Source organism: Chiloscyllium plagiosum, unplaced genomic scaffold (assembly GCF_037043375.1).
Source record: "Chiloscyllium plagiosum isolate Xiang-an unplaced genomic scaffold, Cpla_swu_hap1 HiC_scaffold_28, whole genome shotgun sequence".
NCBI lineage: Eukaryota > Metazoa > Chordata > Chondrichthyes > Orectolobiformes > Hemiscylliidae > Chiloscyllium > Chiloscyllium plagiosum.
The window spans coordinates 19871514-19943602 of record NW_028270166.1 but is presented as its reverse complement, the minus strand read 5'-3'; positions in this window follow the sequence as shown (position 1 = coordinate 19943602).

Below are 72089 nucleotides of genomic sequence, written 5' to 3'. Positions count from 1 at the left end.
TCCATATTTTGTGCAATAGTCTACCGTGTGGAACCTTATCAAATGCCTTACTGAAATCCATATACACCACATCAACTGCTTTACCCTCATCCACCTGTTTGATCACCTTCTCAAAGAACTCAATAAGGTTTGTGAGGCACGACCTGCCCTTCACAAAACCGTGTTGACTATCAGTAAACAACTTATTCCTCTGGAGATGATTTTAAATCGTATCTCTTATAACCCTTTTCAACATCTTACCCACAACCAAAGTAAAGTTCACAGGTCTATAATTTCCAGGGTTGTCTCTACTCCCCTTCTTGAACAATGGAAAGACATTTGTTATCCTCCAGTCTTCTGGCACTATTCCGGTAGTGTTCTTGAAGTCCAGGTAGATAAAATCCATTGGCTTTCCTTGATCTAACCTGCTCATTACTTCCTCAAAGAATTCTAGCAGATTTGTCAAGCATGACCTCCCCTTGATGAAACCATGCTGACTTTGCCCTATTTTACCATACATTTCCAAGTATTGAGAAATCTCATTCTTCACAGTGGATTTCAGGATTTTACCCACGACCAAAGTTAGGCTAACCGGTTTGTAATTTTCGTTTTTGTGCCTTACTCCCTTCTTAAACAGGGGAGTCATATTAGTGATTTTCCAGTCCTCAAGGAACCTCCCTGATTCTAGCAATTCCTGAAAGATCACCATGAATGCCTCTGTTATTTCTTCAGCTATCTCCTTTAGAACTGTGGGGTGTAATCCATTTGGTCCAGGTTATTTAGCCACCTTCGGACCATTCAGTTTTTCTAGCACCTTCTCCTTGGTGATGGCCACCATACTCAGCTCTGCCCCCTAACTCTCTTGAATTTTTGGGATATTACTCGTCTCTTCCACTGTGATTATTCAGTACCTCAGCCATTTCCTTGTTTCAAACTACTATCTCTCCAGCATCATTTTCTAGTGGCCCAATGTCCAGGTTTGCCTCTGTTTCGCCCTTTATATATCTAAAGAAACTCTTATCGTCTTCTTTTATATTACTGGCTAGCTTACCCTTATATCTAATCTCCTCCCTCCTTATTTCTTTTTTTGTTGCCCTCTGTTGGTCTGTAAGCTTCGCGATCCTCTGGTTTCCCACTGTGCTTTGCCACATTATCTGCTTTTTGTTTTGCTTTTATGTTATCCCTGACTTCCCTAGTCAGCCGTAGTTCCCCCATCCTCCTGGTACCATGCCTCTTTTTCCTCGGGATGAATCTGATGTGACAGGAATATACTTAAATTAATCCAACCAGCCAGTATTTCAGCACTCTCCAACTCTCAGAAAGACATCAGTGGCTGACCTTCACATTCGTGTCAATTTGCTTTAGAGATAATGCATGCAATGGTGAATGCTTGACCTAACCCGGTGTTCCCTATGAGGCGGGGGCTAAAATGCCATACATCAGTACCAGTCATTTTTGACATACGTAGCCCTCAGGAATAACTTTCTTCCTGCCACAGGTACAGGCATCGAAAGGGTTGCCAATGTGCATAAGCATGTTGTTATCATCTGAGTAAGAGTCATCATCTGAACACCTTCCTGCCCTCCCACTTCTCCTAGCCCATTTTGGACACTGTTCTGTGGGGAAGCAGCTGCAATGACTCTACTGAGATCAATGAAGTACTGTGTGAATACAATTCTCCCTGAAGAAAGGCTGCTCTTGAATTCTCTGTTCTTGGAGATACTGCACGCTTCAAAATTACCAGAGAAAGGGGTGGAATTGTTAACCAGTGAATGGAGCCTGTGGTGAGGACTGAGGTAAAATGGCTTCAGTAATTAATTGGAAGAAGTGGGTGCTCATTAAATACTGGATGTCAGACAAACAGCTTGATAATAAGGTTAAAAATCACACAATACTAGGCTATAGTCCAACAGGTTTGCTATAGTCCAAAAGATTGCTATAAACTTTGCTATAATTTTACTATAAATTCTGTGTCTTATGGTCCTGCTCCACAGCTACCTGATGAAGGTGCAGCGCTCCGAAAGCTAGTGCTTCCAAAGAAACCTGTAGACTATAACCTGGTGTTATGTGATTTTTAATTTTGTCCACCCCAGTCCAACACTGGCTCCTCCACATCATGATGATAAGGCAACAGTGGAGAGGTCAGTAGAGCTGATAATGAGGCTGAGCCAGGCATCATGAGCATATGTGTGGTGACCAATGCTGTCTTTTCAAAGTATGCTGCTGAGGGGGTACCATGTAGACGAGAAACAGGAGAAGGGCCAACAGTAATCATGAAGGAACACCAGAGGTATTTGTGTGGTAAAAGGAAGAGAAACCCCAACAGGTGATACTGCAACTAGATAACTCAATTATATCTACATTAAATAAATAAGCAGCCCTACTCAGCTTGATGACAGTGGGGACGTTACCTTTCATTCTTTTCCCACCACCCAGAAATTTGGGATCAGTACGTGGCAGTGTGTTTTGGAAGCAGAAGACAATGCGTCGGAATTGTCCAGTGTGTGCAGAAGGTACCAGTGACCAGGCAGCAGCGTAGAGGGAATGTTGGTGAGAGGCATTGAAGGACGGTGGTGTGGTGAACTGTAGCCAAGGCTGCAGAAAATCTCAAAGGATGAAGAGTGAACCATTCCCTTTCTCACGACATCATCAGACGTCACCTGACATTAATTCTAATTTTAAAGCTATGCCTCATGACTGATACATTTTTAATCTTTTGACAAAGGTTAAACAAACGGATAACTGCAACTGACATTTTGCAATACGACAGCAATAATTTCAATGTCTTTTACATTTCAGTATATCAGACTGTGATTATGTACAGCAGTGAGATATTTACCTAGATATGTATTGGCAATGGAAATCAGATAACATTTGAACTTTCATTCAATAAGTTCGTTACAAGCAAACTTGAGGTGCATATAAAGTCACACCAACATTCTTTCAACCTTTTGCTCCCCCCTAACTTTTCTTCAAACAACTGTTGTTTTAGAAGCAAGTTTTGCTTTTAAAAGGACAAAGGTTTCAACGACGTGATAATAAATATAGATAACAAAATGAAACAGAAAAGAAAAACTTTCTTCTGTTACACCTAGTCTGTTTATGCCTGTACATTGCTCCTTAATTATAGGTTATTACATGTAATTCAATAAACACAGCAACAAACAATTAAACAAACCTTGATAACTGATTTGAACTATCAGTGCCTTCTGAAAATGCTGATTTACAAATTGGTCCTTTTATTTTGTTCATTCATCTGGGTAACATTGATTGCCCATCTCCAATTGCCCTAGAGAAGGTGGTGAGAGCTGTCTTCTCAAAATTCTGCAGTCCTTGAGGTGTCGGGCCACCCACAGTGCAGCGCTATTAGGAAAGGAGTTCCCTGATCTTGACCCTGCAACAGCAATGGAACAGTGAAATGGTTCTAACTCAGGATGTTGTATGGTTTAGAGGGAATCTTGCAGGTATGGGTCATCCCCTGTATCTGCTGCCCTTGTCCTTTCAGGTGATAAACACCTGAAGGTTTGTGGTTATTTTGTTTGGTATGTAAGGTTGAGGAAAAATAAGTTGATTGAATCAGGAAGCTTTATGAGGCAAGTTTATTCCACTCATTTTAAACAACAGATTGGGCTAAAATTAGTTAATCAGTAGTTTATTTCTTTTATTGCAAAAATATATTTTATTCATAAATTATCTACAAATACATAGAAAGGTCAAAAAGTAGTTCTATTCAGACTTTACAGGAAAAAAACTATATTGGAATATGACATTCTTCAGAGATTCCATCCTGTTGCAAACAAAACATTCAAGGAAACTATTTACATTCTCATCATGTCCGCGAGGGAATCTTGGACTTAACAGACCCTCATCGTATTTTGGTGGACAGTGATCTAACCTTTAGTGGATTCCACAGTGCGTCGTCCTGAACTTTGGAATGTGCCAGTCTGTCAGACTTGTGGTCAAAATGTTTAGTTTCACAAAAGTTTTCACGAAGGATAGGTAATATAGGACAGTCCAACTACCTGGAGCATTCCGTGGCAACGAAGCCAGGCCCATCCTTTGTAACCCCAGGGACAGGTAGCACCTCAATACATGGTGACACTTAGTGTTTGTGAACTGAGGGTCTACACATAGCTTGAGGTAGCCGCACACAAAGGTGGCTGTCAGGATGAGGGCAGCGCTGGATACATTCTTCCCCACATTATCCAGAGCATTATCCAAGATGTCTCTGAGAACACAATCCATCTTTGACCTCCAGGTGAAATGGAAGATGGCTCAGGGGTACTGCAGGGCGCCAGCTCGGGGAATAGGCCAGACCTGCACCACGTGCAGCAACACTGACTGTATATCACACCTGATGACGATGTTTTACCCACAATGGAGAGGGAGCAGTGCTCCCATCTGCCCAGTCCTGCCTCACATTGCTGATATGCTCCTCCCAAGTTTTAGCCCATACTCTGGCCTCTCCAAGCCATATTCTCAACACCTTCAGGTAATCTGTCCTAATGGTAAAGGTGATAAAGGATCAGTCAGCGTAGTTCCCAAAGAACATGGCTTCACTCTTACCTCAATTTATTTTGGCTTGTAAGACCAGTTCTAACTGGTCACAGATGCTCACAAGTCTGCAGACTGACAGTGGATCCGAGCAGAAAATGGTGACATCATCCAAGTGCTGGGAGGCTTTGACCTGCAGGTCCCTGCTGCCTGTAATAGTCCCCCCTTCTCAGGGTCATCCTTCCTGATGGACTCAGCAAAGGACTCTAAACAACGCAGCAACAAGGCAGGAGGGAGTGGGCAGCCCTGCCTGACTCCAGATCTGATCGGGAAGCTTTCTGATTCCCACCCGTTGATTGAGACTACACTAATGGTGTTGATGCAGTGCAATCAATTCTGATTGCGGATTCCATCCCCAAAGCCCATTTAGGAGAGCAATGTCCTGTCAAAGGCCCTTTCCTGGTCTAGGTTGATGAGGCAGGCATCCACCACCACCCCTGTCCTTTGACAAGGTGCTGCACAGGAGGCTACTGAGTAAGATAAGGGCCCATGGTGTTAGAGGCAAGGTTTTAGCATGGATACAAGCTTGGTTGCCTGGCAGAAAGCAGAGAGTGGGGATAAAAGGGTCCTGCTCAGGATGGCAACCGGTGACGAGTGGTATTCTGCAAGGCCCAGTGTTGGCACCACAACCTTTCACTTTATGCATTAATGATCTAGATGAACAAACTGAGGGCTTTTTGGCTAGGTTTGCAGACAATACAAAGATAGGTGGAGGAACAGGTAGCATTGAGAAAGTGGGGAGGCTGCAGAAGGATTTGGATAGGTTAGGAAAGTGGGCAAAGAAGTGACAGATGGAGTATAACGTGGAAAAGTGTGAGGTCATGCACTTTGGTAGGAACAATAGAGGCATTGACTATTTTCTAAATGGGGAAAAAATTCAGACATCGAAAGTGCAGAGAGACTTGGGAGTTCTAGTCCAGGATTCCCTCAAGGTAAACTTGCAGGTTGAGTCAGTAGTTAGGAAGGTAAATGCAATAATGGCATTTATTTTGAGAGGATTTGAATATAAAAGCAGGGATGTACTTCTGAGGTTCTATAAGGCTCTGGTCTGACCACCTTTGGAGTGTTATGCACAGTTTTGGGCCCCATATCTCAGGAAAGAGGTACTGGCCCTGGAGCGTGTTCAGAGGAAGTTCATGAGAATGGTCCCAGGAATGAAAAGCTTCATTTATAAGGAACATTTGAGGACTCTGGGTCTATATTCAATGAAGCTTAGAAGGATGAGGGGGAATCTAATTGAAACATACAGAATACTGAATGGCCTGGACAGAGTAAAGGTGGGGAAGATGTCTCCATTGGTAGGAGAGACAAGGACCCAAAAGCACAGCCTTAAAGAAAAGGGAGGAACTTTTAGAATGGAGATAAGGAGGAACATCTTCAGCCAGAGAGCAGTGAATCTATGGAGGCCAGGTCATTGAGTATATTTAAGACTGAGATAGATAGGTTCTTGTGTATCAAGAGGATCAGTGGTTATAGGGAGAAAGTGGGAGAATAAGGTTAAGAAATTTATCAGGAAGAAGAAAGTGAGGAACTGCAGATGCAGAGTCGAGAGTGTGGTGCTGGAAAAGCACAGCAGGTTAGGCAGCATCCGAGGAGCAGGAAAATCCATGTTTTGGACAAGAGCCCTTCATCAGGAATGAATGATGAGGGGCTCTTGCCCAAAATGTTGATTCTCCTGCACCTCAGATGCTGCCTGACCTATTGTGTTTTTCCAGCACCACACTCTTGACTTAAGAAACTTATTATCCATGATTGAACGGTGGGGCAGACTTGATGGGCTTAATGGCTTAATTTCTGCTCTTATGTCTTATGGTCTTACTTATGTTAGTTGCCCATGTTAACACAGAATGAAATAGCTTATTGCAGCAAACGCATATAGCTGGCTATCTAAAGTAAATGATATTCTCAGTGGTGGTCTGAAGGAAATGCACAACATAATAATTTTACAATTCAGAGACGGGATAAATAGAACAAAGAGTTGAACATCTTGCCAAAAACAATTGTTAAAATATCGACTTTCCTCCAAACTAGATATTATATTAGAAGCTGAACATATTAATACATATTTTTATACAATTGGGAACATAGATTATGACATTATGGCTCATGAATGTATAACAAAATCAATAGATCCTGCTCTACCATCATTGGTGGCTCATCAGCACAGAGAATTGAACCTTATAGTCCAAAACCAGACAAAAGTTCCCCATATACATTCCTTTGATGTAGAAGGGAGTGGTTAGACGTAAAAACCATTCTCTATAAAGGAACTCTCAGAGAAAAAGATGTTGTCCAGTTTAAAGAGAATTTTCAGCACTGTCAGGAACAGAATCAATGTCACAGTCTTCAACTCAGAGACCTGCTGATCTTCCAAGCCCAAAGAGAATATGTTCTTAGAGAAAATTAATCAGCCAGAACACCAGAATTTGTAAAGTCAGAGACTTGAGGAGATGGGTGATAGTAAAGTTATTCAATACACAAATTAATAAATATTCATAATGGAAACAAGAGCTCAGGGGAAGTATTGCATAAGAGTGTAAATGTCTGAACGGAAGTACCTTAAGCAGAATTGATGACAGAGGAGGAGAGAAACTTCGAGTCTTTATGAAACCTATCTCAAAGTCACTATAACAAAGTCTATCAAAGTAAGGTAACCTGTCAATAGTTGTTATTATTGAATAAACTACATTTGTTTAAGACAAGAGCCTCTTCTTGTTCAACTATCAAGCCATTTTCCTCCAGCATGTGAGACTAACAGTCACTGTGAATCCTCACCCTGAAAGAGGACAATGGCAGCAAATTGACCTGACAGTGAATTTACAACCCACTTAATGTTATACATTGAGCCCTGATATGTCTGGAGTTGTACCAAATGTTAAGGTTTCTTTTTTAAAGGTATGGACAGTACCCCAATTTAACTGATTTTCAGACCAAGATTGATAGGAAGTACAGACCAGATTTTTTCAATAGACAGAAGTTATTATTTATTGTAAGTAATCAGACTGTAGCTACAGGTAAACAGATATAAACCATTGGTGTAAAACACTACTAACTAAAACTGTAATCCCCTCATAAACTCCTATCGCCTGCCCATCAACACACACAAACAAACAAACAATTGGGAAAACTAATTATTGGTGGAGGTAGAAAAAAACTGAAAAATTAGTTGTGTGGACTTTGCTTCCTGTTTCCAATGTCAATATGCAGAGGGTGGTGTGTGTATGGAATCATCTCCCAGAAGAAATGGTGGCTGTTGTCACAATTACAACATCTGGATGAGTATATGAATAGGAACAGTTTGAAGGGATATGGGCCTAATGCTGGCAAATGGGACTAGATTAATTTAGGATATCTGATTGGCATGGATAAGTTGGATCAAAGGGTCTGATTCTGTGCTGTACAGCTCTATGACTCTGTAACTACATGATCCTCTTTCAGCTGGACAGGCCCAAGATGTTCAACTGTCATTCTCTGGAAGCTTCCAATGCTTTGTAATAAGTACATATTCTGACTTATTGATTAATAGATGCTGGAATTAATATATTGAAGCACAAAACAGCTGTTGTGTGCACAATTCGTACCACTACTTGTCATGTTGTATGAGTTATCGAAGCAGAATTTGTTTTCTTCTGTCTTTAAAAAAATGAGGGCTGCAATGATAAAGCACTGCTTTTAAAAAGAGGGATAAACCAAGATAGCTGCATAATTCCATAACAGGGAATTTGATGCTGATAGCGGACTCTGCTTTTTGTGGCTATGGGTTCCTGCAACGTACAGACAACTAGGAGCTGAGGAGCTGTTTATAAGTGAAGCTTATTCGAAATTCCTATCAACCTTGGTCTGAAAATCAGTTAAATTCGAAATTCTCAGCTACGACTGCAGGAAAGGTAACTATTTACCATCGAATTTAAGCTGAATTTTTATTTAAATATGGAGAACAGACAGCTTCTGCTGGGGAAAATACATGCACACTTCCTTGTCCTCTTCTGTGTCTCTGTAATTTGTTTCCAGTTCCGATTTGCTCAGTTAGCATGAGAACCAATCAGCTTCACTTATAAACAGCTCCTCAGCTCCTAGTTGTCTGTACGTTGCAGGAACCCATAGCCACAAAAAGCAGAGTCCGCTATCAGCATCAAATTCCCTGTTATGGAATTATGCAGCTATCTTGGTTTATCCCTCGTTTTAAAAGCAGTGCTTTATCATTGCAGCCCTCATTTTTTTAAAGACAGAAGAAAACAAATTCTGCTTCGATAACTCATACAACATGATAAGTAGTGGTACGAATTGTGCATACAACAGCTGTTTTGTGCTTCAATATATTAATTCCAGCATCTATTAATCAATAAGGGGTAGCAGATTTAAAAGAGATGGGGAGGAATTACTTCTTTCATGGGGCAGTGAAACTGTGGAATTCATTAACCCAGAGTACGGTAGACACAGTTTTAATTATGATTTGGAGATGCCGGTGTTGGACTGGGGTGTACAAAGTTAAAAATCACACCACACCAGGTTATAGTCCAACAGGTTTAATTGGAAGCACACTAGCTTTCGGAGCGCCGCTCCTTCATCAGGTGATAGTTTTAATTAATAATGGATTGAAGGGTAATGGACTGTGGGAAATAAAATGGAGTTGAGGTCAAGATCAGCCATGGTCAAATTGAACAGTGGAACAGGTTCAAAAGGCTGTGTTGCCTACTTCCGCTCCTAGTTCTCATATGCTTACGTAAAACACAGAAACATTTGTTGTCCTGAACATCATTAACATTATAAGTGTGAAACGTCAGGAACTCGCTGTCATTACAGCAAGAAATGATTCCGGTGGGACTCTCTGTTGCCTTTATGAATGGATTAAACGAAGCACTCAAAAAGCTTACCGCATACAGGAATAGTCAGCTCAGTGCCATTCCTGGAACATTTAACAGAGTTAGCAAGTCTAGAAATAACACTTTTTACAATTTAAAAAATAAGTTGAGTCACGCAAGAGTAAATTAAATAGGAAGTTAAATTAATTTAATTACTAGTTTTCTTACCAACTATTTCCAAAACTAATAAGTTCTCAATGACAAAATATATATTATTCTCAAAGAGTGATTGTTCACACAAATCTTACTTATTTCCTCCAAACATTGTAACTAATGTTATTGAAGTATTCAGGCATTGATTGTTTTTTAGTCACTTCGGAGACATTGGAATAGTACAGTGAAACGTGCTCCTGAATACCACCCAGCCTGATGTGAAATTGCTTTGCAGATATTTCAGCATTGTGTTGTGATATTTTTGTATTAGCAGTCAACTGTAAATCATGTGATGGGAAAAGGAGTGACGGCCTCCAGTAAATGTACTCAGGGTACAGAGCAAGTTTATGTGGTTGCAGCAGTCTGTCCTTGTTTTCATTTCTACATCCCTCTAGATATGTCTTTGATGGGAAGTTGGAGGTTTTACTGTAACTTTAATAATCTATACTTCTGCCAAATTTACAGTAAGAAAATACAACTTGTGCGTTAAAATCCATTAAGGAAGAGACTGATTTAGATGCTTGTTGTCTTTCAACTGAGCACAACTCTGCTTTTTGGCAGTCATTGCTTGTGAGTTCTCTTTAATTTTGAAAGATATGACAGCACAGAGCTTCTTGTGAAAAGCCAACAAAGGTTAACCACATCTTTCTTTCCTTTGGTAAATGATTGACGGCTGTGAAAAAAAAACTGTTTGGTCTTTTTTTCAATGTATGTGGTTGTAAACTAATGTTAAGTATGTTCCCATACAATATAAACTGTTGATTATATACGTCCAATCACTATATTAACACAAAATTCAGCAAAATACATCTTGTATGCTGCTAATACAACTGAGTCTTACTGCAGTACTAAGTAATTGGCTTCCCACATTATAGGTAGCATTACCCGTCTTTGTTGAAAATATTTCACAAAAAAGTATGGGCAAGAAAGAAGTGTAAATATCTTTGAGCTGAAAGAATTCCAAGGAAAATTAAAGTTAAAATTACAAGTACTTTGAATAATTGTGTCTTTCTTTGTAGGAGAAAGTGAGGTCTGCAGATGCTGGAGATCAGAGCTGAAAATGTGTTGCTGGAAAAGCGCAGCAGGTCAGGCAGCATCCAAGGAATCCTGAAAGAAGGGCTCATGCCCGAAACGTCAATTCTCCTGCTCCTTGGATGCTGCCTGACCTGCTGCGCTTTTCCAGCAACACATTTTCAGCTCTGTCTTTCTTTTTGGACAGTTTTTATTGATCTGGATCATTGCTTCAATTGAGATAGCATGCACAAATAAAACTATTTCCATTTGTATGCTAACTTCATCGTTCCACAGTGAAAAGGGAGGAGAAACAGGAAAGTATATGAATGCTGTTCAATTGTGCAACATAATTCTTGAACTCTTACTCTGCCAGGAAAAGAGTCCTTTTCTGAGGACGAATATTAGACAAAATACAGCAGTAAAATGTGTGCCTCGATGCTGTGACAAATCTACCAAAACCACAGCTGTTGTTCGTACTGTGGGAAACAATCATTTGCAAAGGTGTTGTTCTTCAATGTAAGTGCAAGAATATTTTAGTGCTTTATCTTTATATTATCCAAATAATATAAAACCTGTGCCTAATATTGGACATGCCAGTAAATAATGGAAGGTTAACAGAATCAATAGAACTTCGTGTTACAAACTGTTGTAGCTTTTCATAGTGTCCTTCACTAGATCATACGGTTGATCATCCAAAACTTCTCCCTACTTTGTTACACACATAACATTTTCAAAGGTGTACATTTTTCAGTTATTTTGTCTGACAAAACTTCTGTAAATATCCTGAAGATTAGCATTTATAAGGATAATCCAGAAATAGCAACAAAGTCAAACAAGCGAAGTCACCATAGTCCTTCTGGATCGTGGGGCTGCTTTCCTATTGAAGAGAGATAATGAGTGGTGGTTGTAACCAAGGTTCACCACACCTCAGTCAAGGGAGAGGTGGAAAAGCAGAGCCCCTCACGATAACATCAGCTAATGCACTGTTGCCATCACAAACCAGCCATCCAAGTTAAACATAAATTGGCCATTGAGCTAGCATTTTTTCCTCATGGCAATTAGTGATTTTAAATTATAAAAGCAGGATCTGAGGTGAGGTGAACAGGCATCTGATAATACAGCCAGTGTTGCAAAGCACTGTACAGATACATATTGCTGAATATATGGTTCAATTCATCAGGTAAATTTGAAGGCATTTTTTTCAAGACTGTGCTTAAAGTAAGTTTGGTAACAGGGCTGTATTGCATTAAAATAGAATTTGAAATTGAAGATAACAAATGTATTTCTGAAAGATTATTGTATATGTAAGCTAATGAAACTGAATTTCTGGGGAATACCAATGAAGTAACACCTGACAGGATGTTGCTGGGAATGGAAGGTTTGAGATATAAAAACAGACTCGAAAGGCTGGGACTTTTTTCACTGGAACATAGGAGGTTGAGGGGTGACCTTATTGAGGCTTATAAAATCATGAGGTGAATGGCAAAGGTATTTTTACTAGGGTGGCAGAGTTCAAAACTAGGGGGCATGTTTTTAAGGTGAAAGGAGAAAGATTTAAAAAAGACCTGAGGGGCAACCTTTTTACACAGGGAATGGTTTGTATGTGGAATGAACTGCCAGAGGAAGTGGTGGATGAAGGTACAGTTACAACATTTAAAAGACATTTGGATAAGTCCTTGAATAGGAAAGGTTTGGAGGGATATGGGCCAAGAGCAGGCAGGTGGGACTCGGTTAGTTTGGGAACATGGTTGGCATGGACTGGTTGGACTGAAGAGTCTGTTTCCAAGCTGTACAAATCTATGACTCTGTGAAACTGGAAAGAAAATAACTAATGAACTTCCTCATTCCAGGGTTCTAATGTTTGCAGCTAGTGCACAAGACAGTTGTGTTCTCTCTGGTTAATACTTACTCACACCTTTGTCATTTCATTGTAAAAAAGCAGGGGGGATTTTGATTCCAACTGATAACTGGAGTGGAAGTAATGGGAGCTCATGTGAGTTGGTGGGGCAAATGTCAGGTTCACCTCTTAATTGAGGAGAAATGTTGGCGTGAAACCGACCCCAGCATTTCACTCTTTAGAAGCTGTGTAGTTGGAATTTGTAAATAAGGAGTTGCATTTTGCATTGGGGAACAGAGAGAAGCAACAATAAAAGCAAAAAGTGCTGAAGAAACTCAGCAGGTTTGCCAGCATCCATAGAGGCAGAAGCAAACTTAACATTTTGATTGATGTTTAATGTTCCAACATTTCTTCAGCCAAAGAAGAGTCATATTGAAAACAAAAATAGAAATTGCTGGAAAATCTCAGCAGGTCTGGCAGCATCTGTGGAGAGAAATCAAAGGTGGCACGGTGGCTCAGTGGTTAGCACTGCTGCCTCACAGTGCCAAGGACCTGGGTTTGTTTCCTGCCTCGGGTGACTCTCTGTGTGGAGTTTGCACATTCTCCCTGTGTCTCTGTGGGTTTCCTCCCACAATCCAAAGATGTGCAGGTTTGGTGATTTGGTCATACTAAATTGCCCATAGTGTTCACGTTGTGTAGGTTAGGTGCATTAGTCAGGAGCAAATAAAGGGCAATGGATCTGGGTGGGTTGCTCTTCAGAGGGTCAGTGTGCACTTGTTGGGCCGAATGATCTGTATGTGCACTGTAGAGATTTTTCTTCTTCTTAATGTTTTGGGTCCAGTGATCCTTCCTCAGAACTCAGAGTCATGTTGGACTTGAAATGTTAAAACTGTTTCTCTCTTCACAGGTGCTGCTAGAAATGCCAAGATTCTCCAGTACTTCCCGGTTTTATTTCAGATTTTCAGCATTTTGTAGTAGTTTGCTTTCATTTCAGAGACCAGTAATGCATATGAGTGCAGCAGACAAACAGGCTTACAGCAGGGCCATGGGATCTTCAGACACACCAGCAGGGATGCTGGCAAGTCAACCCTGTTTATTGTTGGTGTGTGGCAAGGACAGAAAATGGTGTCTAAATTATGTCTCTTTTCACCTACATATGTGTGCATTTCAGATAGTAACGTTGGCCATCACTATCCATTGGGAAATTGGAGCACTACCAGGATTAACTGTTGCTTTATTTTCCATCCCTACTGTCCTATTTTTGACTGCAAATGGAAAGCAAGCATGACAGGAGATTTAAGTAAACTGACAGCTCGATGATCATGAAGTAGAGATTCTTTATTCCACTGTCAACGGATCTTTCTAAACATAAAAGAAAATTAAAGTTAAACAGGGAAAACAGTGTTTACGTGGATCTAAGTCGTTAGTTCTCATCTGGTCGAGGAATTCCTTTGTTTCTCTTACTCACCATGAGGTGTCTTTATGACAAAGATACTCTCATCCAGAGAGAGATGATCGACTTCTTGAGCTCCCCTGTTCAGTGTCCTCCTGTATCTTTGTCACTTTCAGCTGGAGGTCCCATTACACAGAGTTGAAACCCAACCCATTCCTTCACACGTCAATGTATTACCAGCTGCTGACTAGCGAATGTTGTTTGAGGTGGCTTGTAAAGGTTGGGTTGCTCAATGTAATGGATTCATTCACAGTTGGAGCAAGAAACAGCCTGTTTGCAAAGCCTCTGTTCAGAGCACAGCCTGGAGAAATGGCAGTTTAATGAAGCAGAAGTTGTAAATGTAGATTTCTCTTGTCTTTCTCTGATGGGACTGTTGACATTTATTGTAATGCAGATGCCAGAGGGGCTGTAAATGATGGCCCCGGCTTTCCGCCAATATATTGACATAACTCAGGAGGGAGTGGGGATTCTATCACCCAGCCCTCAGTCACCCTATTCACAAGTTTGTCCCCCTTATTCCCAGCAGGGAAGCTGCCCATCACATTCCACTGCTTACAACTGACAACGGAGAGATGACATCTCATCAGATTTTTCTGCCTTCCATCACACCAGTGACCTCCAAGTTGAAGAGGATAGCTCGATCTTGGCTAGAAACCAGAATCCTATTGAGCAGCATTTGAAAGGGATCAGGTCCAGAAGACTACACCTCTCCTTCTGTGAAGTTCCCCTGATATCTTTCTCTGAGGTTCAGATTAACAACAATCATTGGTGGATTAGATTGTCAATTGGATGGTTGGTACCAGTTTGGCTGCTTTGTGTACTGACCATCTCAACTGATGGAGTACTTGGCTAAAAACTTCTCTCCTGGGGCCTTATTGCTGCCATTTCAGGCTTGGGAGCTGTGACACCAAATTTCGTTAGCCAACCTCACTGGGGTTTGTAACCCAAGATTTGGAAAGCCTTAAATGAGGTATTCCATTAAAGTACAGCTAATCTGGATTTTGATCACGTGACAGGGAAGGAACAGTAATAGACTCCCAAGTCAGAATGGTGAGTGGTTTGGAGGGGAACCTGAAGATAGTGATATTCCCATATATCTGTTGCCTTTGTCTTTTTAGACAGTAGTGGTCTTTCGTTTGGAAGGTGTGGTTAACGGAGCTTTGCTCAATTTCTGCAGTGCGTTTTGTACATGGTAGTGCTGATCCTGAATGGCAGTGGTGTTTGTGAATGTGAATGTTTTTACATATAGTGCTGACCAAACGGGCTGTTCTGCCCTGGATGGTGTTAGTCTTCTGAGTATTGATGGAGTTCCATCCAACCGAGCAAGTGGGGAGTATCCCACCACATTCCTAGTTTGTGCCTTTAGATGGTGGACAGGCTTTGGGGATTTAGACAGTGAATTACTCACTGCAGGATTCCTAGCCTCTGACCTGCTCTTGTACCCACAATATTTATATAGCCAATGACAACCTCAAAGATATTGATATTGGGGGATTTAGTGATGGCAATGCCATTGAATAGAAACATAGAAAATAGGTGGAGTAGACCATTCAGCCCTCCGAGCCTGCACACCATTCAATATGATCATGGATGATCATGCAATCTCAGTGTCCTACTCTTGCTTTCTCTCCTATGATCCCTTTAGCTACAAGATCCATGTCCAGCTCCCTCTTGAATGTATCTAATGAACTGGCCCCAATAGCTTTCTGTGAGAAAGAATTCTAAAGATTCACAACTCTCTGAGTTAAGAAATTCTTCCTCATCTCAGTCCTGATTGGCTTATCCCTTATTCTTAGTCTGTGATCCCCAGTTCTGGACTTCCCAACACTGGGAATATTTTTCCTGCATCTAGCCTATCCAGCCCAATGTGTAGGGAAATAGATGGTGACATCTTGCAAAATGTCCAGATTACAGAGGAGGAAGTGCTGGATGTCTTGAAATGGTTAAAAGTGGATAAATACCCAGGACCTGATCAGGTGTACCGGAGAACTCTGGGAAGCTAGAGAAGTGATTGCTGGGCCTCTTGCTGAGATATTTGTATCATCGATAGTCACAGGTGAGGTGCTGGAAGACTGGAGGTTGGCAAACGTGGTGCCACTGTTTAAGAAGAGCGGTAAAGACAAGCCAGGGAACTATAGACCGGTGAGCCTGACCTCAGTGGTAGGCAGAATGTTGGAGGGAATCCTGAGGGACAGGATGTACATGTACTTGGAAAGGCAAGGACTGATTCGGGATAGTCAACATGGCTTTGTGCATGGGAAATCATGTCTCACAAACTAGACTGAGTTTTTTAAAGAAGTAACAAAGAAGATTGATGAGGGCAGAGCAATAGATGTGATCTATATGGACTTCAGTAAGGCGTTCGACAAGGTTCCCTGTGGGAGACTGATTAGCAAGGTTAGATCTCATGGAATGCAGGGAGAACTAGCTATTTAGATACAGAACTGGCTCAAAGGTAGAAGACAGAGGGTGGTGGTGAAGGGTTGTTTTTTAGACTGGAGGCCTGTGACCAGTGGAGTGCCACAAGGATCAGTGCTGGGTCCTCTACTTTTTGTCATTTACATAAATGATTTGGATGCGAGCATAAGAGGTACAGTTAGTAAGTTTGCAGATGATACCAAAGTTGGAGGTGTAGTGGACAGTGAAGAGGGTTACCTCAGATTACAACAGGATCTGGACCATATAGGCCAATGGGCTGAGAAGTGGCAGATGGAGTTTAATTCAGATAAATGCGAGGTGTTGCATTTTGGGAAAGCAAATCTTAGCAGGACGTATATACCTAATGGTAAGGTCCTAGGGAGTGTTGCTGAACAAAGAGACCTTGGAGTGCAGGTTCATAGCTCCTTGAAAGTGGAGTCGCAGGTAGATAGGATAGTGAAGAAGGCGTTTGGAGTGCTTTCCTTCATTGGTCAGAGTATTGAGTACAGGAGTTGGGAGGTCATGTTGCGGTTGTACAGGACATTGGTTATGCCACTGTTGAAATATTGCATGCAATTCTGGTCTCCTTCCTATCGGAAGGATGTTGTGAAACTTGAAAGGATTCAGAAAAGATTTACAAGGATGTTGCCAGAGTTGGAGGATCTGAGCTACGGGTAGAGGCTGAACAGGCGGGGGCTGTTTTCCCTGGAGCGTTGGAAGCTGAGGGGGGACCTTATAGAGGTTTACAAAATTATGCGGGGCATGGATAGGGTAAATAGACAAAGTCTTTTCCCTGGGGTAGGGGAGTCCAGAACTAGAGGGCATAAGTTTCGGGTGCTAGGGGAATGATATAAAAGAGACCTAAGAAGCAACATTTTCATGCAGAGGGTGGTATGTGTATGGAATGTGCTGCCCAGAGGTGGAGGCTGGTACAATTGCAACATTTAAGAGGCATCTGGATTGGTATATGAATAGGAAGGGTTTGCAGGGATATGGGCCAGGTACTGACAAGTGGGACTAGATTGGGTTGGGATGTTTGGTCCAATTGGACGGGTTGGATTGAAGGGTCTGTTTCCATGCTGTACATCTCTATGACTCTATGACTCTAAATATTTCTATGTGATCTCCCATATTCTTCTAAATTCCAGTGAGTATAAGCTGAGTCGATCCAATGTTTCTTCATATGTAAGCCCTGCCATCTCAGGAATCAGTCTGGTGGGCCTTTGCTAGACTCACTCAGTAGCAAGAATGTTCTTGCTCAGACTAGGAGACCCAAACTGCACACGACACCCAAGGTGTGGCCTTCCCAAGGTCTTGTATAACTGCATATCAGGGAGTGTTGAGTAGATTTATTCATGTTGGAAATGTCCATTATCTGGCAATATGTGGTGCACTATTGTCCAAGTCTTGCTTTATTTGAACATGGACTGCCACAGTATCTGAGACATTGCAAATGTGCTGAATGGTGTGCAATCATCAGCGAGTGTCCCCACTTCTGACATCATGGTGGAAGGAATGTCGTTGATGAATCAACTGAAAATGTTGGGCCTAGGACACTAATCTGAGAAACTCCAGCAGAGATGTCCTAGAGCTGAGATGATTGATCTCCAGCAACCAAAACCATCTTCCTTTGTGCTTGGGATGCCTCCAACCAACAGAGAGTTTTCTTAATGACATTAGTTCTGCTAGGGCTCTTTGATACCACACTCAGTCAAATGTAGCCTTGATATCAATGTCAGTCTCACTCTCCTCAACTCTGGAGGTCAGGTCCTCGTCCATGTTTCATATAGTTTAGGAACATTGATCAATATATTTCTCTGGATCCAAACAGTATGTTACTCTAAGTATTCAAAGTAGAGTCCCCAGGTACTTCCCAGGTCATTATAGATAAATTATAATTAAAAGTATATAAAAGCCATATGAATTTGTGGTTTGTAATCAAGAGAAAACATATTTGTGGTCAGTTATTGAACTATTTTTAAACGATAATTATTTTTAACTCAATGTCAATTTGTACATTAGCATGTCCAATGTCTTAATGTTTTCTAGATTCTACTGAAATGTTTATATTAAAAAATAATAGACATTAATTATTGTGCTAAAGTTAACTCTGGTACAGGTGCGATGAGCTGAAAATGTGTTACTGGAAAAGCGCAGCAGGTCAGGCAGCATCCAAGGAGCAGGAGAATCGACGTTTCAGACATGAGCCCTTCTTCAGGAATGAGGAAAGTGTGTCCAGCAGGCTAAGATAAAAGGTAGGGAGGAGGGACTTGGGGGAGGGGCGTTGGAAATGCGATAGGTGGAAGGAGGTTAAGGTGAGGGTGATAGGCCGGAGTGGGGGTGGGGACGGAGAGGTCAGGAAGAAGATTGCAGGTTAGGAAGGTGGTGCTGAGTTCGAGGGTTGGGACTGAGACAAGGTGGGGGGAGGGGAAATGAGAAAACTGGAGAAATCCGAGTTCATCCCTTGTGGTTGGAGGGTTCCTAGGCGGAAGATGAGGCACTCTTCCTCCAGCCGTCGTGTTACTATGGTCTGGCGATGGAGGAGTCCAAGGACCTGCATGTCCTTGGTGGAGTGGGAGGGGGAGTTGAAGTGTTGAGCCACGGGGTGGTTGGGTTGGCTGGTCCGGGTGTCCCAGAGGTGTTCTCTGAAACGTTCTGCAAGTAGGCAAGTAGGTGCAAGTGCGATGAATTGTTCATAATATACTGTTAGTTGGAAACTTGGATTCTAAAATGTATAGCCTTTAAGGTATAATTATATTTCTATATTGTGTGTGTTAAGAAGGGAAAGGTCTCTTGTGGCACAGTGGTAGCATCCCTTCCTCTGGGCCAGGAGACCTGGGTTTAATTCCTATATTTGAGTCAAGAAACCTAGGTTTAGACTGATCTGTTCCAGAGGTGTGTAATAACACCTGTGAATGAGTTGATTGGAAAGTATCTGATTTGCAGTGGCATACCTTCCCAGAGGTCACACACTCGTGAATTTCTCAATTTTTATTTCGAGAACACTGACAGCAATCATGACATGACTATTGGGGCCCAGAATGAGGATCTCTGACTCAGTTCAGAACAATGATATTAATCTTTGACGTTCCTGACCCATTTACCTTCAAACCAGACTTTGTGTGGTGTTGTAATCTAGTGAATATGAATTCAAATCTTCAGCTTTATGCTTGTCGATGTTATCCCTCACTTTTTGCCAGTAGACCTTTTTGGAACAATTCATAACTAACAGGAAAAACGGCTATTAGGAAATGGCAGTATGTTAGGGTCTGGATTAATAATTCGGGGAACCTAATCCTAGAGTGGAACAGTCTAGACTGAATTTCTTATTGTGAGACAATTAACAGGTAGCTATAGTGAAATCAGTCAAATCCCAATAATCCAGGTGCTTTGGGGTGTTGTGCAATTTGCCAACCATTCCTGCTGGCGGAATGGAAAATCCAGGAAAAGGATGCCCATCATCACCTGAAATGTTGGACTATCTGTGTATTTATGCAGACATAGGACAGGTGGAATTGGTAGGGACACCACCACAGAACCACATGAGCCAATTAAGTTATAGTCCGTATCAGAAGAACGCTACTGCTGAGATTTGAACATGGGACCCTTGTGTATGATTGCTATATGACCACACCAACCAGGTGGAGCAGATTCAGGCCATACCAGAGCTAAATATCTACAAGCAAGGCTGAATCAATGAGAAAACCAAAGGCGCTGTCAGTTGGAAACAAAGCAAAGTTGATACAGTGAGTGGTATGAGGAGTGGTATGAGGAGACCAGTAGACATCGCTGAGGAATAGAGGATTCCACGATCAAGTTTGGCAACTTTTCAGAGGCACAAGGTGACCATCTTGAAACAGTTCAACAAACAAACATTCTCTGCAACAGGGACGAGAATGATTGTGTAGTGATTGTAACGAGGTCAGCCAGGCGGACCGTTTAGTATATGAGTTCCCTGATTGGTCCAATCAGGGAGCCCTGGCTTACAAGTAATAGTAAGAGTGTCAGAGAGATTCTGTTCATTCTGATAGCTGGCTCAGAGGATGCTGGATCAGTGTCAAGGACTGTCCACATGTAAATGAAGGGGGACATGGTGACAGGATATTTCAACTGCCTATCCTGACATTGAAGATGTTTTATTAACTTGATTCAAGGCAGCATGAGAAGCGAACATTTCCATTGCTGAACCAACCCTGCAGGAGAGAGGAGTCACTCTGGCAGCGGCTGGGCCACCAAGGCTGGATCCATGTGAAGAAAACGAAACTTCATTGTCTTCCATTGTCAGGAAGGAGTGAAGATAAGGTAGTTATGTCAGCAACAACGGATAATTGCTAATCCCGGAATTCCCTCCGTAATGACATTGCGGCTCAACCTACAGCACATGAAATGCACTAATTCAAGAAGGTAGCTCATGTTATGACACGGAGTAACACCTCTGCTAATTTAAACCGGACACACAGAAAAGATTCACCCCGTGCTATAATCTATTAAAATTTGAGAGGTGAAGAACTATTTAAAATAAAATGGAACAACTTTATTTCTTTAATTATAACAGAAAATAATTAATTAACAACTATTTACAACCCCTTCTATAAATCTAGTCTGATAAAACCCCCAATTAAGATTTACCAAAAATTCAAATTTCAAAACCAGGCAGCTGTTGAATCTTCCCTTTGTACCCCTTACGCCTTCATACACTCACTACACCTTCTCAAAGACAACTAGAGACGGGCAATGAACACTGGCCAGCCAGCGATGCCCACATCTCATGATGAACAAAAAAAATCCGTCTTATTAACACCCTGACCGAGTAGACGTTGTTAATCCAGTTGGAACTGAACTGTTTAACTGTCTTTTACTTGATCACTCTTTGACATTTAAAGGTGAAATGTGTAATGGTGCAAGGCAAAGTGTAGAATGTGTCACAGCCATGGTTTGTGCCAAGATGGGTGGCACTGAAAGATACAGCTTCTTGTCATAGGAGTATCTAAGAGACTGTTGCTTTGCGATTGTCAAAACAATAACCACATGCTAATTATCATGCTCATCTGGTGGCTCAGTGGTTAGTACTGCTGCCTCACAGCACCAGGGTCCCAGGTATGATTCCAGCCTCGGGCAACACTCTGTGTGAAGTTTGCACATTCTCCCCGTGTCTGCGTGGGTTTCTTCCGGGTGCTCCGGTTTCCTCCCGCAGGTCCTGCAGGTCATGTGAATTGGCCATGCTAAATTGCCCATAGTGTTAGGTGCATTAGTCAGGGGTAAATGTAGGGGAATGGGTCTGGGTGGGTTGCTCTTCGGAGGGTCGGTGTGGACTTGTTGGGCCAAAGGACCTTTTTTCACACTATAGGGAATCTAATCTAATCATCATTGGCGGTCCCTTGCATACAAGAATGACTTTATTGCACTCTCAGGGTGAGTATGTAGGTGACTGTACAGACCAATGTGGCTTCTGCATATTCTGCCACATTTGGGGCTGAAGGTGAAGGTGGTTGTGGGAAGGGATGGGTGGGGTATTGGTATGGCAGCGCGGTCCTTGCGCTGTCTTGGCCTGGCTTCTGCTTTCTCCGAACGGCAAGTCCTGAGGTGCTCGGTGCATTCCTGATGCTCCTCCTCCACGTGTTGGGTCAGTGATTCCCAGGTATCTGTGGGAATGCTGCACTTCGCCAGTGAGGCCTTGAGAATATCCATTCACACAAAGATGTTAACAAATGGCATAAATGACATCCACCAATTTTAAGGCATGAATCAGGAACGTGAATAGGATATATCAATGGGAGAAAAGGAATTCTCTACCACGGAGGACTGTAGAGGCCAAGTCACAGAATAGCAGAGCAGGCTTAAAGAGCTGAATGGCCCACTCCTCTGTTAATTTCTATGTTTCTATGTCTATGTTTCTACTCTAATTCATGTGAATGTTCATTTGTTGGTGTGGCCTATAATTTCCAATGGAACTGGGATCTAACATACTTCCACATGGATAAAGTTAAAAATCACACAACACCAGGTTATAGTCCAACAGGTTTAATTGGAAGCACACTAGCTTTCGGAGCGATGCTCCTTCATCAGGTGATTGTGGAGGGCTCAATCGTAACCTCCACAATCACCTGATGAAGGAGCGTCGTTCCGAAAGCTAGTGGGCTTCCAATTAAACCTGTTGGACTATAGCCTGGTGTTGTGTGATTTTTAACTTTGTACACCCCAGTCCAACACCGGCATCTCCAAATCATGTCCACATGGATAGGTATTTTTCCAGTTTATCATTCAGCAATGTGTACATTGTTTTATTTCTATGGAATGATGCTGTTATGACAGGGGTAGGTGCAGCTGAACCCAGGTGTGTAAATTGCACTGTTGTACATTTGTTTTGCTCTCTTAAAATTGTGATTAATACAGCAGACCTCTGTTATGGATGAAATTTCAGCAGCGTCTTTGTATTTATATTCAGGCATAGATTGGATTGACACTGCTTGCTTGAGAAACCAGACACCAGTGGGAATTTCAGCTTCTGATATTACACATTGAACATATGTTTAAGAGCTGCACTTTCTGAAAGTTGTGCAAAACTAAAGAACTGAATAAATGATAACAGTTTGCTTTCCTGGAAAAGCTATTACAAGCAGCTACTTAAATAAGACATTTATCCTGCAACAACTGCTGTAGCAACCACAAATCGAGCAGGATTGATTTTATTGAAATGTAATAGTGTATTTTGTTTGCAGCTATACAAAGAAGTCTTTGGAGGATTGAGAATTATTTTTTTCCCAGTATAGCCTATCCATATAAATTAAAGGGATTTAAGTTTTGACTGTGGCAGTCTCTCTTGCTGCCTCTTTTTAATTGCCCTGTCCTTGTTTCCCATTTACCAACCACATTGCTATAATTCTCAAAATGTGTGTTATATGATTTGAGTGTTAAAGATACCAAATAAATATAACTTACTATTTAATATCATGAATCCATTCATTTCTACCACAAAAGAGACAAACACCATTCAAACTTCTCTGGCGTTCATTGTCCTCACAGAAATCTGTGGGGACAACTCTTTGTGTATATTTAAGAAATAAATAGATTTCTACCAGATAAAGTTGTCATGTGATTATAGGGTGAGTGTAGGAGTACATTATGAGATTGAGGATCAGCCATGATCAAGCAGGCTTGATGGACTGAATGGCAGGAATTTATGCGCTAATATCCAAAACACTAGCCTCTGGGCACCGTTGTTAACAAGTAATTAATAAAGACTCAAGAGGAAACAGACAGCTTTCGGCAATAAGGAAATCATCTCTTCGTGAAGAACATTTTTAATAGGTATGCATAAACAAGAAGTGATAAACGTTAGTCTACACAATGCTTGGTCTGGCATTCAAAGGCAGACGGGTCAAGGTATTCAGGCATTTCAAGAGATAATCAGATTTATATCAATAATTACAAGAATAATTCAAGTGAAATACCAAGATAAACAAATATAGGACTTGAGATTTCAGCTTGGTCAGGAGACCATGGCTTATGGGTTCCACGTCTATAATGGGTGCTTATTCTATTCTTAGAGTCATAGACTCATAAAAATGTACAGCATGGAAACAGACCCTTCGGTCCAACCCATCCATGCTGACCAGATGTCCCAACCCAGTCTAGTCTCACCTGGCTGCGCTCGGTCCATATCCTTCCAAACCCTTCCTATTCATACATCCATCCAAATGGCCTCTTAAATGTTGCAATTGTACCAGCCTCCACCACTTCCTCTGGCAGCTCATTCCATACACGTACCACCCTCTGCGTGAAAAAGTTGCCCCTTAGGTCTCTTTTATATCTTTCCCCTCTCACCCTAAACCTATGCCCTCTTGGGTAATGTCACTGCATTGGTGACTCAGAGGTTTAGGCTAATGCCTGGGAAACATGAGTTGAAATCCCATCATGGCAGCTGTGGAAATTTCAGTTCAGTGAAAGAGACAATTATCTGAAGAAGAGTATATTTGAAGGGCTATGGGGAAAAGGCAGGGAAATGTGACTAACTGAATTCCAGCAAAGAAGAATTAGATGGTTTCCTTCTGCGTACCTTTACATGATTATAGTCCACAGATTATCAAAGATGCATGAAATCTTCAAGAACAAAATCTAAAATTAGGTATCATCAGATCGCACTTTATTTGTTATAAGGTTTTTCCTTTGACTTTTCTCTTTCCCTCTGCAGTAATACAACCATCAGTATTTTTACCTGCCAGGGCAAAGCTTTGAAATGAAGTTGATAAAGGATCAAATATTGTGTGAACTATACCAGGACTGCTACTGACCCCACTCTTTCAATTCTCTTCATGAAATACTACAAAACAGAATAACAACTGCAAGAAGATTGATGTTTCACGGGTTACTTCCTGTTGGCCAGGAACATGTAAATTTACTGAGGCACCATTGATTCTCCACAAATTGATACACAGTTCACCAGTCAGGATTAAGGGGTGATTGTTAACTTTTGCTAATAATGACCAGAATACTCTTTCTTACCAGAGGAATGTGGGAGCGATATACTTTTTGCCAGGAAAGAAAGTGCTTGAAACATTTTAAAATGTTACTGAAGAGCAGTCAGTGGTTATTCAATTGTAGCCTGGTACTGTTGCAAATTCCAACATTCACACACCCCAGTGACCCAGCTGAGAACAACTCAATAAACACATAGGATGTTCCTGCTGTGTGAAATTCATTTTAGCTCTTGCCAGTGCATTGATCAGTGGAACCATCGGTGGAATTCACAAGGGAGATACTTTAGGGAATTTGCTGCAATTAATTAAAATAAAACAACCTATCAATGGCACATGGCTTCACACATGGGGTAGCTAATAATGTTCTGGTTTCAGGCTTCTTTCCTGTTTAATTCCTGTTCCCTATGGTTTAAATAAATGCTTTCCTCCTTTAATGCGGTTTAATGAAAGAGCTCCCACCTTTTCTGTGATGTGTATGAAACCTAATGAAGGATAGAATTGTAGACGTGGGACCCATGACCTCCTGACCAAGCTAGCCTGACCTGGAACCTCAAGCTCTCTATTTGTTTTTCTTCTCCCATTAGACAGTTCCTTTGACACTTTAATTCTCACTTTGTGAAGATCCCTGGTCAGAGACCTAGGTTTAAGTCGTTTTTATGGTCTTTGTTTTTCCTCTCTTGTAGCCTGCTATAGCAGAGGGAGGGTTACTGTGGGGAAATGGGGGGCAGAGAGGATGAACAGTTAGGAGGGATAGGAGAAAGATGGGTTAAGAAAGGGGATACGAGGAGGAGGAAAAAGGGAGGCAGGACAATGTACTCTCCAGTGCTATTCCACTCATTCTTCACCCCTGCCTCTGTCGAACTTGCCAGGTACAAGGGAAAGGCAGGAATGAACCGAGGGAGTGCAAAAGAAGGGAGAAAAGGAGACAGAGATGTGGAAGAGAAAAACAGGGAAGGATGAGGTGGGAAGACAGGAGCAAGAGAGAAGAGAGAGAGATTTGAATCACAGATTAAATCTAAAAACACCAAGGAAAGGAGAAACGTTCTGACATTGCTTTTATCCAGGCAGGAGGCTGCAATGGTATCTCCTTTCTGGGTTTGAGGAGGCTCTAAAGCTCCCTCTACTGGTAGAGCTTGGCCATGTTGAACCTGTCAGTCTGACTGCACGGGAGATAATATAATGTGGAAGTTCATGCAGGTCAAGTAGAATTAGCTCCAATTGTTGCTGTGGGACCCAATGTTTTTACCTGTCTCTAAAATGAAATGTGATATTTAAACCCATTTTCATCTGTTATCATTTGTAACCTGTGAGATTCCAATTTGATAGAAACAAACTTTAAAGTATGTGAAAACTTTACAGTTAAGTACAAATTTAATGTGATTCTCAAAATCTGAAAACAGGTGTTCTGAAATGTTACCATAAAAACAAGTCACAAATCAGTCTATGTGTATAAATAAGGATCTGGAAATACGTAGAGATGATTTATAATTTAGAGATGATTTAGCTATTTAATTCAGAGATTTGAAGTTAGTAACTACAATGAGAACGTTTGAATGATGCATTGACGTCACCTGAAACCCTTCTTTAAGTCATCACCATTGATTCACAGCCTATCACATCTTGCCTTAAAATATGCCATGCTATATGTTGAAATTTATGGCTATGATGATTAAAATTGGGACTGAAATGACACTGACAGTAATGAAAGGCTTAAATTAGAACATTACTAGAGTCATAGAGATGTACAGCATGGAAACATACCATTCAGTCCAATCTGTCCATGCCGACCAGATATCCCAACCCAATCTAGTTCCACCTGCCAGCACCTGGCCCATATCTCTCCAAACCTTTCCTATTCATATACCCACCCAAATGCCTCTTAAATATTGCAATTGTACCAGCCTCCACCACATCCTCTGGCAGCTCATTCCATACATGTACCACCCTCTGCGTGAAAAAGTTGCCCCTTAGGTCTCTTTTATATCTTTCCCCTCTCACCCTAAAACTATGCCCTCTAGTTCTGGACTCCCCAACCCCAGGGAAAAGACTTTGTCTATTTATCCTATCCATGCCCCTCATAATTTTGTAAACCTCTATAAGGTCACCCCTCAGCCTCTGACGCTCCAGGGAAAACAGCCCCCACCTGTTCAGCCTCTCCCTGTACCTCAGATCCTCCAACACTTGCAACATCCTTGTAAATCTTTTCTGAACCCTTTCAAGTTTCACAACATCTTTTCAATAGGAAGGAGACCAGAACTGCATGCAACATTCCAACAGTGGCCTAACCAATGTCCTGTACAGCCGCAACATGACCTCCCAACTCCTGTACTCAATACTCTGACCAATGAAGGAAAGCATACCAAACACCTTCTTCACTATCCTATCTACCTGCCACTCCACTTTCAAGGAACTATGAACCTGCACTCCAAGGTCTCTTTCTTCAGCAACACTCCCTAGGACCTTACCATTAAGTGTATATGTCCTGCTAAGATTTGCTTTCCCAAAATGCACCACCTCGCATTTATCTGAATTAAACTCCATCTGCCACTTCTCAGCCCATTGGCCCATCTGGTCCAGATCCTGTTGTAATCTGAGGTAACCCTCTTCACTGTCCACTACACCTCCAATTTTGATGTCATCTGCAAATTTACTAACTGTACCTCTTATGCTCACATCCAAATCATTTATGTAAATGACAAAAATTAGAGGGCCCTGCACTCAGGCCTCCAGTCTGAAAAACAACCCTCCACCACCACCTTCTGTCTTCTACCTTTGAGCCAGTTCTGTATCCAAATGGCTAGTTCTCCCTGTATTCCATGAGATCTAACCTTGCTAATCAGTCTCCCATGGGGAACCTTGTCGAACGCCTTACTGAAGTCCATTTAGATCACATCTATTGCTCTGCTCTCATCAATCTTCTTTGTTACTTCTTCAAAAAACTCAATAAAGTTTGTGAGACATGATTTCCCACGCGCAAAGCCATGTTGACTATCCCGAATCAGTCCTTGCCTTTCCAAATACATGTACCTCCTGTCCCTCAGGATTCCCTCCAACAACTTGCCCACTACCGAGGTCAGGCTCACCGGTCTATAGTTCCCTGGCTTGTCTTTGCTGCCCTTCTTAAACAGTGGCACCTTGTTGACTTTGAACAATGCTCTGAAATGGCCTAGAACACAGTCAGAGGTACCTCATCACTACCTGCTCTTCAATTAGAACCACCCTGCCATGAATGTGTTTGGCTGATTCCACTATTACAAATTAATGCTAAAGAAACTAATAAACTGCAGAACAGTTAAGAACCACGACCAAGTTCCACAGGATTATTTATAGAATTTTTCCAGGCTGTAATCAAGAATATTTAAAAGAAATGTTCTCTTGCAGTTTTCCTATTGTGTTACGGCTCCATCTGTAGCAAACCTGCTCCTGAGGCAAAAGCCTGTATCTTCCAGCCTCATTCTAGATTCCTGAGTACTAATGGAAGAGCAAGGAGTTTGGGCATCCTGCCTAATGTTTGTCTACCAATCAATAGCCAACAAGCAGATTGTCTTACCATTGTCAATTGTCTATATTTGAGCTGAAAATGTGTTGCTGGAAAAGCGCAGCTGGTCAGGCAGTATCCAAGGAGCAGGAGAATCGACGTTTCGGGCATGAGCCCTTCTTCAGGAAAGATTCCTGAAGAAGGGCTCATGCCCGAAACGTCGATTCTCCTGCTCTTTGGATGCTGCCTGACCTGCTGCGCTTTTCCAGCAACACATTTTCAGCTCTAATCTCCAGCATCTGCAGTCCTCACTTTCTCCTGTCTATATTTGAGACCTGGTTGAAAATTGGCTGTTATGTTTCAAACAGTGACTGTTTCAAATGTGTTTATGGGCAAACTGATATTATTAATGATGATATACAGATTAAAATAAATTGTTTAAGATGCAATGATAAGGCTATAATATATATTTTTGAATCCACGTCACCGCACCTGTTAAAAAAGCTAATTTTCGATGCCTAGCAATTATTGCTTTCCCACCCTGATTATTATAATCTGATTACATTGGGATAAAATATGAAAGTTCATGCAGATGTGAATTAAAATAGATCTAATTGGTGAACTCACTGAGAATTCAAGCAACATGAGTCGGACCTACTGGGACATTATGTAAGTAGCTTTGGAATCTGTAAAAGAAATCAATGTTTTATATTGTACCTTTCACATCCTTCAAAAATCCCCAATTGCTTTGCAGCCAGGGCAGCAATTTTGAAGTCACAGCTGTAATTGAGAAAACATGGCAGCCAATTTGGACACAGCAATATCATAATGACCAGTTAATCAGCTTTTTGTGCTGTTATTTGAGGGATGAATATGGCCAGAATATATAACTCACTTTCCTTCTTTGACATGTTGCCTTAGGATCTTTTATATCCATTTGAGAAGGTGAAAAGGTTTCAGTTTAATACCGAAACTGCACTTGAACTTCAGACTCAATTTTTGTACTCAAGTCCAAAAGTGAAACTTGAAACCTTCTGACTCAGAGGCAAACATGCTACCACGTGAGCCACCACTGACCAAATACCCCATGTGCTATTTTGTTCCAGGCAAAGTATTCACTTGATGACATCATGAATCAGGTCTCAAACTAATTTGTTTTCTTGCACTTACAGATTTGACCATTTCACAGATTATTTAGTAGCTCGCTAAGACCATTGGTGCATGATAAGGGAATCAGCCAAACACTATTCTAATCTATGTCATTATAACTTCTGGATGTCTTTACATTTAATCAATCATATTCAATGTTTCAGAGTTTGTCTTCATATTATAAAAACACAATTCAAAACATTTGGATCTTGACTTACTCATTAAATATTGTATTGTTATCAGCTAGTACATACATTTTTATTCGATTTTCTTTTTCTATTGCAAGATAAGGACGTGAAGCCTGCCTTCAGAATGTTATTTCTCACATGTAGGTGAAAATGTTATTTTCACATGTAGGTGAAAGATACCATGAGTTACTCTTATTGAGCAAATGATGCAACTGCAGAAATGTCTAGAATTACACCACACTTTCAGGCACACTACTCCATACAAAAATGAGGGCAGGGCAATATTTCCCTCACAGTAAAAGCTGTGCTATTACATTCCTAAGGGGATTGAAGTTTTTATCTTGCTATAAAATCCCAATGTGCTCCATTCCTTTGTTTTTTTTTTAGCTGGATTTCAAAAAGAAAACACGAGTCCTCAGCTAAATATGGTCAATAAAACAAAAACCTCATTGTGTGCACCCATAGTTGGGACAGAAGCCATGAATCTCTCAAATGTGACTGAAATATGAAATATATGGAAATGGTAACTATTTTACTTGAAATGATTTTGAGTTAACAAACTTGCTATTAATGTGTGTAAACTGAGCAAGTCCTGGTTCAGACAGTTACAGCGAAGATCATGAATTTAGCATACTGCCTTTTCAGCTCAGATTTTATCTCACTATTCCTATGTTTATCTGAGTCCACCCACAATTTTCTCAGGCCTTCCACTCGCCTACCAACTGACCACAGGTTAATTTATTTTTTTTCCTGAAGTGTTCCTTGGGAGATTTTAATAATTGTGTGAGCGCTGGCATTCAAAATTCCAGCAGCAAAAGGCAAATATTCTGTTTGTGTTGCTGGCTTTTGGCTAATAATTAAAAATGAGATTTTACAGCAGAAAATACCAGTAATGTTGTATGTTTGAGATGTGCATGAGAACCTCAGCAGTCTGCGCCTTCCATTATCAGTTGGAATGTAAGGGCTTTGGGCCATGATACCGAAGAGAGGCTAGGCTATCGAAATGTATTAAAAATGTCAGTTAGTAAGTTACATTTGTTTATGAAGTTTTGCTATAAGTGAGAATCAGAAACTTTTAACTGTTCACCAATTTACAATCATGCATTCAAGAAGACTGCAAATTATCCTGGTGAACATTTGGGGTTCGATTGCATCAAATAATTGTTCACACCTGGGTAGCATCCAGTTGAGTGGTAGCTGTACAACAACAATAATCTGCATTTGTGTAACATCGTTAGCAGACAGATACATCCCAAGGTTGAGAAATAACTAAAAAGAGGCATGAGGGAAAACAAATACTGAACAAGGTTTGCAGGTATAACTAAATTCTTGGTCATGAGGAGGATTTTTAAAGTGGTGAGCGTGTTGGAGTATTTAGGGATGGCCTTGTAGAGAAGTGACCTTTGTGGATGGATGTGTGGCCAAGAACAATAGTGAGGGGAAAGAAGCAATGTACATGAGTCAAAAGAGATTGTGAATATGGATGAAAAGGTCACAGAGAGATTCAATCAAAATGCAAACTCTAAATGTGAAGACTGGGCAACTGAAAATAAGCATTGATGAATAAAGGCAGACTTTTTTTCTTTCAGTGTGGAATCAGGCCCATTGGCCCAACAAGTCCACACCAACCCTCCGATGAGTAACCCACTCAGACCCATTCCCCTACCCTATCACTCTACATTGACCCCTGACTAATGCACCTAACCTACACATCTCTGAACACTACGGCCAATTTAGCATTTACAATTCATCTAATCTGCACGTTTTTGGATTGTGGGAGGAAACCAGTGCACCCAGAGGAAACCCACACAGGCATGGAGAGAATGTATAAACTCCTCACAGCCCGAGGCTGGAATCAAACCTGGGTTCCTGGCTCAGTGAGGCAGCAGTCTTAACTGAACAGCTTGATTTTGTCTTAGATAGTGGCCAGGGATAGGGGGTGAAGTCAATGGGAGAGGTAGGAGTTTGCAATGGTAGCGTCTGAAAATGATGGCTTCCATTTTCCCTACATAAAGCTGGAACAGGCGATGGTTCATCAGAGATTGGGTGTTGGAAAAACAACACAATAGCAATGGAGGCTTTGAGAAAGAATGTATAGATGTAGAGCTTGGTAGCACACATGCAACACATGGAAGCCGACACCCACATCTTCAGACAATATCAACATGGCATAGGAAACAAACGAGGAGGTGGACAAGGACAGATCCTTGGGAATTCTGGAGATGATGGCTGTTTTTTTGAAAATGAATCAGTTGCAATATCATAAGAAATAAGAGCATGAGTGGGCCTTTTGGCTAATCAAGCCTGATCATTCAGTTAGATCAGAACAAGTCTGTGGTTTTAACTGCATTTTCCTGCCTGCTCTCTGTGACACTGGAGTCTGTTGTCAATTAACAAAGATCTGTCCATCTCAACCTTGAATGAAACCAATGGCCCAGCCTCCACAGCTCTGGGGAGAAGAGAGTTGTAAACACTAATGACCATTGCTTAAGATGTTTGAACTTCAGAGACAAAGGTAAAAGTGATAAAGGAAGAAAGAATGTAGAAGAGTTCTGAAGTGAAATGTGAATACATAATCAAATGCTATCAATGGAGTCAAAACTGACTCAAACAAAAAGGGGTAATCATGTGATGATGGACATATGAAGTTGTTCAAAATTGTAACAGGGTCAAGGAGAATGAGGTGCAGTAATGCATTGCAGTCACGCCCACACAAAATGTCATTTATGGCTTCAATTAGAGTTATTTCAGTTCTATAGCACGGGACTAAAGTTTAGCTGGAAGGGTTCAGACATTGAGAGAGAAGTGGCATGAACCACATTCAAATACATGGGTAAATATTGAGAATTTGGAGAAGGAACCATGAAGTAATCTGGTATGGAACATCACATTTTCATTTCTGGGTTCAGATTCCATAGACTCACATGAAATGAAATTTTCCTCTTCACTGATTTTAAAGTGTCCAGTCTTAAAACTACTGTTTTGCAACAGTATATCACTCACAAATTGTCATAAACTTGTAATAAAATGCCAGCTCATGAAGAAAGGCCATAAAATTGGCCAGTTAACACAACAGTAATGTGAGGTTGAGCTTTCTGAAATCACAGTTAAAAGTAAGTGCTTTACTCTGCAACCGATTCATTCTAGATTATAATGCTGATGCCAAGAAATCAAAACAGTTTAATTCACCTGCAGTGAACTCCATTATCTTGATAAGCAAAACAGCTAATATTTGACTTCAAGGTGAGGGCAATAACATTGATATTTGTAAAGCACTTTTTTGGTTGTGGTGTTCTCAGGCCATTGTAAGTGTGGACATTTATAGTGAGCTGGTGATAAATAGTTCTACAAATTGCAATGTTACTCATTCACTTCCCTTCGTAAGGTCTTCAAAACTTATTTTAACCTGGGTTTGAATATCACATCTGAGCTTTTCTGGAGCAATTAACGAATCCAGTACAAGGGATGGAAAACTTGCACAGTATTATAATTCATAACCAATGATTGAATAATACTGTTCTTGGTGGCTGCAGAACTCAATCTAATAAACTGCCATTAAAACCTACATTTAAATTTTACAATTAAAAGAAGGTATGGAATGGAACACTACGAGATGCTAATGCTCATATTGTCCCTCCCACTTGGATGTAGGTGGTTAAAACTGCACCTTCACACTGCTTGGGGCAGCTTTTGCAGTTCATTCCCTAGATCATGCAGAATCACCTGGAGAGGACAATCGAACAGAGAAGATCTCCATGATATAAAGGAACAAACTTGACTTTGCTTCCTTGAACTAAGGTAGACTTAAGTTGAGTGACCTCTTTGAAAACATACAATCCTCCCTCCTTGCTTACACCCAGGTGAGCAGACTGAAATATCAATCCAACAAGTCCAAAAGCACACTGCTTGAGTTTAATGCTTCTCTTGCTTGGAACACTCTCTTCCACAAAGTGAGCACTTCTAATTTTATCCCTGTGAAGCAGAATTTTGTACATGAAACTATTACGTCAAGAGTTTCCAGTCTATTATGTGGTTTTTATTTTGAAGTCCCATGATACTGAAATGGCCAAGCAGAAAAGAAGGCCTGATTCCACAGGACTACGAAACATTTGATCTTTATAAAAAAAACCTCACAGGAAATAACTTGCTTACGCTATTGTTTTCATTTGTAAGAGAACATGACCGAGAAAATGTTTCTCAGCCTAGACTTTCTTTTTTAGGTAATTTCTTTTAAAATAAATCTTTCTCTCCCTTATTTTGGTGGAGAATTAACACTGCCAAGGCTGAGCCTATCAAATTTAAGAACAGAAAGGTTGAAAGAACATAGTCTGTCAGAGTCTATAAAATGAAAAGCCGATTTAACCTTTTTGCATGTGTTCTCTTTGTTGGAACTGAACCCATGTTAAACTTTAAATTGTTGTTCCTTATTGTTGCTGATAGACCTGCTATGCATTTCCAGGTTTCTCTCTTTAAGATTATGCCCTTAGATTTATAATCAAGTTTACAAACTTAGAGACAATTATTTCAAACTTTACACAGTCAAGAGTGATTAGGAAGGAGTTTGACCACCATATGAGTATACATCACTCACATATTAAATTCCTAATGGCTAGTCTGGGAGTCCACCATCCAGGGTCTTTCAGTTTTGACCCTGCTGACAGACATTAATTATCTTCCATGAGAAAGTGCATTATAGGTACCACTGAGTCATAGAGTTATAGTGTTATACAGCATGGAAACAGACCCTTCAGTTCAACTCATCCATGCTGATCAGATATCCTAAAGCAATCTATCACCATTTGCCAGCATTTGGCCCATATCCCCTCCAAATGCTTTCTATTCATATACCCGTCCAGATGCCTTCTAAATGTTGTATTGTACCAGTCTCCACCACTTCCTCTGGCAGCTCATTCCATGCATGCACCACCCTCTGAGTGAAAACGTTGTCCCTCAGGTCCCTTTTAAATGTTTTCCATCTGACCCAAAACCTATGCCGTCTACCCGAGGAAAAGGACCTTGGTTATTTACCCTATCCATGCACCTCATGATTTTATAAACCCCTATAAGATCACACTTCAGCTTCCAATGCCCCAGGGAAAAAAAGTCCCAGTCTATTCAGCCTCTCCCTAAAACTCAAACCCTCCTCTCCCAGCAACATCCAGATAAATCTTTTCTGAAGTCTTTCAAGTTAAACAACATCTTTCCTATAATAGCAAGACTAGAATGTAAAGGCATTGCTCATCTGCTTACCCATGCAATCAGAAAAGTCAGAATTGTCCAACATTGGGAAGTGTGGTGTTGTCCAAGTCCAACAACTGAGATCCTCTGTATAAAGGGATTGATCAAGAATTCATAAAAAAACACTTAATTTTCTTCATCAGTCCTGCTGACTTGTCAATCCTCCCCAATACCATCAAGTGTGAATCTATTCCCATTCATCCAAAGGTTGGGAGTGACAAATGCCATGATAGCTAGCCTCAATGCTGCATTTGTACTTGGGACCAATAGCTTTGTGCTCCCAGTTAGCATGTGCCATGAATGTTGCTTGATCATAAGAGACTTGGATCAAAGGGAAGGTTCAAGTGACGTTAGAAGGACCATCTATAGATTAAGGGAAGACCAGTCAAGAAACACTCTTACTTGGAAAGTATGACTTGTACCAATCATATTGGACATCCATTTTGAGCTAAAGAAGAAAATTCAGATCAGTAAGTGATATTTGGAAATTTTACTAGGTTTTCTTTCTGGATGGTATATAAATGTTCATTAGTTTGCAATAACATAGCGTCCTGTCCTCTTGTGTCTCAAGATCCCAGAACTTGCTTGTGATCTATATACACTGCTTTGAAATGCAAGTCTGGATTACAGTCATAGGTCTTCCAAGAGTGAATATTTTGATCCCAAATGAGATTGCTAAATTATAGTACAATCCTGGACAAGACTGCTAAATTTATGTTATGATTTGGTTATCGACCACTAATGATGTTATGTAAAGTAAACGACATTTGTAATCCCAATAAGATAGCAAAGCCCACAAGATTCCACAATTATGAACCAGTAAATTAAACTTTATTGTAGAAATCTATATGTAACTTAAACTCCAACATCCAGAATTTGTTAAATATGGGTTCACAGACTAATTGTAGTTTATCATTCTACAGAGTATATCAGATAAATCACATGGATTTCTCAGTAACCCGTTCAGGTGTTACTGACACCAAATTTCCTTCACAAGGGATATTAATGTCCATTTTAAAGATCCAGCCCCCTTTCCTTAAAAACAGCTGATTTGAACTGCCTCAAAATCTGCTCATGTTCAATTCAATGTTCTGCTCATAGTTCAATTCCTTCTTCCAAGATCACGTTCCCAGGATTTCTGAGGCTGCTCACAAGTATTTAATCGCTGTCACAATTTCAGCCTTTATCAAACAGCATGCTTCCCTGAGCTGATGCAGCTCCTGTATTTCTGTGAGCTCCCAAACTCAGGCATCTTGGTCTGCTTTTCCAGCTGACCTAACCTCCTTCTGAGTTTCAATCCCACTGGCCTTCACGAGTCAGCATCTAAGCATCCTATATTGACACATTGTCATCTCTCCAGCTGCTCTGAGCAGAACCCTGCTGTCCACAGACCATGCTTTGCTCCAACTGCATGGGGTCAGCTAACAGGGGCACTTTAGCAACATGGTGCTACCTTCTCAGATTCCCTCTCACCAAAAAGACTGACTGACTCCAAACTGCTCTTTGTTGACCCTTGAACGGATTTGTGTAATCCATTGCAACAGAGATGGTGGTGGAATAGCAGCGCAGTGTGTGGGCTCCTGCTTGGAGCTCATCTCCTCCATCCATTTATATATTTTTTTCTTCCTTCACTATTTTTTTCTTTTAATCTACTTCCCTAATGTCAGGTTTGAGCATTTACAGTGCGGAGGAGATTAAGCCAGTGTGGGGAGGATGAGTCCAATATGGCAGTGAGAGAGGTCCCTGATGTCAATGTCAGTCATCCCGAGACAGCAGTGGGAGCAGGAACAGGCAGCGCAAGACGGCCAGCAGTGAGAGGAGGAACAGGGAGCCTGAGGCAGACAAAGATGGCAGTGGCAGGAGGAACAGATTTCAAGCCAGCGACAACAGGCAGCACACAGCAGTGACGATGTGCAAGTCAAGCCCTTGTGAGGGGTGTGAATCCAGAATGCACTGTGATGTGGAACTGTTAACAGTGTTTCTTTGTTTTTCTACTTTTTACTAATTAGGACTGTCATGTTCAACTTTTTAAGCCTTTTTCTTTATTTTTCTACTTTGTACCTGGATGGCACCATAAGTGGCAACCTGTAACCTTTTCACTGAACTCAGGTGAGTACATATGACAATAAGCCTAATCCTAAATTCCATTAAAAACCTCACAAGAAGCTCCATCCTCGTTCTTATGCAGGATCAAATGTAACCTGTACTAGAATATAGCATACGTAAACGTTAAAACTCAGTGTCTTATGGTCCTTTTCACATCCACCTGATGAAGAAACAGCGCTTCGAAAGCCAGTACTTCCAAATAAACCTGTTGGACAATAACCTGATGTTGTGTGATTCTTAACTTTGTCCACCCCAGTCCAACACCGGCACCTCCAAATCATGACTATGTAAAGGTTACATCTTCAATAGGCTCCCAGCCCACAAAACCCAAATAGAAATTGGGTTTGATCATGGGGGCAACACTGATTATAGTTCAAAAGTACTTCATTGGCTGCAGAACAAACATTGGGACATCCTAAGGATGTGAAAACTGTTGTAAAACTACAAATCTTTCCTTCCGTTGTTTAGCTCACAACATTCTGTCTCAGATACGAGACTGTTATTATGGAGCCAAGGTTGACACCTTTCAGTTTTGCATCACTGCAAAATAAAAATAAGCTTGCTGCACACACTTTGTGGTATTAACACATTTCATCACGGTGCAGTTTGCAGCCTCACATTCAAAAGTAAGTAAATTTCTCCATGGGCTGCAAAACAAAACACCCATGTAGAGTGATACACAGTGAGCTGCTGGATACAGCTAATAGTTAGTACCTGAGTTAGGTATTGCTCTGAAAGGAGGAACACCAAGTCAGCATATTTGCCTGGTTACTCAATGACTGAGACATTGGATCAAAACAACCTGTGAGGTGTCGAGAAGGGAAGGTCAAAGTGAATTAAACTATTTTTGATTGTCTAGCCTGTGGTAAACAATCGACTCACTACTGCCTGCGCAAAATGCTGTCCTCCTGCTCCCTTGTTCCTTAGCATGTACATTAAAAATGCAGTTGTTTTAAAGAGAATAATTGGTGTGGTTTGACATGATCTTTTATCAGTGCCCACAACATATGAATGAGATGTGGATCACGTAATTCTAAAGAATTCACTAAGCTTCTATTATAGCTCCTGGCATCTATGTATATACATCAAAATCACAGGCACTTACGTGTCTGTGCTGCAACTGAGTAATTTGATGCATTGCATCACACTTCTCTCAAGAAGTCATGCGGCAAAGGATTCAGTAAGATGAAAACTGAGACCTTTATAAACTTAGGTAACATTCCATGATACAGTGATAACATCATGAACATATCTTTTAAAGGTTTATTACATATTTGCTACAAGACCGAATGCAATATTCCCCTTCTTCCAAAGAAAATAAACTCAAACAGATATACATTGTTGTAACTGGCACATGCTGTTAATTTAATAATAAAGACAGGACACTTGGCCTGATTTGGTAATTTATTTGGTATATTGTGTTATTCCTGGTTGATCTTGGTTTGCAATTTGGTTATCTTGCCACTGATTACTGTCACTCACAACCATTGTCATTGGAGTTTTCTTCCTCACCCTCTGTATGTATGATTGCTGCGTCATCAATTGATGTGAACTGGTGTCTGTCCCTTCACAATGTAGAACTATGAATGGTAATGATTTCATATGATCCATGCTGGTTGCTTAACACAGAAACTTTTACCGATATCCAGGTATTTGAGATTGAATTTCTGACTCGCACACTGTGTCCATTCATTGGTTGTGGTAGCTCTCCACCTCCTCTTTGATTGTGCATATCTTCCATTCTTCCTTGTAGTTAAAGAAAAGTATCCTACAGCTCAGAATGGTTGGACAATTGATTGCTAGGCAAGGTCATTTATACTTGCACGTCAATCATAAGTTATGCTGGGAGTGGTAGCACTGCTTCATTGGCATTATATGAAAATGTAGCAATGGCAAAGTGACAACTTTGTTTGATGCTTGAGCTTAATGATTATTGATTTGATGGCACATACCACACCAGACAATTAGAGTAGACAGATTAAGATGATAACGTGGCCTGATTCACTCCCTATTTTACACGTCCTGGAATGGTTTTGTCAGTGAATTGCAGTCTGTTGTTGGATACTAACCACAATGGTACGGTGGATATACTGGAAATAGCTGCGATTCTTTCGTTGATGGTGACACTTTATTGTCTTGCTAAGTTGAGAGACAATGGGAAATTTGAAAAAGTAAACTGTCACAAGGATGTAAATTCGGATATACTGTCACAAGCTACCTAGAACATGTCATGCTGCAAGAAAGGACTCAGTAAAATGCGAACTGAGACCTTTAGACCATTAGGTCACATGCCATAACATGGAAAATGACATCTTCATCATGTCTATTAAAGATAGATCGCACATCTGCTGCAAAACGTAGCACAACAATTCACGTAATGGTCTCGTGCTCAGGGAAGTAGAATCAATGACGTTTCATAGCAGATGAAGGGTGATCTTTCAGAAGAGATCCTTTTAAGGAAACCATCATTAACAAGGGAGGACGTCCTAGAAAGGTCTTGAAATGAAGTCTTCTGGGTTGAGCTTAGAAATTAAAGAGCAGCAGTTATGGTGTTCACATTAAATCATAGGCCTTCCAACTGTCAGAGAGAGATAAAGAGGCAAATGTGTAGACAAATCTCAGGAAGGTGTTAGAGAAGCAGGGTTATAATTGTAGGGGACTTCAACTTTGCTAACATTAAGGGATTGCTTCAGTGCAAAATGATTAGATGCGTGGAATTTTTAAAATGCATCCAGAGAGCTTTTCACAGCATATATCAAGAGTCCTACTTAAGGTGGCACAGTGCTAAACCTAATCCTAAGGAATGAAGTCAGATAAGTAATTGAAGTTTCAGCAGGTGTGTATTTTTGTGGATAGTGACTATAAAACTGTAACTTTCTAAGTCATTCTGGAAATGGAGAAGGATGTAGCAAACATAGACTGGGAGCAAATACTTGCAGGCAAGTCTATTTTTGGCAAGTGGGAGTCTTTCAAAAGTAGTACAGTGAGAATTCAGGGCTAGCACATTACTCTAAGACTGAAAGGCAGTGGCAGCAAATCAGAGAACTCTGGATATGAAGAGAAATCGAGAAGGAAAAGAAGGAAGCATAGGTCAAGTGCAGTGCTTTAAAATCAGGGGAGGCCTTTCAAAAAAATTGGGAGCGTAGGTGGTTGCTTAAAAACTAAATGAGGTGGGCAAAGAGGAGCCATGCAACATCTTTGGTAAATGGGATTGAGGAAAACCCCAAGGTTTTTTGTAAGTATATTAAGAGTAGCAGGAATACCAAGGAATGAGTGAGTCCTATTAGAGATCAAAGGGAGAAGCTGCATGTGTAGCAGGGGATGTGGGTGAGGTCTTAAATTAAAACTTCTCATCTGTATTCACAGAGGAGAAATTCATTGTAGCTGGGGATGTCTTTTGGGATGGTAAGGTTCTAGAATGCATTATGATTAATAAAGAAGAGATATTAGATGCTTTAGCAGGCATACAAATGCATAAATCCTCAGGGCCTGATGCGATATATCTCAGGCTACAATGGGAGGTAAGGGATGAGATTGCTGGGGCCGTGGAGGATATTATTAATACTTTACTGGCAATAGGCAAAGCGCCAGATGACTGGAGGATAGCTAATGTGGTTCCTTTGTTCAAGAAAGACAGCAAGGATAGGTCATGTAATTACAGACCAGTTAGTCTGACGTCAATGATAAGGAAATTATTGGAAAGAATTCTGAAGAGCAGGATTATTTAATACTTGGAAGGGCAGGGACTGATCAGGGCTTAGTCAGCTGGATTTGTTGGAGGCAGATCTTGTCTGACTAATTTAATTGAGCTTTTTTAGTAGAGGTGATTAACTATATGGATGAGGGTATTGTAGTCGATGAGGTTTCGATGAACTTCAGTAAGGCCTTTGACAAGGTTCCACATGGAATACTGGCCCAACAGGCAAGAGGCCATGGGTTCCAAGACAAGTGGACAAAGTGGATGCAAAATTGGCTTACAAATAGGGGGCAAAGGCAATCAGTGTTGGGACCCTTGTTCATTGTTATGTACATTAACAACCTGGATGTGGATGTCGAAAGTATAATTAGTAAGGCTCCAGATGATTCAAAAGGGGATGTTGTTGATAGGTGAAAAGGATGGCTCCAGGCTACAGGTGGTAAATTGTGCAGAGTAATAGCAGGTACAAGTTAATCCCAAATACTCTGTGACAATGCAATTTGGGAGGAATAATGAAGGAAGGATTTACACAATAATCTCTTGGGAATATTGAGGAAAATGGCACCTGGGTGTACAAGTCCATGATTCCTGAAGGTGCCACCACAGGTAGACAGGACAGTGAAGGCATATGGGATGCTTGTTTTCATTAGCCAGGGCAGAGAATATAGGAGGAAGAAGTCTTGTTATAATTTTACAAAACATCGGTCAGGCACACAAATGGAATACTATGTGCCATTCAGTTGCCACACAATCATAAGGATATGATTGCACTGGAGAGATTGTAGAGAAGATTCACCAGGATGCTGACTGAAAAGTTTCAGTTGTGAGGAGAGACTGGATTGGTTGGAATTGTTTTCCTTTGAACAGGGAGACTGAGGGGGTTTCTGATTGAGGTATGGTCAATTATGAGAGACATATACTGACATGCCTAAGACTACAGGGCATAAGTTTAAGGTCAGAAGCAAATGTTTTCGAGGCAATCTAAGAAAAAAATCTTTTCACCCAAAGGGTGGTAGAAATATGGAACGTGCTGCCTGAGAGGGTGGTGGAAGCAGGTACTCTGGCAACATTTCAGAAGCATCTGGGTGGGTACTTACAATGTCAAGGAAAATGGTCTAGAGGGTTGGAAACATGCAGCACAACAAAAGTAATCTCACATAAAGAGACACTTCTACACACGGCTCTATAAACAATCGCATATCCGCTTATAACGTAGTGGGCCAAGGTAAATGGGATTAGTATGCTTGTTGGTCAGCATAGACATAGTGGGCTGGAGGGCCTGTTTCTTTGCTCTATGACTGTATGAGCAAGGCAGCAGGAAACCACTTCAAGTATTCTTCCCTAGTCATACTGCGCAATGTTCATCACAGCTGAAAATGGGAGGCTCTCATGAAGAGGAAAATGCAAGATTGTGAGACATGGAGAGCGTGTCCAGATCACAACTACTCCATTAGTTGTACAGAGAATGGCTGGTGATAAATATAGATCATAAACTCAGACCCCTGGCTTCTTATGCTTGGTGTGCAGTGGCATAATTTTGTTTTGGATGTTTTTGAGAGAACCAAGGAGGCAATACCACAGGCAGACACTATGGTACTCATTTACATGGTGCATTTAAATAAATACAATTTAAGATTATATTTCAGGGTGTTGCGTAAGTGGTTCTTGGTCCACTACGTTATAAGCGGATGTGCGATTGTTTATAGAGCTGTGTGTAGAAGTGTCTCTTTATGTGAGATTACTTTTGTTGTGCTGCATGTTTCCAAACCTCTAGAACGTTCTCCTCTCCTTTCCCTATGGAAAATAGCAGGTATCTGCCTCGTTTAAGTTGTCTGGGAGTTTCAGAGACTTTTCTAAATGGATGGACTTGGCTCTGAACATCCCCAATGTTACAATAATGAACAAAATGGTAGGAGAAGCACTCTCATCCCTTAACCATGGTCCTTCAATTACCTCAGCTCATATCTGGAGCATTCACATTAACATTGCTCCCGTCAGCTGGCAGTGAACTTGCTTGGAGCCCCTCTTTGATCAACAGGTCTGAAGAAAGTCCAGAAGCAACTCAAAGTGAACAGAAACAAGTAGGTTGCTCAAAACTGAAGAAGGGTCACTGGACTTGAAACATTAACTCTGCTTTCTCTCCGCAGATGCTGCTGAGCTTTCTAGTAATTTCCATTTTTGCGCCATAATAAACAGTTGTCGTGGGAATATTGTGATCACACTAACCTATGATTATATGGAACTGCACCAAGCAGCACCCTCCAGCCCAGGTCCAAGATGGAAATTGGGAGGACGTCTATGTAGAGAGCTTTCCACTGGGGATCCTGCCGCGGAATAAAATTCTAAACTATGTTTGGCAAAAACCAAGCTTTCTTTTAAAAAATGGATCTGCTACCAAATTAACACCCACATAGCCCTCCAGGGTAGTCAAACAATAACAAAGTACAAATAAGGAGAAGGATTAAATCAAAATGGTGTTGTTGAGGAAGAACCTGGCTCTTTATTTTAATCAACTTGTCTGGAAATGCTGTGACACAATTCTCAGGAAGGAGGGTGTTGGGGAAAAGTTAACAAGGTTTGCCTGGAAGCCATTTTCCTAATCTGGCTGAGAAACCATTTTGTGTCCCCAGAACGTTGCTGGCTGTGCATCCCTTGCTATGAGGTAATGTGAAAGGTAGGCCTTATCTTCCTATGGTGTCAAGATAGTGTTTCCTCCCTTTGATGAATGATCAGTGCAGGCTGTAGAACCAGTCAAGCTGACATAGACTTGTCAATTAGTCCCACTTCCTCCAAGAGTTCTTGCCACTTCATGGTCATTCAGCTAATTAGGGACATCTCTGCTTAGTGTTAGCAATCTGTGTAACTAGAACAAATGGTGATACCATTTGTTCTGTCCACTTGTGGAATGCATAATTGTGCTTTAATTTTTACCTTAATGACTAACATCTAATTTAGTACCAACTTGTAAGCATTCCAAACTGTGTAATTAATGATCAGCTCCGAGCTGGTTTCTCTATATAATCCTGTAGTATCCTGATGTACTTCAGAATAACACCGAGCCTCAGATAGGACAGTGAATTGCCCATGATATATTGTATAATAAACTAATCAGTTCGCAAGGTCTGAGTCTCAAGAGTTTTCTTCAACAGAGGGACTTGAGCACAGATTTTCTGGCACAGAGATAGGGACAAACAGATTTCATGTTGGCTGTTGCAAGGATTTCAAAAAAAAACAATGGAGTCAAAATTTGTGGAGTTGATATAACTTCGCCTGAAGGGCAGATAGGCTCTGTTTAACTGTTATGATCTTAAGTTATTTAAATTCCCACCCCTTTAAAAATACAAAAAAAAACGATACATGTGTCAGTGAGAGTTAAACTATGTCACATGGCTTTTATTTACTAGACAGGTGTCGTAGCATCTGTTCTAGCAGATTCAAGTTCTTTGTTAACATTTCCCTATTGACTCTGTGATCGCTTGTCTGAATTTCAAAGTTACAATTAGAACAGTAGCGTGGAGGGAGCTCGAAGTGCACAGTTTGATTGACAGCTTTAAAAGCCAATCTTTGACATAAGGTAAGTGTGTTTTTTTTTTCCAAGATACTAAGATTTAAGAAAATGCTTTCAATGGAGTTTCAAGAATGTGAGTTTTTAAAATTATTAACACTGTCTAGTGAAATCTGTATGAAGTTCTAAGAACTATTTCATCTCCAAATGGCTGCTGAGGTTTGCCTGGATTGGATACATGTTGAATTGGGATGAGATAAATGGTACCATGAAAATTGGGATTATGAGTTGGCATGGGCCATAATTGGACATAGGGTGAAGCATGACAGCATGAATGATATAAATGGCCATGGAGTGTCAATGTGTTTGAGGGAGTGTCTGGGGTGAGAGCTAGAAGATCTACAATTTCACAACATAATTGGGATGAAAACTCAGAGAACCAAGCTAGAATTTCCACCAGAAACAATAGCAGAAATTGCTGGAGAAACTCAGAACTATTCTGAACAAGTGTCACTGGACTCGAATGTTCATGCTGCTTTCTCTCCACAGATGCTGCCTGAGGTTCTAGAGCAATTTCTGCTTTTGTTTCAGAGCATCAGTATCCACAGTTCTTTGATTTATTTTAGGACTTCGACCAGATCAGCTTGCCATGTATCTATTCCCCTTAGCCAACTCCACTTAACCTCTGGTGTTAGTGTGCCTGACTCCGCTCTGCACTTCCACCCACAAAGCAGAGATAGCAATGTTCAGAAGATGTTTCTCTGAGGGAGTATGGAGAGTTGGAAAATCTCCTGTCTCGTCATCCACCTCAGTAGTACTGATCTGGCCTGCTGTCATTGTTATTCATTACAGAGTGACAGCTCTTCATGTGAGAAACATCTCTAGAAGTGAGACAGCTCCTTCACAACACCAAATGTCAACTTTGATGCAACTGATCACCCTTTGATTCACTTCCTATCTGTCTTGGCTATTTCATTTCATAATGTGCTCACATATATAAATCAACAGGCACAAATCACATATCCTGCACCCTATAGCAGAACCTATAAAGCAGAGTCAGCTAAATTATACCCTGATACATTACACCCTAAAACATTTTAGGCGTAAATAGTTTTAAGTATTTCATGTTTTCTAGCTCCAGTAACAAACTTGTAACCACTTAAAATTGAAAAGAAAACAAAAACCTAAAACATATTAGTTGAAACCAAGCCCTAATAACCCAATTGAAGCTTGCATTTATCGGGGAGAGGGAGCTCAGGTGCCTGGTATTTTAGAAGTGAACCCTCCTCCACATTTAAACTTTACACTCCCTTTCCATTGCATTGTTGCCTTTTTCTTAAATGTTAATTTGGTTAAATATTATGACAAGGTAAGGACAGATGATGCAGCTCTCTTTTTTTTAAACAAAGACAGAAATTGCTGGAAAAGCTCGGCAGGTCTGGCAGCATCTGTGGAGAGAAATCAGAGTTAATGTTTCAGGTCAAATGACATATCCTCAGATCTGCATTCCTTCTTTTTAAATCCTTCTTGGTCAGTTGCAATAAATATTGTTTATCTCCCTTTAGCATGCAACTAAGTCACTTGTCAGTCAATATATAATGATCAAAATGAAGGACCGATTACAAGTTTTTTCTTGCATGGAAGAACAAAGAATATTTATTTATTTTCCCAACATGCTTTCTCACAGGGTGCTCTCGTCTGAGATGATGAGACAGAGGGAGAGACAGTCCTTGTTGTTTTCAATTCATATTCTTTCTCTCTGCTTTTCTGTGCAAAAGCAGCTTTTGAATTATTCACTGCAAATCCCTGAGTTTTTCCAAGCTTATGAAATGAAAAGTTAGTCTTACATCTCCCAATATGTGAAATTATCACACAAGTGTGAATTATAACAGGAGATGTGAATTTCTTGTCTCAGTATCCTGGCTTTGACATCTTTAGGTAAAAATGGTAACTTTATTGCCCACTGCCTTTTCATATTCCATATGGTACTTCTGGTACTTGCCTCAATCTGTGATTTGATAATCACAGCACCCATTTTTGGTCAGCACTTTTTAAAACCATTTTCATCAATACACGGTCTCAGGTCTAACAATCAAATGCTGGAAGATAACATTTAACAGTCCATGTTTACTACTATTGTAACCTCAATCTGGAGTCTGGGTTCTGACTTCTATTCAGCAAGTTGCAGCCAGCAAAGTTAAGAAGTCAGGAATCCCTTTAGATGCTCCCTACCATGTAGATTATCTTGCATAGTAGGACTAATTCATAAGGCCACACTTTTAGATCCAAAGATTTTCCAGTGGGTATTTGTGCAACTGTTATCACCCAGGAACCTATGCTATCAAATCATGCCAAACTGTACTTGTGTGTTTCTCAGGCAGTCTGTCCTTTCCACTTTACAGCAGTGATAGTGGCTGAGATATATCCCTCTTACAACTTCATTTATAGACACCTTCATGGCCTGGGATGTTTCTTCTTATAACTGCAAATAATCCGATGCTAGTGAAGCTTGTATGCCTCAAGGTTCAGTCAGCAGGTTACTGAGATTGAAACAACGGACTACCAGCAAGCATTGCTAGATGCCCTACCACCAGTGGACACTTTCCCAGTGGAAAGGAGATGACAGCAGGACAGGGTTCAGAACTCGGAAGAAAGCACTGATATAAAAATGTTCATGTCAATGCCCAAAGTTTTCACAGAGTCATAGAATCCCTACAGTGATGAAGAGGCCATTTGGCCTATCAAGGCCACACTAACCCTCTGAAGGGCATCCCAACCAAACCTACACCCACCTCCACCATCCAATCCTGCATTTCCCATGGCCAATCCACATAGCCTGTAAATCCCTGGACACTACAGACAATTTAACATGGCCAATCCACCCTCCACCCAACCTGCACATCTGTGAATTGTGGGAGGAAACCAGAGTATCTGAGGGAAACCCTCACAGACACAGAGAGAATGTGCAAACACCACACAGACAGTTACCCAAGGCTGGAGCATTATTAGGGAAGTGTTCACACTACAGTCAGCAAGATTAGACTGTTTCCCACGAAAAATGGCTGATGGCATCATCTTGACATCACATAATCAGATCTTAAGGTGACAGTCTACCATACTGCCAAATCCACAACAATCCCTATACATTACTATCCCAAGAACATGTTGCATATCATACTGACTGAAGGTGCCATCTTATTACCCTCTTGTAGCACCTATCACTGGATGACAACTCAATCACACTCAGTCCATGCTAATGGAAAATAGAATGAAAGATTACGCTCATGTTAAGCCTTTGATACAGAAGGGCACTGCACCCAACATTTCCATATGCTGAGGTCTGTAAGATGTTCTGCTTCTTAAGGAGGAGGAACTATGTAAAGAATTGTATGTGTGAATAACAGAGGGGTTTTTGATGACTTTGATTTTTTCAGTTTCTAATGGTTGCACAGATTCTGTTTTGGATATGAGCAGCTTTCCTACATTTTGGTACATTGTGTTGTATGACATATTAAAAGGACATCATTCAAATAAGTGGTATTTAAAAGGTGGCTTAAGATAGAGAACCTGCATCGTTGCTCAGTTCTGATGATTCTATGATAAATTGATGCAACCACTCAGCTTGTCTCTATTATTAATTTACTAAACTTCAAACAGCACTGTAATGGTAACCAGATTACATTGGTTTGTGATATTATTTGGAAGTAGGGTAAATGCTGGCCAAGATATCAGGGAAATTTCTTTGCTTTTTTTTGTAAAAGTGTCATGGGACCTTATACATTCACCCAAGAGAGTGTCTGATGTCTTGATTTAACACCTCATCTGAAATATCTTGTCTCCAAAAGTGGAGCACTCCCTCAGTACGACAATGTACTTGTCCATAGGCAGTGAACATGGGAGCTTTATGAATGTATGCTCCCATGGCAACCTCTGGTATACTCTGAAGGTTTTATTGGAACCATCTGCATGCAATCCTTAGCAACACATCAGGAAGTATGGGGTCAGTTTGAGTAGATGAGCGATAACAGCTAATGTCACACTTCTGCTTCCTTCATCATTCTAAACACTGTTGCTACACTCACCAGTTGCCTGTCAAACGTCAAGTTCAGGACTAATCCAAAATGTAAAAGATGTTGAAAAGACTCAGCAGGTCAGATAGTATCTGTATCGAGAGAAACTGGGTTAACAGGCGGAATCAATGTTCCCTGGAGGTGATTCTGAGGAAGAAGGGGCTTTTTGATCAGTTGGTGTCTTTTGTCACCTGAAGGCTTTTGGCTCAGGGTTGCAGTTTGTACCTTGGAGAAGTGGTTATCCTTGTCTTTTTGATAGTTTATCATCGCCTGTGATTTTCTCTTTTATCTATGAGTGACTCTTGTCTTACTGTATTAGGTCCTGCAATTTCTTTTCTTTGTGTTATTTTACACAATGCCACTCTCTGTAGGTGGAGAATAGTTCATCCTTTCCTCACAGTTTCTCATACATGACTGCTGTTGTCACATGAATATCATATATGCATCATTACCTCATTGTCGTATCCATTCTCATTGTATCACAGACAGGATGGTATGATGTGGACCCCTCACTGTTATCCTGCCCCCGTCATCCACGTGATGTGGGGCAGGTTGGCTTGGAACACACTCTTCCTCATGGAGCTTTCCTCTCATTGTCATGTACTGCTATGTGCTGGCTCTCATTTTCTGTCACATTCATTCTCTTTACCTTCTGTACTGGCATTCTTATTCACTATTATGTACTGTGATCACTAATCTTATTTTCTCCCTCACATACCATAACTGGTAGTCTCTCTTGCTGCCTCTGTATCCCTCTCTCTCTCTCTCTCTCACCATCTTGCTTTCACAGGCACACTGTCACAGGTGGCCTCTCTCTCTCTCACACACATTCCTACTCATAGTCTCTCTCTACACTCTCAGACTCTCTAAATCTCTTCCCTAAGTCTTTCTGTCTCTAATTTTACAGCTGAGAAAGTTTTAACTAAACTCAACTCTTTGGAACTATCCAAAATTAATCCTCCTGTCATATCTTCTCTTCATAGCCTACTTTCAAATATGTCTTACATTTTCTTTCAAAAGAGAACTAAGGGGCAACTTTTTCACTCAGAGGGTGGTACATGTATGGAATGAGCTACCAGAGGAAGTGATGGAGGCTGGTGCAATTGCAACATTTAAGAGGCATTTGGATGGGTATATGAATAGGAAGGGTTTGAAGGGATATGGCCCAGGTGCTGGCAGGTGGGATTAGATTGGGTTGGGATATCTGTTCGGCTTGGATGAGTTGGACCGAGGTGTCTGTTTCCATGCTGTACATCTCTATGACTCAATGACTGTATGTAATAGCATCAATTATTACATGTGGTGATGGTTTTGAAGCTCCAACAATCCTTTTTGTAAATAATCTTTGTTCCAGCAAAGCTCAACTCAAACAGCACCTCATTTTCCTCTTAGGCACTTTACAATCTCTTGGACTCCAGATTGAGTTTCACAACTTCAGAGTATGATATTTATACTCCGTTTCTGTTACATCCATCCACCCCCTTGGTCGTGTCATGTTTGTCTCTCATTGGCTTTGCTCTTAGCAGAGTGTACCCATATTCTCTTTTTTGCACCTTCATTTATACCCTTTCGACGTCTCTACCTCTTCTTTACCATTATAATCACTGCGTGTGCTCTGTGCAGCCTCACAATCTCTTCCACTGCTCCTCCTTCCCCTCTATTAGCAGTGGAAAAAACACAATTTTCCAGCCCCTTTCGGCTCTGAAGAGTGACATCAGAGTTGAAATGTGAACTGTGTTTCCCTCTCCACAGATGCTGTCAGACCCGCTCAGTTTCTCCAGCATTTCTTGATTTTATTTCATATTTCCAGCATATTGCTTTTATTTCCTTTTTATAAAAATTCTTGTCTTAAGCTCTTTCCTCACTGCCTTACTGATGATTCATTATTGAGACTCAGCAGCTATTATAAATAGTCTTGCATTATTCAGTCTTGTGTAATTGTTAAAACATTTATTATTGTTCCCTTTTCCTGCTCCAATGAAAAGAATCTTGGTATTTTTGGCCTCCATTTATGTAGTTTCACAACCTTGACCCTATCCGAATGGACCTACTGTGGGCATTCTGTATGGCTTGAAGTTCTGATCGCAAAGATTCAAATGGTGCTATAACTGTGGCTGAACAAATGTTTTGCATAAATTTATATTTACTTCCTTTATTCTTCTGTTTGATCTTTCTGTTTATAAAGCATAAAGTGCAGTTGGTCTTTTTATATCTTTGCAAACTCAGCTTTATTTCACATCAGTTAACTATAAATATCTGAGTGGTTATGCAAACTTGATTGACCGTGACCAAAACAGATTGCAATGGTTTTGCACAACTATGGTAGAAAACAGGATGGCCACATAAGGCATTGTCAGTCTGAAGAGGAGTAGAAACTTAGTCGTCATATTTGTCACTGAGTATAATTTTCAGATAGACATGGCTTATTTCCCAGGTCAATGTTGATCTCTCAATCAACAGCACTGAAACCAAATAGCTGTTTAATATCACAATGTTGTATGTAAGATCTTGCTGTGCTGAAATTGGCTGCTGACTTTCCTAGAAGGAGAAAGTGAGGACTGCAGATACTGGAGATCAGAACTGAAAATGTGTTGCTGGAAAAGCGCAGCAGGTCAGGCAGCATCCAAGGAACAGGAGAATCGACGTTTCGGGCAGAAGCCCTTCTTCAGGAATGAGGAAAGTGTGTCCAGCAGGCTAAGATAAAAGGTAGGGAGGAGGGACTTGGGGGAGGGGCGTTGGAAATGCTGACTTTCCTACATTAAAATAGTGGCAATTCATCATGGATTGTGAAGAGCTTTGGGATGTCTTGAGATTGTAAGGGTGCTTTATAAGTCTCTCTTTCCTTTTGAAGAATAGTCTCGTTCTGCAATAGAGGTCCATAAGGTTGTAAACACCAAGGAATTTTCTTGTAACCAGGATAGTGTTCCACAGTCTAACAAGGTAAAAACAATGACTGCAGATGCTGGAAACCAGATTCTGGATTAGTGGTGCTGGAAGAGCACAGCAGTTCAGGCAGCATCCAAGGAGCTTCGAAATCGACGTTTCGGGCAAAAGCCCTTTATCAGGAATAGAGATGGAGTTGAAATACTGTTTGTTGAGAGTATGAATTCTCTTGTGGATGTAGTACAAAGTGGGTCCTTTGCAATTCTGAGAGAGTGTGGCCCTCAGCTGAGGCAGGGCTGACTGTAGAGAGGTTAGGTGCCGGCGCATTGCTGCAAGCGTGGAGCGGAGGATCTTGAAGGAGAACTGTTGCTGGTGTTTTTGAATCTGTAGTCTGTACTGTTTGTCCTGTTCAGGTCCGAACTCTGCTGGTTTAAAGGTGGTCCGGAGTCCGTGTGGGATGAGTTGGTTACGGAGGCAGGCACTGAGGAAGCAAATGTTGCTGTGGTAGCGAGTTTGTTTCACGACATGGTTGAAGAGCTCCAGGGCAGAGGAAATGACCCGGGAGTTGCAGTGGGACTCCCTGAGATTCTTGTAGAAGAGGAGGAAAACTTCTTCAAGGCAGGCATCCTTGCAAGAGGATTCGCAGTAGGGTTAACATCAACGAGGTAAAAACAATGACTGCAGATGCTGGAAACCAGATTCTGGATTAGTGGTGCTGGAAGAGCACAGCAGTTCAGGCAGCATCCGAGGAGCTTCGAAATCGACGTTTTGGGCAAAAGCCCTTCATCCACAGTCTAACAGCTGTTGTCAACCAAATTAGTGCAAAGGGCAAAAGTTGGCCTCAAGGATTTTTAGTTTAAGACTGTGGCTTTGACTGCTCAATTCCCATTTCCTAGTGATCAGGTAGTTCCTACCAATTTTCTCAGGAAAACAGAATTGCTGACTTAAATGCAAAAAATTATCAATGAGTCTACAGAGCTGCTTCAGAAACTTGAATAGTCTAGATTGAAAGCTTAAAGACATCTTATACATCTGAAATCAGGCCTGAATAAACTGACGCCACTGAATTAATAATTGAAACCTATTTGAATGTTACTTTTAGCTAAGGTGTCTCTGTAAAAGCAAGGAGGATAAAAACATATCCATACATTGCTGTCCTTCGATGGAGTTGCGATTTTACTGGAAGCTTTCTATTCGAAATGTTTAGTATAATATTGTGTGGAATCTGTTGAAGGCTGTAACCATAAGACTTGGAATGGAACAAAAGCAGGACTACACCGGCGGTGTTTCCAAATAGACTGAGTCAAAATAAGGTGCTGGAATTGTATCAAATTGTCCTCATGGCCAATAGTCAGAGCAGAGCATTCACACACATGGATGTTAACATCGGAGATAACAGGACAGGGTAGTGGCTGGCGAGCTCTGGGCTTTTGAAGAAAACATCAACATATATTTATATTGTGCATTTAATGAGAAAAAACATTACAACCTGCTTTACAGAGGGGTATGCCCATGAAAGAATTTGAAAACAAAGATGAGAATTTAAAATTGTGATGTTACTTAACCTGGTTAAGATGAGGAGTGAAGGTAATTAATATTCTCAAAAGGCAAGTTGGTTCTTTAACTATTTAAATAAATAGTGATGCAGACATTCATTTATAAATGATTTGAATTTTAGTTACAGATATCAGAGTTCTCCAGCCCTCACAAAGCCCAGCAGGGACAAATCCATGACCTGAAGATCTTTACAGCATTGCTTGTGGGCCAAAAGCAACAGGTTTGTGTGCTTCATCCAAACCCTAGAAGCCAAAATTAAAGTTTCCTCTGCAACTTGTCTGAACCATCTCCTCATCCTCCACCACAATTGGACCAGCCTACCCCACCCCCACAATCTTCCCCCTAGACCTTTCTGTTCTCTGTTCAATTGAAGCATTATATCGCAGGATGTTATCTCCTTTTAAATGTTGTACTTGTGCTTGTGTGTGTGTATTTGACTTGCGTCTGTTATTTGTATAAGGTTTGCAAATAATAAAATTCCTTTCCCTTCTACTTAAGAAACTGTCATAATTGGTTCCTTTGTTGTATCTGGTGAACTACTCAATTATATTTTTATTGAAATGATGTATAGCTATGTACTAAATAAGATTGTTATATATTTGCTATAGCCAACTGAGAAGGTTGAAAGAATGATAGCCGATTTATCCCTCCTCAAGCTGGTTGTAATATAATATGGGTATAATATGATACAATATAGCACAGGAACAGGTCCTTTGGCCCACCAAGCCTATGTTGATTCCTAGTCCTTATTTAGAACTGCTACTGTAGCAAAGGACATATCCAGTAAACCTCCCCAGGTGAGCATTCTTCATGTGTGAAACAAGACCGTGAATATTAGCAGAATATTACAGTAAAGGTGAGTCTGATGTAACATTCACAATTAATTCCCAGAAGTTATCAAGACTCTAATTAATTTTCTCAGCTCCCTAGCCTGGAGGTACGGAGGTGAATTTACTGTTTGATTGTCTTCTCAGTTGGGCAGAGACCCAACAACACACCTGGGTAGAAGCGTTGCCTTGGATGCAGCCATTAATGATGACTAACAGTTAATAGACAGGCTTTAGTGAAGTTTTAATCAGCATTAATGGCTGCATTCTCCACAGCAATACATGGAGTCCTCTTGCCAACCAATCTCCTCTCATGCTGCAAAAATGTCAGTTTCCCCCTTAATTGGTATTCTTGCAAAATGTCCTGATCGAAGAGTTTGGACAAAAGCATATGTGTTCCATTGGGCACTTTGCTGTGATCTGACAACTTAATGACTTCAATCTACCACCAACAGCTGTGTGTTATTGAAGCTGAGTCTGGAAGGAGCTTGCCATGTCTAATTATTTGCAAGAGTTCAAAGGAGATGGATCTCCGGTTAGCAAGCCTGATGATGAATCCACTAGCCCCATATGCTTGCCTCATGTTCCAGATTAAAATCTATCTGCAGTGATTATTGGTAAATGATAGCATGCAAGCATTCTACAATGCTGGTAAAGCAGATATTGTGACACAAATATATAGGGAGATTATAACCATGTATTGCAGTTAGTCATTTCTCTTGTGACTTAAGTTCATGTGAAATAATCAGCGTCATTTCGGGATACTGAAGTTGCTCACTAACATAACCTGCAGTCTTGGAGACCACATGATCTGTGTTGTGGGTTTTGGCTGGAGATCAGAAAGCAAAGTATCCCATTCCAATTTCATGTGTTGGAAAAAAAATCATTCTGTGGAGGCTCTGAAAAATTTGGAGATGCTTGAGTAAATTTAAAAAAATGCCTGCAGAAATGATTGGGCTCTGCTGCACTCTGCACAATGCCCAATTAGAAGAACTAAAATTGAAACTCTGATATCTCACACTTTCAGTGAACGTTGACCTTAGAATCAGCAAAATGGAAAGCATAGTCCATTGACACAACTGCAATCCTGATAAAGAGCTTAACCTTGAAGCGTTGACTCTCGTGTTTTTTGGATGCTGCCTGACTGGCTGTGCTTTTCCAGCAACACACCTTATTGATTCTGATCTCCAGCATCTCTTTCTCACAACTGTAACTTGTTGTAATGATTCTTCAAAATGTTGTATCCCTGCAGGATTAAGGTGGGTGGATGACCAGGGGTTGGGTGGAGGACGATGGGGTGGCTAGTGGCTGGAGGCAGAATTTAAACCCGACAAAACGGATAGTTTTACAGTTGGACAGCAGATGAAAACAGCTGAAATTGTGGCTGATAGTGACTGGTTGACTTCCGCCTCTATCCTTATTGAAACCCTCAAGAGTGATGGAAACCCCTCCCATGAGATAGTTGGGTTGGCAACTGAAATATGTGGTTCTCATTTCTTTAATTCGGACATTGGGTGTGCGCAGGTTTCCTGCACTTTGTAAAACATTTTGGAGAAATCAAGGTGAGGTGGTAGTGGGATTTGAGGACCTTGAACTATCGAGCGAAAGGAATGCTTTAATTATTGGATAAAAGCAAATTAAAACAGCTGAAATTGTGGTTGATAGTGACTGATTGACTTCCGCCTCTAACCTTATTGAAACCCTCAAGAGTGATGGAAACCCCTCCCATGAGACACTTTCCACTTTCCAAATGTGCTCCTTCTTCTCCAACCGTGGCTTCCCACCTACAGTTGTTGACAGGGCTCTTGACAGCGTGCTGTCCATCTCCCACGCCATGACCCTCACCCCTTCCTTCCCCTCCCAGAACAAGGATAGGGTCCCTCTTGTTCTCACCTTTCACCCCACCAGCCTTCACATACAAAGAATAATCCTCAGCCATTTTCGCCAACTCCAACACGACGCCATCACTAAGCACATCTTCCCTTCCCTCCCCCTGTCTGCATTCCACAGAGATCATTCCCTTTGGAACAACCTAGTCCACTCCTCCATCACACCTGACACCTCTCCCATCACACACGGCACCTTCCCATCACACCTAACAACCTCTCCCATCACACACAGCACCTTCCCATCATACCTTCCCATGCAATCGCAGAACGTGCAATATCTGCCCCTTTACCTCTTCCATGCTCACCATCCAAGGCCTGAGACACTCATTTCAGATTAAGCAGCGTTTCACTTGTATCTCTTTCAATTTAGTCTATTGCATTCGTTGCTCCCAATGTGTGGTCTCCTCTATATCGGAGAGACAAAACGCTTTGATCGCTTTGCTGAGCACCTTCGGTCTGTATGCAATCAGGTCCTGGACCTTCCCGTAGCTTGCCACTTCAACACAATCCTGCTCCCATGCCCACATGTCTGTCCTTGGCCTGCTGCAATGTTCCAGTGAAGCTCAACGCAAACTGGAGGAACAGCATCTCATCTTCCGACTGGGCACGTTACAGCCTGCCGGTCTCAACATTGAATTCAACAACTTCAGATGATTATCCCATCTCGAAGCCTCTGTTTTCATTCTGCTCCATAATTTTATTTCATTTATTTTATTTATCTTTTTTATTTATTTTTTCACTGTTCTGTACCTCTTATTTCTTGATTATCTCTCTTTCTCTCGCTCCCCACTCTCTCATCACCTTTTTTCACTCCTCTTCCCCCTTTGCTACCCTTCTACCCTGTTTTCCATTTTGCCTCTGCTTCACCCATCCCCCCCCCATCCCCCACATATTTTGTCACATAGCACCGGCTTCAGCCTTGGCCATTCCCAGCTCCTAATCTCCCTATAATCTCTCGATGCACTGTCATTATCACCTCTTTATTGCTACCTTTGCTTCAGGAGCCATAACTCACCTTCTCTCAGCCTAGTATAAATACCTCCCTATTTCTCCCTTTTTTTAGCTTTGACAAAGGGTCAGGTAGACTCGAAACATCAGCTATTTTCTCTCCTTACAGATGCTGTCAGACCTGCTGAGTTTTTCCAGCATTTTCTCTTTTGCTTTAATTATTGGCATCTCGCGCCTTGTTCCCTTGCCCAAGGGAATGGTTTTGGTTTACACAACCTGATGAGTGCCCTTGAGGTTATTTTTACTACTTTGCATGCTAGATCCATATGTTCCAATTGTCACTCCTCAGTCAAGGGTGGATCTTAGATGAGGACCAAGGTGGGCAGCAACCATCAACAGGAACACCAGCAGCATTTTGCCCCACCCGCTTATGGCTCCAAAAGAGAACACAAGCGAGCAAAGAGCTCAAACTTACACGAGGTAATACCCCCAACACAGAGTTTACAAGCAGAGGAGAAACTTCCTGGCTATGTCTGAACAGCAATGCCTCAACAAGTTCCAAATTTCCAGCCAGATATTCACTGGTGTGAGCAGGTTCCTTGACAAATGGACCAGGCAGGCGGGTCTGAAGAAGAATTACACCTGAAACTCTGACTTCTCCACCTCCTGATGCTGCCTGGCTTGCTGTGTCCTTCCAACCTCCTGCTTGTCTACCACACATTGTCAGAACCTGTCAAAATCACCATCTTTTTGTTTAAAAGGAAGACTGAATCAGGCAGCTTTCCATGATTTACAACGGCTTTATTGTTGAACTACAGTGCAGTACAAGTACCAGTTTCTAGCCTTCACTTCTTGATCTTGTCCCCAGCCAGAAGCCCCTAGCCCTCACTGATAAGAAGCCAAGCTTTCTTTGTTATCAAAGAACACAGCTCTTTTTCATTTTGAAAACTGCCAAGTCATCTAACTTGACAGGTCATCAATTAATACCCACAGAGGAAGAACCTAGCTCTTGTTTCTAATAAAACAAACCCATTGCCAATTAGACTAAACACCCAGTGAACAAATTACAGACACTGCTCACCAGGGTCTGCGTAGCGTAATGAAAATCTAAAAGCGGAGGAAGCAAGGGATGGATTGAATCAATCTGTTGTTGGAGGGTTAGGTAACACACTCCAGCCCTATAGTGCCCACCTGTCTCACAAAGTTCAAGGTTATTGGTGGGTCATTGCTCCCTCTCCAAGGACACTGAGAACCCAGCTCTTTTTTTGAAAAAAATCCCTCCTCCCCCTCTGACCTAGACAGCAGGCAGCTGCCTGACATTGCAGCAGCTCAGAGCTGGCAGGGAACCCCGGAACCACCCAACAATCTATCAGTTAATGAGTCCAGACCTTTAACACTCTGAGAGAAGCAGGACTTGTATTTTTTAGTAAATCTCATTACCTTTCACCTTAAGGCACATAGGGTTCAGGGGCTGAGCAACATAGGGTTGAGCATCTTGACAATCTTTAAATATACCTACCATGCTGTATCTCTACTTCTGTGAAAGAGTAATTAACAGATGCAGTATTTCTGTCCAGAAATTAATTAGTAACAATTAACTTGCAAAGGCTGCTTGTCTCTTGGGCTCATGCTTCACAGGATTTGTCCTTTTATTTTAATGCAGTCAAGGGTCCGTTTGAATGATTTAAGTAATGGAAAACGATAAGTGTGTGTTTGCAATTATAGAATTGCACCTTTATCATCATGTTCAGAACTGTCATTTTCAGTTGGAAAATCTGACACCAGTTCACCCACCTCTGTTTTTGCAAGGCCTGCGATGAAGGCAATGGATGCCATCTTGTGGAGAGAGCCAGCAACTGCGTCACATAAGGATGTTGCAATCACGGACACTCTTACTCTTTTCCAAACTTTTGAAAACCATTTTATAAGGAGGTTAATTTCCACTGAATTCTGCTACTCTAGTGAATTAAAATGAACGTTTTATTCAATTAGAATTTGGGCCTTCAGAGATGTGTGAGGTCTTGGAGCTAGTGGTGTGGCTGGCAAGTGGATTGTGCTCATTTTGCAGTCACGATGGATAGTGTTGCTTCATGTACCTAAGCCCGCAATGTTATACACTGTCATGGATTCATGACTCTCAAGGAGTCTGCAGGCATTAGGTGTCTTACTGCACTCTCATGGCTGCTTTACTTAGCTGGACTGTTCGTATTGGAGCTGAAAATGTGTTGCTGGAAAAGCGCAGAAGGTCAGGCAGCATCCAGGGAACAGGAGAATCGACGTTTCGGGCATAAGCCCTTCTTCCTGAAGAAGGGCTTATGCCCGAAACGTCAATTCTCCTGTTCCCTGGATGCTGCCTGACCTGCTGCGCTTTACCAGCAACACATTTTCAGCTCTGATCTCCAGCATCTGCAGACCTCACTTTCTCCTGTTCGTATTGGAGCCTGCTCCATCTCTGTCTTTACATTATCTCAGAGTAACTATTACCAGACTCTCAGTAGATCCTAAAAACTCTTTATTTACATTCCATTGAACAAAATATTGAGTGACTTCTCAAGAAAATTCCTTCCATTCCTCCCTTTATGGAATTTCAAAAGGGTGTGACTGTTGACATCAACGTTGCATCAACACCAAATTATTACCATTAACATGTTCACTCCAGTTATGTTACAGAGAGGATGGTGGAAAGACAGGCAAGGGGAGGGTGGATGGAGAGTAGGTTAGAGACTGGGGAGTTGGGAGGATGCGGTTTTGGAGTTCAGAGGCCAGGTGGTGAGAAGGTGGGTTGGGGGTCAGCCAGGTAAGTGGAGAAGGTCAGAGGTGAGTGAAAATGGTGGGCGGAGCAATTTAGGCATTTGGGTGGCAGGGGATGATTGATATGAGGCCAGGGGTCTGGAGGGTTGAAGGCTGAGATTGAGGTGAAGAAGACAAGGAAATAATAGGAGGCTGGAATGGGGGATTGAGGAGGAGAAGGAGAACAAAGGAGAGTAGTTCTAGTTGGAATTGGGAATGGTGGTCCACATTCTTTAGATGAGATAGGGGATGGAGCATGCTTGCTACTCCTCAGGTCCCATCAAGCAAACACCAATTAGTTACATTTCTAAGTGCTACTTTTACTGCGCATGTATTGTACTGGTACTGGTTCCTTTTGGAAAACTAATCCTGTAATGGGGGCCACTAATAGTTGTCAAGCCCCTAGCAACAGCTGTTTGAACTGTCACCCACTGTATATTTCTTCCACAATACTTTCAGCTAGGAATATACTTGTACTGCCTCCTGCCATCTAGGGGTGGAGGTAGATTAAGATAAGTCCCTAGTGCCATCCCAAAATACTGGTCTATCTTCCCAAAACACTCACCATCTCTTCCAACGCCACTACTGAATTCCTAACTTCCAACAGAAGGTTTCACTTAGCTAAATGCTCAATTTTGAATTGTAATATGGTTTTAATTCTGAGTTATACTCTCAATTCCTTACAATCAGTGGAATTCATCTCTCACATTAGATTAGCGGTGGTATTGAAATATTTGCAAATGAGTAGGGACCAAAAAATGAGTTTTGCCCAGGAGTTTGTAAATCAAAGAGTGCAATAACAGTTATAGTTTTTGTAATCCAAGAAAATTAAACGATGCATTCTATAATGATAAATATACTGCCTGGTGTACAACTCAGCAATACAGATCAGAGCATTCAATATTCCATTCCGCATCTCTTTTAACCAGTAAATCAAGGACTTAATAATTCATGAACCAGTTGTTCTGTGCTTCCTGTGAAAAAGTGGGAGAAGCTGAAGTAAAAGATCATAGAATTGCAGGATTTCAGAAACAAAAGGAACTACTCATTAAATCCCGAGGACGGATGCCGTTGACCTGTTACCCCAGTATTTTTCTTTCCTTCCACTCACAACACCAATTTAATTTGTCCGTCTGCGTGTGTAGGGATATTTTAGAAGTGGGGTTAGAAATTTAACCAATAGTTATGTAGGAGGTTGAGGGGTGACCTTCTTGAGGTTTGGTGAATGACAAGACTCTTTCCCCCAGGGTGGAGGAGTTCAAAACCTGGGGTCATATTTTTAAGGTGAGAGGAGAAAGATTTAAAAATGACAGGACGGGCAACATGTTTACACTGAGAGTGGTTCATGTATAGAACCAACTGCCAGAGAAACTGATGGATGCAGGTACAATGTTTAAAGGACACTTGGATACGTTCATGAATAAGAAAGGTTTGGAGGGATATGGGCCAAGTGCAGGTAGGTGGGATTAGTATAGTTTGGGAACATGGTTAGACCAAAGACTCTGTTTCGGTGCTGCATGAACCTATGACTCCGTATGTCACCAGTTCATATTAGTTTGCCTGTGGTTAGAATCTATTCAATAGTCATTCTCATTAAGAACAGAAAACTGGTCCATGTTTTCTGCTCAACTGGGTCTATCTGAGATAAATCTGAAACTTTACATACTTTGATAACATTGTTAAACTTTTCTGATGACTCTAGGAATAGTGGAACTTGATTATCAGTGGGCTACCCCAGTGAAGTGGAACAAATATCCAAAGCCAGATAGAGAATCTTATCTGACTAAAAATGCATTTTTTTCAGATGCGCTTTAATACAAGTGAGTATAGTTTGGTCACACATCAGACTAAGACTAGAACAGATTTTGACAAATCACCAAAAATTAAATCTCTCCGTCCCAGACCTCATTCTCCATAGGAGACTCACCCCGTCCCAAATAATTTTTAAAAACTTGCAATGACATAAGCTGGATCCATTTGCTACCTTCCCTCCCTTGTTAAGATCTTCCCTTAGCTCCAGTCCAAGTAAAACTGACTGCCATTAATTCAAGAAGTTCTCAGAGGTTGTATATCTGCCATCTTCCCTGAATGATTCAGTTTATTGAAAATCCTGACACTTTCAGCCCAGGGTGGAATGCAAATCCATCAATTGATGTTGAGTTCTCACATGTTTCAAAGCAGAATCATTGAGATTTTCACTGTTTCATAAAAAGATCTGATGAAAATTCATTGAACTCATTTTCAGTTGTAATAAACAAAGTGGCCAAGTTTGACTCGCCAATTTGTTTGCTGGTTCCTGTTCCTCTCTTGATAGCACAAGTTGGGCAACTTCTTCCAAATGATTTAGGCCATATGTACAGGAACAACATCCTTTAGACAATAGTTCCCTGATGAACTTTTACCTTGTAACAACAGATCTCTGCTGCAGCCACCACTCTCCCAGTGTCCTCTAACTTACCCCACCTTGAAAGGCTTCCTTAAAATCTAATTCATAGAATCCCTACAGTGTGGAAGCAGGCCATTCAGCCCATCAAGTGCACACTGACCCTCCAAAGAGCATTGCACCCAGCCCCAAACCCCCCCCCCCCATCCTTGTAACTCTGCATTTCCCACCTAACCTACACATCCCTGGACACTATGGGAAATTTAGCATGGCCTATCCACCTGACCTGCACATCTTTAGACTGTGGAAGGAAACCGGACCACCTGAGGGAAACCCACACAGATTGAGGGAGAATGTGCAAACTCCACACAGACAGTCGCCTGAGGCTGGAATTGAACCCGGCTCCCTGGCGCTGTGAGGCAGCAGTGCTAACCACTATGCAGCATTTTGTGTAGTTTCTTCTCTATCTCAAGTCTAGTCCTTCCATAATGCATTCTGTGGTTCATGTTTTCTCCATTAAAAGAAGATTTAATGTCAAGAAAGTAGGTGTCCTAGCATCCCTGTGTCTGAGTCAGAAACTTCAGGTTCAAGTCTCGCTCCAGGACTTGATGGCAAGGAAGGTGCATTCATAACACAGTCAAACAGGTTCAACATTATGAGGGGCCAATATATTTTTCCTTTTGAACTATAAACTGGAAAACAGAAGTTGAATGCAGCTGTGTAACTAAAATGCACCAGAGGTTTTGTTCTGCACCTTGAAAATGTGGTCTGTTTGTTTTGTCTGCCCTTTTCCATGAATTAACTCGTGTGTTTGATGTTTTAAAAGGATATATCCTCTATCCATGCTAATACATTACCACCAATTATATGAACATTATACAATCACCTTATCAAATACATTCTCAAAACTCCAAATACACTACGTCTTCCAGTTTCCCTTTGTCAACTCTGCTTGTTATTTTGTCAAAGATTTTGAGCAAATTTGTCAAACTCAATTTCACTTTCACAAAGCCACGTTGACTTTGATTGTGTTAAACTTTTCTACATGTCCTGCCATTTCTTCCTTAATATTGGACACTAGCATTTTCTCATTTTCCAATGGCAAATGGATTTACAAAACTTACTAAAAGTCAAGCTTAAAAAATTGCCAATAAATTGCAGATGGAATTGCCTGCCAGAATTAAGAAAGTGCAGGTCATTGAAATATTGTCAAAGCATCTGGGACTGATAGAAATGCAGGAGGGCCTACATACACGGAGTGGCTAGTTGCTGGAGTTAGCAAGAATTAAATTATAATTAAAACAGCTTGAACATGAGAAAGAAATGAAGCAGGTTGAAATGAAACTTTATGGACTTGAACGTCAGAGAGAAGGTGGAAGTCGAGTTTCAGGAGAGAGAAAAGGATAAAGAGAGGGAAAAGAAAACTAGCTGAGAAGACTGTAGGTTAGAAAAGAGACTTCAGAGACTACAACAAGCACAGTAAAGTTTATGTTGCCGCTTGTTTGGAGCCAGTTGGCTGCTGTGGATCAGCTTGTTGGTGGACAGCATGGAGTTTAACTCCTATTCTAGCTGGAGTAGATTCAGAACCTGCCTCCCTGCCCTGCCTGGGCCGAAGACTATGGTGCTGTGGGTCAGGCAATGTTAAGATCAAGCTGTGGTTATGGTAATTTGTGACATTCTACAATTTACAGCAAATAAGCGACGACACAATTCACCCTGCTAACTTCAAGAGTAGCAAAGATAATGCATTTAACTGTGGTGAAACTGTAAGATCAATCAACCATAATCAAACTTCTGACATGAAACAACACTCAGTGCAAACACTGACAATTTCAGAAGCAAATTTTAAGGTCATCTCATAAATACTTATTTTAATTGTTTATCTGTGCCCAATAAATTATCATTACTTTGTACTTGTTTTTGAATTTCTGACCGATAAGCAGCAAATAAAAGAAATACAAATTCATTGGATCAGTGAGACACAGGCTCTAGCTTCGAGGCAAAGGTGAGGGGTAATTTCTGTCAGACTGATTAACATCACACACTGGTTCAAAAAATGCTTATTCACAGCTGACTTCAAACAAAATCAAATCAATTCAGATACCGTAGGAGTTAAGTCAACTCTTAGAAACACAGAAAATTTACCGAGGTGAATTAATCTATTCTGGCCATTGTGTCTTCCTGGTTAAAAATTATCCTGCTCTGTCCCGCGAGCTGAACTATATTGCATGCTGCACACAACAATTACTTCCATTTTTTAAAAAGTGTATTGCTCAACAGACTTGGATACCTAGTGATGTTTCGCACAAGTGGACATTCTGCTGGCAGCTTTGAGAAGACACATTTGTGATGCCTAGTTGCAGCCAGCTGTAAGAGTAGTTTGCAGGAAAATGCAAAGCAAACAGGATTGCTGCAGACCATTATCCTAATGTCTATCGAAGTATAAAGAAACTCTGTTAGCTTAATTTCTTCAACAGAAATGAATTCACGTCAGCTAAGTTGTTAATTATTCAAGTTCAAGCTGCTTGTCTTTACTTCTGTTGAATACAGATTAGACACTGCAAACAGAAACAGAAAATAGATTAATAAAGAGCAACCTGTAGAAATTCCATTGCTGATATCATTGAATATCAAAAGATAATTATGACCCTACTAGTTTTATATTCAGGTTCACAGCAATACTCTTAACTACCCCATGGGAAATTGGGGATGGGCACTAAATGCTGGCTGAGTCAGCAATGCCCACATCTTATCATCATATAATTTGTCCTGAGCCCACTTTTCTTCTTGTTCCTCATAACTCGTGACTCCCCTACAGTTTAAAAATCTCTTTGTCTCAGTCTTGAATATATTCAGTAACTCAACCACCATTGATGTCTTGGACCAAGAATTCCAAAGGTTCAAAGCTCTAAGTGAAGAAATTCATCCTCAGCTCTGTCTTAAATGGTAGACATCTTAGTTTGAAACTATGCCCCCTGATTCTAGATTCTCTTGAAGGGAAAGCATCCTCTCACTATCTACTGTGTCAGACCTGCTCAGTCTTGGTTGCCAAGGAACATTGGAGAAACCCAAGTACTGGATACAGCACAGAGAAGACTCAATTCCAAATGTCATAGATCTATATTATGGAAAGACTTAGGGAATGTAGGCTGCAAGAAAAAGGGTGATTTTATACAGGACAGTAAATCTTTTACAAATATAGTATGGAATGCTGCTTTAAATTAAATAGTGGGACAGAAATCATAGAATCCCTACAGTGTGGAAGTAGGCTATTCAGCCCATCAAGACTACACCACCCCTCCAAAGTGCATCCCACTCCATCCCTGTAGCACTGCACTTCCCATGGATAATCCCCCTAGCCTGCAAATCCCTGGACACTATGGGGCAGTTCAGCTTGACCAGTCCACCTAACCTGCACACCTTTGGACTGTGGGAGGAAATTGGAGCACCTAGTGGAAACCCATGCAGACACAGGGAGAATATGCAAACTCCACACAGTCACCCAAGCCTGGAACCTAACATGGGTCCCTGGCTTTGTGAGGCAGCAGTGCTAACCACTGAGCCACTGTGTTGCCCAAAGGTAACTTTAAGACTGATACCTATATGCTGAGGATATATTCCAACTTCAATTCCTCACCAGGACCAAACGATTATCTGCCAATACAGGACTAGGAATGAACGAGGCCAGATTCAATTCCCCAGTCACTTATATTAAACTCAGTGAGGATCAAAATGAATTTCAGTTGCTCAGTTAGTTTCTCCTCAACCTGCTGAGTAAGCAAATCATCAGGATAGAAGCCATCCCACAAGAAACAGACAAAATGTTGTTCATTGGTTGCAAGCACAACTTAGTGGGAACACAAAGCACTACATGAATGTGCAGAAATGCAGCTATCTAGCTACTGGGAAACAAATGATTAATAGCTACTTAGCGAAACAAATCATAACGATTACATATATAATTCAGTGTATTACTGAAAAATCCTCGAGTGAGACCTATAAAATAAAATTCCCATGAAAGATGTGCATTTCCCTCAAACAGGTAATGATTAATTATATGTCATGGTCAAGGGTATAATGAAGCACATTCATGCTGTGGGCTCCAATTAACTTCATTTACAATCTGCTAATAATTTCTTTACACACTGCATCCACAAGGGGGCAGAGGTATGATGAAGTCATTCAAGACTCTTGTGATGATTGAATGTGCAATTTGTGTATAATTTTAATAATTATCATGCTAATAGTTAATCAATAAAAGTGCTACTATAATACCAAGTGCAACAATACAAAAACTGGTTTTAAACACAGTTGTGCCTTTCCCTGATTTTGTAATTCAGCGGGCTGCTCTTATTGGATATTTTAAAATTTAGTCTCATTAATCATTATTCTGACTTTAAAGGCAAGCTGCCCTTAGTGCTATTTTCCTTGTTGCTACTTGGACTTACGGTCAAGTTTCATTCAAGACATATGAAGAAGATTATACTATACATGTTTAAAAGCTAGACTAATTTGTAAATATAGTTAATTTAATCAAGTTCCTCATAATAAGATTTTATAGTCGGGACAAGCATTCTTTAAAAATCACTTCTGTTTGTTAAGGTTCAGATAATGGGAATTATATGAAACTAGATATGACAGGGGTATTAATTAATGTTAATAAGTTATGTTCTATTATCTTGAAGGAAAGTATGGTGTGCAGGATATTTTCATATTTAATCGCATATGTAGTGCTAACCACTTGTATTAAATAACAATGTAGGGTCATTTTCAATTTCAAATGCAAAATAAATAAAGTTTAAAAATTGAAGAAATCTTTGGTGAGAATACAATTTTACATTGAATAAAAAAAATTGCCTTTCCTTTCCCCTTTACTTCAGTCATCAGGCTAGGTTGTACATTTATTGCTAGCGTATAGATGGACTCCTTTACAGATAATATCTGAAATGTTGACTTTGTTAAGGTTCTTTCAAAAATTCAATTTTCTTTGCTGTGACTAAAGCAATAATAAATTACAAGTGTATTTATGGGTGAAATATAGAGATAGAAATGGCTTTATAGAGGCTGCATGTAAATAGCTTAGCAGATGTAATTTAAATAGCCTGCTGGGAATGTCACATAAACAGATGATGCAATGTTAAAGACTGAAAATAGGATGCCATGTAACAAGCCAGATAAATGATGTCACATAAATAGCCTGATAGAAATCATAACCAAGATATCTTCCTTTCCTTTCAACTCGTGTTTGATTACATTACTTTGTCAACAGTCAACATTTTCTCCAGCACTCTCCGTGATATTTCTTTATCATTTAATGCTGTAGGCTAACTGACAATCTATTGCAATTTGAAACTTTAACAATGCCCTCTTGCCCAATGTACAACTGTGCCACCCATCAACAGTTATTAATGCGTTAACTTTGCTGCTTCAACCAAATTTACTTCAGAAGACAGGCAGCACAGTTGAAATTAGAGCAATGCCTTTCGGTGCCACTTGAGACCTCATGTTTGTTTGGGTCCCTCTGGACTCGAGCTTCAAAAGTCCGTGTATTAATGCTCCCCTCATTCCACATGTGTGAATTAATCATAAAGAAATCGCGTTTCTTTAGCCCAGTGCAAATGTTAAACATCAGCAGGGAGAAATGATATTTGTTTTAGTCAGAAAAATCTCTCCTTCTAAAGAGAGTGATCACCAGAGCAAGGTGCCAGTGGAACTTGTCCCAAAGTGAAACCATTCAGGTGACAATAGAACAGGATAACAATACTCAAATTATTATTATTTACTTTTGCAGCAAATGCTTTGAAGAGGTCACAGGCTTCATTAAAACTGAAAAAGGCGCAAGAGAAAATGCTTAAAATAAATGTTTGAATTCCTATTATTAACAGCTTGTCATTGCGTTAACAAGAATATTTTGAAATTTGACATTCCAAATCTCTGAAGAGCAACTTCTTTCATTCATATGTCCTGACTTTGACAGGGTTAACCTGATAGAGTTGAAAACAACCTTGGTGTTGCACAGCTGAGATTTTGTAACTGAAGCTTCTTGCCAGCATTGCTGAGGGTTCATGGCTGTTAAATTTAGTGCAGAAGCTGTGGCTGAGCAAACTATCTTCTGTGATGATTTTATGTCATCAGCATGTAACATAATGTATGTAGAAATTGCTGGGCGCTGCTCCAAATGGTTGCTGTTGTACATCGCTTTTGTGAACAGTTCATCCTTAAAGATATGTCGCTGTCATACTGTGCTGCCTTCAGCAGATGCTGGAAGGCTAATACTCTACATTTACTCAATGGATTGGAAGACAATGTCAATTATAATGAATTGCAGCATCACTTGGAAAAGGAATTGCAGCCCAAAAGACAGAGTGCTGGATTCCTGAACAGATGGTCTCAGGTTATGCAACACTTGGGATCCATCCTAGATGTGCCACTAGATGGGGCACCTTGCAATGTCAGGCCCTTATTTTTGAAGAGGATGCAGAACCATCATTGTTCATCTATTCTCAGTGATTTGCAGCATCTGAACCAATGATATGTGTGGCCTTCTGTCACATATTTGTTTTTGTTTTGCTCTACCATTCTTTCCATTCCCTTCCTCTCCTGAAAGCTTTAACTGCTTGCTGAAAAATTACTCAGGATTTAGTACTTAGAAAATCGATATCAAATCCATTTGGGATTACTGATTTCTGAGCCTGGATCAGTATGTGTCACCTGCTCATTTACTAGGCATGGCTGACTCCAACCTTGCCCTTACCGCATATTCATCCAATTGCATTTCCAGCTTTGGTCAATAGATAATAATTAGGAGTGGGATTTATAGATGTCCTTAATAAAGAGACTCTGAGGCTTATCAGGGATGATAGCTTTTAGGTACATAGATAGATTAGTGAAACTGAGGTTGTTTTTCTTCAGAGAAGGGAAGTGATGTGGTACAGTTTCCTTTATGCTAGTCCATGCAACAGAAACCACAGAGACATGGGTTCCAATTGATTCTGATATTTAGAAGTTTATTAAGAACTAATATTGTAAAGTCATATGACTCAAATGTATGTATACAATCTGAGTGCTATAATTACTGAAGTTATTATCATGTGATATATATAGTTGACCGGCTGACTGACTGACTGACTAGCTGGCTGTTTGCTAACTAACTGACGGACTAATTATACAGAGAGTAAGATAGAAATCGATAATACAGAATGCCACATGTTGTGATATCATATAGCTATCTTAAAAGTATAGTGCCTCCTGAGTTCTGTACAACAGTATAGCATCCTACCTTCTCTCTTTACAGAGTGGAAAACTTATTCTGGTAATATATGTGAGGTTATTAGTCCATTTAACTCTATTCATTAAGATAACACATCAGTAGACATGCAATATGACCAGGTAAAGTCCTTAATAAAGACTTGGCTGTAGCTTCATTTTTGTTTTCTCTTTTTTTTCTCTCCTGTTTATATATTTTTTTCTTTTCTTTGTCTTGTTACTTTTTGGGTGTGTGCTGGTGTGAGACACCATGAAAGACACAAGGTGTACAAATCTTTATTCAATTTCCACCACCAGGAAGAAAGGAAACACTTGAGTAGTCAATGACAAGCAATGCCCTTCTTTGCTGTAGCGTCATTCTGTGGTATGCTGTTGTCTCTGATGTGATATTTTCAGTATCAAAACATCATCTGTAGTGATTGTAATGAGGGCAGCGACGTAGAGCTCATAGAATATGAGTTCCCTGATTAGGGATGTTAATCTGGTCCAATCAGGGAGTCCTAGATGACAGATATAATCAGGAAGGTCAGGGATTCTGCACACCCTGAGAGCTGGCTCTGAAGGAGCTAGATCAGTATCAAGGACTTCCCACGTGTAAATAAATGGTGACTTGGTGACAGGATGCCAGCCACTGTGGAGTTATTTCATCATCTTACATGACAGATGACTGGTTGAGTACAAATCGATAAGTCATGCGTTTTGTCATAGCATTTGACTATTGTAACATCTTTCTTCTAAAATGGGAGCTACTGATCAGGGTAACCATTGCCTTAAGGAATAGTAGCACATAGATTTAACATGGCAATTCAAAAATCTTGGCCCGTAGCTTTGCATTTGGTGATCATGGACTTCACCATATGAACAGTGTATTTTACAAAAGTATTGGAGTGAAGGCAGTCAGGAGAGGAATAATATGCTGAAAATTCCCTTTCTTGCACATGTCTTAGAAGGGTGCACTACTGTACTTAAACTTTTGTCACATTCAATTTGTTGAGGAAAGCAAATGCTTGAATATGGCATTTAATGTGCCAACAAGTGCTGCACCAGTGATATCTTTGGCTTGCCTCACAAGAGGGAAAATGGTGAAGTATTCAGTCAGCAGGATATACTGGTTGTGATCTTGCATCATGACTCAGAAGGAATCTAATGTAGAATGGTATTGAGCTGTTTCACATGACTTCGCTGGTTGGCAGATTTACTGATTGATGCCAGGGCTACAGATACATTCACATATAAATATCGTGTTTTTTTTTTCCTTCTTCCATGAGACCCATGTGTATCTTAGCTCAGAGTCTTTTGCAAAATCATTTGTTTGCCACAGAAAATTTTGTTCCTGGGAGAGTCCTAAATTGTTTCTGGATGATCTGAAAGGACATGTTTGCTCAGCGACCTGCTGAACATTTGCAGGCTGCCTACTGAGGATGGTCTTTTTGTTGCTGTTGCAGCTGGTCCTCATCAGATAAAGTTTGCTGAATCTGATGTGCTCAGCCGTGACCAAACAGAATGTGATCAACATGGAAATGATCTTCAATCGCAGATTTGACAGTATCTACTTATAGGTCTAGAAGAATGTTTTTGTTCTCAGTGGGATTTGGAAGTCAGCCAAGAGTATGGTGAACAGTCATCTGCAAGCCTGGTTTGAATTAAACTTCAAAATTGTACCCTTGGTTCTTTACAAGTAGACTTGTAGTGATGGAGGTGCACTGTGAGAGGTTTTCAGCAGATCATTTGCAATGATTTCTGGTTGGTGAAAGTAATGAAATGCTTGCTGAATATGTATGTGGGAAACCTTTGCATTCCAAAATCTAAAACAATAATTTTTCTCTCTCTCTGTTGGGTTCAGGGTTAGAGTTAGGGTTGAGAATCAAATACAGTAGGCTTATCATCTTGTAAGAAACATTAGTGGGCGGCACGGTGGCACAGTGGTTAGCACTGCTGCCTCACAGCGTCAGAGACCCGGGTTCAATTCCCGCCTCAGGCGACTGACTATGCGGAGTTTGCACGTTCTCCCCGTGTCTGCGTGGGTTTCCTCCGGGTGCTCCGGTTTCCTCCCACAGTCACAAAGATGTGCAGGGTCAGGTGAATTGGCCATGCTAAATTGCCCGTAGTGTTAGGTAAGGGGTAAATGTAGGGGTATGGGTGGGTTTCGCTTCGGCGGGTCGGTGTGGACTTGTTGGGCCGAAGGGCCTGTTTCCACACTGTAATCTAACCTAATCTAATCTAATCATGCTCCAAGGCCTTTCTGGGATGTATCTACTTCTGACATGGTAAGTTTGGATGTATCAGATTATTGAAGAATACACTTGCAGAAAGATAAAGCATTTTGAAAGATTGAAAAATATGGTGGCGATCTTCCTATCACATGTGAAGTAAATCTTGATAGGGAGATACTTTGGCCACAAGATTCAGAATGCATAGGGCTAAAGAGCTGAAGAAACTGAGTTGCCTTAGTAAGTCACTTTTGTCTTGTGGAGAAAGCATCTTCTGGACGTCTTCTATTTTAGTAGGATCAAGCCGAATAGAGTCATAAAGATGTACAGCTTGGAAACAGACCTTTCGGTCCAACTTGTCCATGTCGACCAAATATGCCAAACTAATCGAGTCCCATTTGCCAGCACTTGGCCCATATCCCTCCAACCCCTTCCTAATCATATACCCATCCAAATGCCTTTTAAATGTTGCAATTGTGCCAGCCTCCACCACTTCTTCTGGCAGCTCATTCCAGACACGCATCATCCTCTGCGTGAAAAAGTTGCCCCTTAGGTCTCATTTATGTCTTTCCCCTCTTACCCTAAACCTATGCCCTCTAGTTCTGGACTCCTCCACCCAGGGGAAAGACTTTGTCTATTTACCCTATCCATGCCCCCTGATGATTTTATAAACCTCTACAAGGTCACCCCTCAGCCTCCGATGCTCCAGTGAAAACACCCCCAGCCTGCTCAACCTCTCCCTATAGCTCAAATCCTCCAACATTCTTGTAAATCTTTTCTGAACGCTTTCAAGTTTCACAACATCTTTCTGGTAGGAAGGAAATCAGAATTGCATGTAATATTCCAAAAGTGGCCTAACCAATGTCCTGTACAGCCACAACATGACCTGCCTACTCCTGTACTCAATACTCTGACCAATAAAGGAAAGCATACCAAACGCCTTCTTCACTATCCTATCTACCTGCTTCTCTACTTTCAAGGAACTATGAACCTGCACTCCAAGGTCTCTTTGTTCCGCAACACATCCTAGGACCTTACCATTAAGTGTAGAGGTCCTGCTCTGATTTGCTTTGCCAAAATACAGCACCTCGCAGTTATCTAAATTAAACTCCATCTGCCACTTGTCAGCCCATTGTCTCATCTGATCAAGATCCAATT